The 60,948-nt window shown below is 34.3% G+C and overlaps 4 protein-coding genes and 1 long non-coding RNA gene across 6 annotated transcripts; 1 reads left to right on the forward strand and 4 right to left on the reverse strand.

Annotated features, from left to right (window-relative positions):
• The first annotated feature begins 8,222 nt into the window (after positions 1–8,222).
• On the forward strand, positions 8,223–9,032 carry LOC149391838 (Thioredoxin superfamily protein). Its single transcript, XM_089618751.1, has one exon. The coding sequence runs from the start codon at positions 8,383–8,385 to the stop codon at positions 8,812–8,814; it is 432 nt and encodes a 143-aa protein (XP_089474877.1). The 5' UTR covers positions 8,223–8,382; the 3' UTR covers positions 8,815–9,032.
• Positions 9,033–12,010: 2,978 nt separating this feature from the next.
• On the reverse strand, positions 12,011–15,413 carry PM-ANT (Mitochondrial substrate carrier family protein). The gene is made up of 2 exons (XM_089620527.1): positions 14,856–15,413; positions 12,011–13,006 (listed from the first exon to the last, which is right to left on the reverse strand). Exons 1-2 carry the CDS (start codon positions 15,150–15,152, stop codon positions 12,380–12,382), a joined length of 924 nt encoding a protein of 307 aa, XP_089476653.1. The 5' UTR covers positions 15,153–15,413; the 3' UTR covers positions 12,011–12,379.
• Positions 15,414–23,961: 8,548 nt separating this feature from the next.
• On the reverse strand, positions 23,962–55,773 carry LOC149391840 (beta-fructofuranosidase, insoluble isoenzyme CWINV1-like). The gene is made up of 7 exons (XM_089620445.1): positions 55,569–55,773; positions 47,066–47,074; positions 25,750–26,561; positions 24,898–25,056; positions 24,537–24,784; positions 24,363–24,456; positions 23,962–24,268 (listed from the first exon to the last, which is right to left on the reverse strand). Exons 1-7 carry the CDS (start codon positions 55,678–55,680, stop codon positions 24,068–24,070), a joined length of 1,635 nt encoding a protein of 544 aa, XP_089476571.1. The 5' UTR covers positions 55,681–55,773; the 3' UTR covers positions 23,962–24,067.
• Positions 38,247–43,347, reverse strand: LOC149391841 (uncharacterized). 2 transcript variants are annotated; one of them, XR_016300059.1, is made up of 10 exons: positions 43,291–43,347; positions 42,993–43,114; positions 42,527–42,641; positions 41,489–41,546; positions 41,168–41,360; positions 40,349–40,490; positions 39,970–40,272; positions 38,968–39,589; positions 38,677–38,781; positions 38,247–38,474 (listed from the first exon to the last, which is right to left on the reverse strand). It is a non-coding gene; the product is annotated as an uncharacterized LOC149391841 (long non-coding RNA). The 2 variants fall into 2 exon arrangements; XR_016300058.1 differs by having other exon boundaries at positions 38,247–38,781.
• Positions 50,734–55,444, reverse strand: LOC149391842 (beta-fructofuranosidase, insoluble isoenzyme CWINV3-like). Its single transcript, XM_089618898.1, has 6 exons — positions 55,411–55,444; positions 51,952–52,763; positions 51,657–51,815; positions 51,324–51,571; positions 51,137–51,230; positions 50,734–51,040 (listed from the first exon to the last, which is right to left on the reverse strand). The coding sequence occupies exons 1-6, from the start codon at positions 55,442–55,444 to the stop codon at positions 50,840–50,842; spliced, it is 1,548 nt and encodes a 515-aa protein (XP_089475024.1). The 3' UTR covers positions 50,734–50,839.
• Positions 55,774–60,948: the final 5,175 nt, after the last annotated feature.

Here is a 60,948-nt window from a genome sequence, read left to right on the forward strand (position 1 = left end):
AAATTACACTTATTATATTTCACAGTGGTTTTTCCATTGCTTTCAATTGACAAGCTTAGTTCCGTAAATTAAAATAATGATTGTAAATAAATAAAAAAAATATTTTCCAGAGTTTTATTTTCAGTTTTTCATCAGCTTTTCCAATTTTTTAGACTACCAAAACAACATAAAAACAATGAATAATTTAAAATTTGAAATATCAAAAGTAAAACCGATATGATTTTTAGTTGTGAAAAAATACGTAATTTTTCCCTTATGGGAAGAGATATTTAATTCTAAAATGTTGTCGTGGAAGAAAATTTATATTAGGTTTCATTAGGAAAATTGTCCATTTAAACGTTTGATATTATTGCTAAATAACCAATATTTGGTAAATATTAGGTAAATAGCCGTTTTCATATATTTACAAATGTAAATCTTAAGTAAATAATCAATGCCATATATAGCCACGTCATCATTTATGGTTATTTATCTCAGATTTACCAAATGTTGATTATTTAACAATATCAAACATTTAAGTTGGCTATTTTTCTAATTTTTTGTTTATATTATCATATAACTTTCTAAAATTATATAGTCAGAGAAGCTGTACAATATCACTACATTTTTCTTTTCAATAAACTTATTCTTGAAAATTTAAAATATTTTTTTTCTTATACGTCGGAAGTCCTGTAAGTTAGTCGATTTCATCCATCTTCATTTGATTCTCCTAAGCAGTATAGTGATCGTCGTTTCCCGTTCGATGAATTAAATCTTATAGCAATTACAACGTTAAATGTATTGCTATTGAAACTCATACTTGTTCCTGAACTTTTATATATGAAAGAGAAAATTATATGAGTTGATAATACTCTATTTTATTTTATTTTATTTTGAGAACAACTCAATTCATATATGCGCATTTTTTTTACTGGCTTTATTTCAAATAAAGCCTTCGGTTTTGCCTAAAAGTACAAGTTTCTTTTACGATTTGTCAACGACGGTGGAGAGAAAAGAATATTCACAAAAATCAAGTAGAGTTTAAGTTATGTAGCATAAACTAAAAAATCATTTTATTAAGATATTTAGCTCGTGAGATATTTTAGGAATGATTACAAATGTTATATATTTAAAGAATTTTCTGTGTGAGCAATTACGTAATTTCCCTTAAAAGAAAAACGTATTAAAAATGGTTCATTATGGGCCGGTGATATATAAATAATAAAATAAAATGTTAGATAAAAAAAAATACTATAGAAAATAAATTCATCATAGTTTTGTGTGGGCATGTAACTTTGCTCTCTCAACTCTCAAGTCTCATCTTTCTTAATTTCTTTGTTTCATTGAGAAAGGTTTGACCACAATACAAGGGTCCTACAAATCCCCTGGGATATTCTTCGCTAGTTTCCATTAATAAAAATAATTAGAATCTCAGGGACTAGTTCGATAAACACCCTCATCCCCTAGATGCGGGAACGAGTTGAAGTCTCAAAGAAAACAAAAACCATAAAATAAATAAATAAATCTCAAGCTTATGTTTTCATATATTGAAATATCCGCGCTGGTTTTCTAAAATCGAGGTTGAAACTTGAACGCATATGTTAAGGATAATAGAATTATTACGCATGTGCCAATAATACAAATAATAAAAAACACAATATTTCTATGACAATGAAAAGCAATATTGCTCGAATAATTGGTAAACGCTGTTCTTCAGCCTCGTTTCGCTGCACACCTCGTAAGGCCTTTGTAATATATTTTATTTTTTGCTTAATGATGTCTGTATGGTTTTAGCTTGTATAATTCAGTTTCCTTTTATGTATGTATAATGTGTAGTTGGTTTGAGAAGAGATGGAATATATGAATTTCTGTTGTACATAAGAGAGAATTGTTAGAAGTTTTTTCTTTATAAGATGTAAGACAATTTTGTTGGTCGATGGACCTAAGATTGTATAGCTTTTTCATCGATCAATGATGGTAGTTCAAAGGAGCTATGTCCAAAACTGAGAGTTGATTTAGTGTTGTCTTCTTTCTCTAGGAAGTGACGCACTATTGATCTTCATTCAGTTTTAGTATTAAAGACTACGCAATTTAAGAACTATTTAGTTCTTAAAAGACATTGGGTCTTGACGTTAACACCCATTTTATAACGAATTTTCTCATCGTAAAAAAAAAAAAACTATGATTTTATAGTGTTAAGTTAATATTAGAAAATAAAGTATATGCTTACCAATATCAATTGCCAATTAGTTTTGTGACTTGTCATGATTCATGTTATTGGCTATAATAAGCCCATTCAACACTAATTTATGCTTTCTCAGTGGCATATTCAATTATTCATCGTTTTTACCTTTTTTGAATTAGACGTTGATATTTGAGAGTGCTATAAAAATTCTATGTGCCATGAAAAGACCTTATCATCAAGCTGAGTCATTCCTTTAGTCCTGACTTGTCCAGTTCTTTTTACAGTACTGCAGGTCTGTTCAACGGTACGATATGTTACCCATGGTTGCTTTTGAGCCATTAATATTCTTAAATCAAATTGCATATTACAAAAATTTGACGTACGCTAACATCTTTTTTATCTTAAAATTATAATTATGTTTAGTCAAAGATAAGATGCTCTACACAATGTAGATTCAATGTATGCGATAAGTTATTTCGATACAATAGATGAATTAAAATAAAACATTGCATAAAAGTAAATAACACAAAAAATGATAATTAAATTCGATGCAACGTCATCTATTCTGGAGGGCATTATGTAACAACAGACTTATATGAATAATACTCGCTCCAAGACCCATTTTTTATTACTACCCGTGAATTTCAAATCGGTCTCCCTACAAATATGAGATTCCCTCAATTCCACTTTCAAACACTCTCATAATATTATATATTCTTTAATGTCAACATTCGTGAAAACTTCAATCACGAAATCAAAAAATTCAAAAAAAAACTATAATACTTGATAAGAAGATGAATAACGTTTAGAGTATTACACCACAATCACCACACAATTAGTTTCACAGTTTACCGGTCTTGCACGTCTAAGAACCCTAATTGTGTGAATGAATGCCTCATAGTGGTCATATATCTTTGGAAGTCGAAATATGGTTTCCTTACCCATTCACGCGGAGAAAATATATGAAGAAAGTTTTCTGTTGACAATTTTCGCAAAACATGAAATTTGCCGAAATTACAATTCTGCGCACAACGACAAAGATGTCACAACATATCATCATGTTGCAAAGACATTTTGCCAAACAAACTTGCGGTAAAAGATAAACCATCAACACATTGTAACAACAATAAGAAGTAACTGTTCAAATTTTTATTTTCGAGAGCTCTTGCCTCTTCTATTCAACTATTTTCCAACTAAAAACACTAATAATTAAACCCATAAACACAGATTCGCACATGTATAGTCCTAAAACAACTCAGCAACAAACTTAAAACGACCAAGAATTCCTGTTCTTATTTCCTGTTACGTAATAGTAATCGATGCAATTCACATACGCAAAATCGAAAAATGAAACGACACTAGCTTGCCATCCCTTATCTAAGTCCGATATAAATAAACATTTGACAAATATGACGAAGGTTAGAAAACGAATGAGATTATGGAAGCACCGACACTAAATATCGCGTATGCTATTTTTCTCGGGGTGCATGGTGACCAGTGACCACATCCCATGTGATCAATATACTCATTCGTTTTACGTTCTTCTTTTACTCTATTATTAATCTCTCTGCTCTGTACTCTAGGGCAAGTAAAACAGTTTTAACATGGAAAAACAGCTTTTAATAAACATCTAATAGGGCTTCGCAAATCAATTAAACCACATTGTCACTGCTTTACACGTTGGCATACCGTAGCTCAATTATGAGCGAATTATGTGCAATGCACACGGACACTGTAGTTTTATTAATATGGAACTCCAGCAAATTAAAAGTTTAACGTTTTAATTTTTTTTAGAAACTACCCAACGCCTATTAACTTACATAATTGCCCCTACAAATATTCCCACCCAAATGAAAGAGTTATATTTTATAAAAAAAATTAAATGAAATGAACGTGATACATAGAAAATCCCCAGTAACTATCTTCCACCCCTCCAAGGACTTAGGTTGAGTGGCAAAACCTCCTACCTGTTAAATGACCTCTACGAATGGACGATAATTCAATCTCTAAGAAACGCAATATTGACATTTGAAAATTATATCTTGAAATTTGTACTTAAATGTTCAATTTAGTTGATGATGTGATGTACGATGTAAAATTGAACTATTAAAAAAAAGTAATTGTATCTTTAATACATGCAAATCTAATAATTCACATTTAAAAAAAAATCCTTAATCTTCAACATTTTCTCTTTCATAAAAAATAGTAAAAAGTATCAACTTTAATTGTCGATTATGCAATATTAACAAAATATTATTGCGCAGCTCTCTCTCCCAAACCCTAACCGCCGCGCTCTCACTCCCAAAAAATCAAGACTTGAGCTTTTAATCTTCAGTGTCGCCGCTTTCCCTTGGATGCGAAGACTTCGATAGTTTTGAGCAATGGAAGACTCTCGACTTAGAGGAATGAATTTTTTTTCTTTATTTTCTTCTTCATATTTTGCCTTTTCTTTTGATTATGTGTCAATAATTCAGACTTATTAAATCTGAATTTTGTACCGTTCAATCTTTAATCGGAGTGATTTTGAATATTTCTTCATATCTAGGTTTTCTTTGTGTGTGGATCTTCGTCGGACAAGACCCCTAAAATCGCAATCTGCAACATGGCGAAGATCGGCGTTTCTGCTCGTGATTCATGTAGTAATACTCTAATGACTGTTTACTTGCATAGACGAGTAACTCACATGTTATTTTGTTATATTTATGATTGTTTGTGTTCCACTTTTCATAGTCTTCATGTGGAAGTTTTTGAATTTCTTTTGCACTATTATTGTAGTCTAAGCATTTGGCTTTTATTAATACATACCTTTGATGAGCCTTTCTATATTAAAAAAAAATTGTCTATTATGTAACCGATTCAAGCTTGTTTGGGGCAAGTGCTAATACCACTTCTCCTCCTACAAATAGGACATTGGATCGAATCATACGGGCATCATTGCTCATAATTATTTAATTTGTTGGGTGTGTTTGTGTACTTGTACAATAGATTTTTATATTCGTCCAACTCCTTATATTTGTATATATATGCTCTTGTATCATTGTTAATAATGGTCTCTCTCAAAAAAATAATATGTCGATTAAAAATCAAGTTTCTAGAAGAAATAATTAAATCTGGAATCAAGAAAAAAATTATAACATTAATTCACAAAAATTAACTGTGATAAACTACCATTTGAAGAACGAAAAAATATGAAACCATAGAAATCCAGCACTAAATTAATGTTAATAGTGCAATAATTAATGATATCAACTACGATGAATTATACTATTGTGAAGAAGAAAAAATTAATTATATGTTGGAAGGAAAAAAAAAAAAAACAAAGATTCATCTTGAAATATTATCACGCGTGCACTTGATAATATCACAGCTAGAACCAATACTTTTGATATCGTTACATTTAGTTTTCACTTAAATATTGGGCTTAAAGTTTTTCTCATTTTTCGCATGGATGGTTTTTTTTTTTTTTTTTTTGTTAGGTATTGTCGCACGGTTGATGTTCTTCTTGTCAAATATCTATGTGTGTGTGTATATATATATATATATATATATATATATATATATAAATTATGTCAAATATGATATTGATAGTGTAAATTTGTTATTGACTTGTAAGGGTACTTCATGGAATTTTATAAAATATTTGCTATTCCTTTCAGCAGCGAGTTCGACCCTTGGATAATTTTGCAAATTTCAAAGGTTTATAGTGGCTTTAGGCACAAGACTAAAATTGTGGCTACTTATAGGTACAAGACTCCGAAACTATTTACCAAAAGCAACCTCAGTCATGTAATTGTGTATATTTAGAGAATGAAAAAATATTAACGTTAATCGTTAATTTAAAATTTTGAAGTAAAAGTAATATAGATTAATCGAAATTTCACTTTTATTATGCATGTAAAGTAAATATAACAGGGTTGAGCTCTTACCAGTACAGCTGATATTTAGAAATTAGAACAATCTAATTCAAAAATATTGGAAGTCAACATCAATGGGCATCGCATTCATTCGTATTTATATATAGGGTATCATAGATATTTTAAGTTAGGTTAGTCTATGCCGTCAAAAGTCCGTTACACGTCAACATCATTAAAACAACGAAGAGAAAATAAAAAGGAGGGCGACGAAAATGAATTAAAGGAACTTAAGTTAAATACAAGTAATTAATCACACGTTATTTGTTGGATCAGTATTGGCCAACTAAAGTACTTTAAATTATCCTGTGCAACCCATCAACCTCTTGAAAAGCTCAAACTCATTGTAAAAACGGGTTTAAATTAGAGAAGGCCAAACTACCACATATATTGTAGACATTTAATAGAAATACAAAAAACCTTATAGATAAAATAATAGCAATGATTTGGGTTTTAAAAAAAATAACAAAAAAATAGACCCATTGAATTGTTGTTGGTTTCCAACCTAGTTCAGAACTTTTGATGTTAATGCGACATTATATTATTAGATACTTCAGGGTTCTTTGTATTCATTCGTATGGGGATATTTAAGTTTATAAACAACGAACCAGAAATTAATAATGTATTTCAATTGGGGGCCAAAAATAATAGAAAATAAACCATGATGTAATCTCTTATCTCACACAAAACATATGGCAGACACCATATTTATTTACCACCATCAACGGTTCACCTCAGACTGAGATGGTGGGTCCCACTCGCACGGGCCCAAAACGAAACACGAACTTCACACGCTGCCTGCCACGTGTACCATTTTCATTAGCTGGCTAACCCATCTGAGAACCTCTTCCGTGCCCGAAGGAAAGCCGAGGCGCTATGCCACGTGGCAACGCGAGGAACGTCATGATGACGCGGAAAGTGTGTTTTAGATCCGATGATTATGTCACGTTGATGGGGCCCTGTGACGACGTAATATTCCACGTCAGTCGACCTTTTTTTTCACTTTTTTGTTTAATAATTTTTTTTACTGGCAGTGGCAATAAAAGTTTTAATTAGTTTCGTCGTCAAGGGAATTGAACAATTGAGGGTGCCACGTGGACTTTGAGGTGAAGGTGACGTCAGGGCCATTTACTACGGCCATGTGATGGGTCCACGCTTTTTCACCGGCAGCGATCCCTCCCTCATTCCATGCTTTTGTTTTTCATTTATATTCTTCTTCACGCGCTTCTTCCTTCACTCTCCATCCATCATTCTTTTATTTTTATTTCTAATTTTGACACCATTTTAACTCAAAAGTTTTGAGAATTGTCTTAATTAAAGTAGATTTTTGCAAAGAGAACCTCTATTTCATATGTTAATAATTAAAGTTAGATTCGAACTACAAGAGATAATTTTTGTAATTATGAGTATTCTATGAAATAAAGACTCTCTTTGCAAAAATATGTTTCAACACCTATTTAAGAAAATTCTCAAAAAGAATTTGTTAAAATAGAGTCAAACTTATTTTTTGAAAAAAATTATGATATAAATACATAATATTTCCAATTTTATACCATCATAATCATTTAAAAACATTCGAGCAAGTACAAAATTATTTAGAAGGAAATATATTACGCTACTTTTTTAACCTTGTTCGACAAACAAAATTATATGTCGCGCAAAGTACTAATATTTTTAGTGTATATATTTCCGTGGGTGACTCATGCAAGAATGCGAGTACAAACAAATTTCAATCTACTAAAAAAAAACATAACAAATTTTAAATTTGGTAGGTTAGAAGGATGTTATTTATAATTTGTGTTTGTGTCTAATGTAATATGTGTTATGATTTAAAAGGTAAGATTCGTTTTAAAAATAAAGGTAAGATTGGAAAAATTAGTTTAAAAATAAAAATAAAAATTGTAAGCATGAATCGGCGCGTGAGGTAGGAATCAAGGGAAGCCAAACATTATTTTCTTTTCCCACGAGGCTTACGATTCCAAAGCACGTATGTGTGTTAAACACAGTAGTTTGTGATGTAAGCAACGCACATACACACACATACACATACACATACATTATTATTATTATGATAATATATTAAAAAAAATAAAAATAATAAATTCAATTTCTTTCACTCCCCACCACCACATCATATTATTTTCCTCTTATTTATAAAATCTCCCTCCTCCTTTCTCTTTCTTCCCTAATTCTCTCCACTTCTCTCTTTTACTCATCAATCCACTAATCAATTCAGTCTCCGAATCCCAAACCCAAACCCAAACCCTCGCGTTGACATCGAATAACAACACCATAGAAGAGGAGGATATGATGCAGGGCCTCCGGCGCTACGCCAGCGACGCCGTCCAGCTGGACCTGGGCCCCACCGCCGGGACCACATCTCCGTCCTCCTCCGCCGCGACAGGCTCTCTCTCCATCGACGACGAGGAGACCGCGGAGGCCAGGATCCAACGGCTCATATCGGAGCATCCCGTGATCATCTTCAGCAGAACGGCTTGCTACATGTGCCACGTCATGAAGCAGCTTCTCGCCACCATCGGAGTTCACCCAACGGTCATCGAGCTCGACGACCACGAGATCCCCTTTCTTCCGTCGCCTTCTCCGTCGCCGTCACCGTCTCTTACCGTCGCGCCGACGGTTTTCATCGGCGGCTCCTGCGTCGGCGGGCTCGAGTCTCTCGTGGCGCTCCACCTCAGCGGACACCTCGTCGCCAAGCTCTCCCAAGTCGGAGCTCTCTAGTAATGATCATCATCGTCGTTGTTTCGTATGTTTCGATCGGGTATTCTTATTATTATTATTATTATCGTATGATCAGTCATCACCATCTTTTCTCTCTCTCCATATATGAATAGCTTGTAATTTATGTTATATATAATTTGGGTTATTTCAGAAGAAAAGAAAGGAAAAAAAAAACCCTTCTCTTCTCAGCTTTTTTTTTTTATTACCAAAATATATTCTCCGGTAGTCCGGTGTTTGACTGACGAAGATGATCATATGGTAAAAAAAAAAAATTATTATTTCTTGTTACTGTACCTAGCTAAGTTCTTTTTTTTTTTATTAGGATCTGAATACCGTTCGTTTTATTAATTATAGTGCATGGAGTTTGGGAGAAATGAAAGCCCTACCTAGGTTGATGATCAGAATTGGACAATTGTGAATTTGTGATCTTCGCAATTCGTTTCAAGTGTGAACAGTGAAATGAATTGATGAGCTATCGTGAATTCTGGGCTTTAGTTTTCTTGTAAACAAAATTGTTCGAGGGATGGGAATACGGGATAAGAAAAAAATAAATATACAAAAAAAAAAGTTTGGGGTGACGATGGCAAAAGCTCTCTTTGGAAGAGATTGGTACTGTTAGATATTCTGACAGTGTTCCACCAATTATTGCAAATATCTTCAAACCAAACACGGCTCTCTTCTAGCTAGCTAGCTACCCATATATGTCTCTCCTCATCATCGGCCTTTAAAAGAAAAAAAATAATATGAAGAAATGAAAGTGTGTGTGTATATATATATATATAGTATTAGTAGTACAAATCATTAATTGACCATATGTATAAAACTATAAATAAAGCGGAAATCCCACTGTATTGGGCAACTACTTCACGTTATTCTTGGAATTGAAGTCCAAGATGGGGTTTTCAATTCAATTATCATTTAATTATTGCTACTAATCGTTTGTTTAATTATTATTTCTATTGCCCACACAGACACGCACACACACACTCTCAATGTATTTCCTAACAACTTCTGGAGGTGGTTATTGGATTTGCGGTTTTGAGGGTTTCAATTTTTATTTCGTCTTGCTTTGTTTATGTTGGATTAATATATAATAACAAGTGACAGCTGATATGTGTGTGTATATATAAACTATACCCTTTTTTGTAGAGAACGTGACGACAAAGCCCCAAAATTTAATTTGTCGTTAACGCAAGGAGACAAAATAGTGCTACGTCACAGTTTACATGGTTGAACCTTCAACCACCCGACAACCCTATTTTGCAGTACCGTTCCCCTTAATTGCAAAAATAACCTCGTGGACCGACTAACCCTTGTTTCTACACGAATAAAACTGCACATATGTGATAATTATGCAAAGAGAAACGTAAGGCCTATATGTGCCCTAGACTTTCTTTTTTGTGAATCTAATCGAACAAAGTCGCGTAGATTTTTTTCAGCGTGACAGCCAAAAATATGCAATCGAAGGTATATTATTTCTATGTGTGTGTCGTTATTGTCAGTCGGTGTGTGTGTCCAATAACGAAGCGAGAGGGCAAATTTTTGGTTCTTCAAAGATTTCAATATCTTTTCCTAATTAAGGAACGGAAAGGAGAGAAAAAGAAAGTGTTGTCGTAAACTTGTATTGTATGTAATTTAAAGCTTGTTTGTGATGACAAAGGCGTATAAAAGGACCAACCCTACTTTTCACATCAATATGGGACCTATTAATAATTATTATTGCTATTTTATTTTGGGGGGGTTTCCTTTGGGTTTGGAAAAGACAGCTTTAGTGATGACCGATGACGTCAACAACATTAACAACCACAGCTCCAATAATTAATCACCCTTCTTCGTTATTTTATTTTAAAATTTTTATCTATTTTTTTAGCCCCTTTAATTGAGAATCATACGTGGTAGACATGCAGTGGAAAGAGATTTACACCTAAAGTGGGTCCCGCCACATAGAATCTTTCAAGCCCAAGAGTATCCAAATGCAATACAGCAATAGTATAATGGATACCAAGTTTGACATCTAAAATTCAGAGCAAAAAAAAATAAGTTTGACATCTAAAATTCAGAGCAAAAAAAAATAAGTTTGACATCTAATGTTGAATTGAATGTTAAATTTTTTTTTTCCCCTGCCTTTCCGTATCCTAATATATTGTTATATATGTATAGGATTAATTTATTCTAGTTGATAATTATTTTTCTTACTAATAATGGATTTTTTTTGTCTTTTTATTTAATTCAAATTTTAGTTTTGTTTATTTTATAATTGGTAGATAAAAGAAATACATATTTGCTTAAAAAAACGTATTGTTAACATGTCAATTATTCCACTATGTTAGAGTTTTAATGTTAAATAAATTGTCACAACATATTCATTGTAGATGGACTAACGTAAGAAGAATCTCCTTGAGATTCTTACTTTGAACAGAAAAGGAGAAAAAATGACAAAGCAACAACAGTGAATAGTTTATAGCATACACGATGTGTGAAGTGTTTAAATAATAATTGTGTTACATGCACATAACATTACTAAAAAGAAAAAGAAAAAAAAAGGACAAAGGGAAGTCGTTTCTATTTTATTGTAATATTAAAAAATGAAATACCAATAAAAAAAATGGGAATTGGACAACCCAAGTGCCCCCACTGAAAGTTCCTTAATGGTAGGGCTTCAGATGCACTTAAAAAGTAAAAATTCAGTCTAAAGCTCCAAAAGCCTCTTTAAAAACTTCATGCCAAGTTTACTTTTTTTCTTTCTCCTACAAAATTAATCTTCTTTGTAAATTTTTCTGAAGTGGTCACTGGCCATCGCTCAACTGTGGAACACATTGACCCATTTGATTGGAGAAACATCTCATCTCATCTTCAAAGCTCTACATCTTGGACTTTTTTTTTTTATTTTTTATCAGGCCATCTTTTTACCCTCGCATTTTGCTTCCGAATTTTTCCTCTTATAACCACCGACTCAAATTATACTCTTTAAGGCTACGGTTTGATGTACACGCAACCAGGATATGACTCAAATTATACTCTTTAAGGCTACGGTTTACTTTTCCTTCCCCAGAGGGGTGAAAAAAAACCAATGGTAAATAGCAATGATAAAGTCATGTTAACTTTTTTTTTTTTGTTTTAACCAGGCATTGAAAGTTTGAGACTACACTACCAGTCCAGTTGTGAGGAAGCGTGCAAAGAGAAAGATAAATAATTTAGTGAAACCTTTTTATTTCCCTTCCATCCCACCTGAGATAACCATAAAAAAAGACTAAATAAAATAAAAAGGCCAACAAAGGACAATCGACTTTAACGTATGATTTAGCCTGCCAACTGACAGACACTATACTCACACTCTCTCCGTTTTATTTATTTGCTTTCCTTTCTATACCAAAAAAAAATAATAATAATAATAATGTCAGAGGGGTCAGTATTATTGCCCAGCGACGTGGCAAAACGAATGTCATTCCTCTCTTCTCCTAATAACCAAAAATAAATAAATAAATAAACGACCCCTCAAAAACTGTAACACTAAATTCACCATGTCGTTTCTCTTTACCTAAAAAAAAAAAAAAAAAAAAATTCTCTACAACGTTCCCCAATTCATGAACTTCTTGACCTCGTCGTAGAGAACCAAAATGGCGGCGGCCCCGGTGCTCCGGAAGACGTTGGAGACGGCCCCGCGGTAGAAGGACGCAACGCCCTCGGAGCGGTAGATCTTGGCCCAGCAGTCGAGCGTGCTTCGGTAGGCGGGCCTGTCGAGGCCCGACTGCATCATCATCCGCCGCCGCACGGTGTCGAGCGGGTACGACACGAGCCCCGCGGCGGTGGAGACCGCCTGCGCGGCCGCCCACCGCTTCCACAGCGCGGCCTCGTCCGACATGGCTTCCTTGGCGGTGTCGAAGCCGCCGAAGTAGATCCCGCGGTGGACCACCATCCCTTGGAGGGACGCCGGCAGGCCTCGGTAGATTCCGCGGAGCCCGTCTTTTCTTCTGACCGTCGCGAGGAAGTGGGCCATGCCGCGGAACTGACGCGTGTCCCTCCGCCCCACGTCTGCCGCCAGCCGCGTGTGCGCGATGTCCAGCGGGTACACCACCACCAGCGTCGTGCACCCGGCTGCCGCTCCAGCCGCGAAGTTCGCCGCCGCCCCGCACGCGAAATTACCGTCGTCGCCCTTGGAGCTCCCGTTTCTCAACATGTTTCTGTAAAGATCCTGCACACAAGTATATATGTATACATCAGTTTCGATAGCCCGGGATTTAAATATCTCGTAATAGTAGCCGTTGTTGTGATTTGGTCGTAATACTAGACCAAGGTTTACGACTTAATAGACCAGGCTCAAAAATCATACACCTAGTTGCATAATAAGATTGTGTTAATAAGAAGGCATAATTTAAAGTGTCCATTAGGAAAATAACCAAGTTAAACGTTTCATATTGCTAAATAACCAACGTTTCGTAAATCTTAGATAAATAGCCATTTTCAGGTATTTACAGACGTAAATTTTAGATAAATAGCCACCTTCATGTATAAGACCGCGTCATTATTTATGGCTATTTACCTAAGATTTACCAAACGTTGGCTATTTAGCAATGTCAAACGTTTAAGTTGGCTATTTTCCTAATTTTCTGTAATTTAAAATGCTAACTCAGGATTTAAAAGCCCTAATTTTCTAACTTAAGCGTGCAAACTCGGTTCCCTATTCGAGATGTGAACTAATTTATCCGATTACACTACTTTACCAGCGACGTAACTAAAATACTAATTTACCAGCTACTCTCCCATACCTAATGACCACGCTGAATTACTAAAACATAATTCAATCAATATGAAAGCGAAATTAAATAAGTAAATTGCTAATTACCTACTGGTCTAAAATTCCTTGTTTGCCCAAAACACTTGCCTCAAGATGTCGTAACCAAAAAAAAAATGAAAGAGAATAAATAAAAAAACTGTCGAGTGATATAACTGATCCGAAATTATTGTACCTAGGCCTAAACTTGGCTTGACCAAACATTAAGACAGTGTTCAGTCCCAGCAATGTCACGGAACCTCGCGGTTACAACATTCATCGAGTACTAACATTGTCTCATTACATCATCGACTTAAAATGCAAGTCTCACGAACTATATGCACTTGCTGACATCTGAAATTTACTCTTTTTCTGAATTGCCTCTTACAAAAGGAGAGTGTCCAAGTACTAAGCACGGAAAAACCATAGTAAGCCTAATTTATCGATAAGCCTTTCTCATTTCTCTCTATTCACTCGCCTCAACATCATGCTATGAATACATGACTTCGTATAGACACTCAAACAAGACATTGATGATTTTAGAAACAGATTTCAAAAGTCTTAAAACCTATTTGCCACTAGACCCTGCTTCCCAAATTTGTCTAACTATGGTCTAAGTGGTTTTACTCGTTGCTCTAAAATGGAGTCACTTCTCCTAGTTATTTTGGAGAATTCAGTGACATTGTCGAACCGACCACCTACTCTTTTTTTTTTTTTGAACAAGCCACAGCAATGTCAATAACCTATCAATCAGAAGCAGGGGAAACACCTTATCTTAGCTAACTTGGCCCGAAGATTGTCGTGTCATGTTGATTCAGGTTAATAACAGAAATACTAAAGATCATTCAGATTTGCATTTTGAGAAAAACTGTCAGAATGCCCAAAAGAATTTGAGAAGCTATGCTCGAGAAGGCAAAAGTGTTCTAACAGCACAAACAAAGAAACAAAAACGAAGCCATCGAAACCCAGAATATTATACCCGTTACAAAAGTAAGTATGCTTCTTTAGTAACATGGACTGAACCAAGCTAGAATCAAATGCACTTGCCAAAGAAATCCTTAACACTTGAAATTCAGAGTCACATGACTTGGGAGCCAAGCATTAGAAACAAAACCGGCATAAATTCTTCAACCGAGCGCAATTCAAAACTAAGAAATCCATCTTTTTTACGTCTATACATTCGAATCATCTCTATTCTCCATCAAAAGAAGAAGAGATAAAAAAATAAATAAACGGAATGAGCAGAGAGCAGAAGAGAAAAAGGTTTGACCTTGAGAGAGAAGTTGAGGGCGACGGAGGGGTAATATCGGAGGACACTGGTGCCATTTCCGCGCCAGAGAGATAGAAATCCGTCGTCGCGGACGGTGCGAGCTATACAGTCGACCATTCCCCTGAACCTCCGGCGGCTGAGCACGGCGGCGTTGCTCTCCTGCGTCTGAAGAAGTAGTTTCGCTCTCTCGATCGGCGCAACGATGGTGTGCACAGCGCCGCCCATCGCCGCCGCCGCCACCATGTCCCTCTGGAACCTCCACACCCACTCTTTTCCCCTCATACCCTCCTCCGCCATCGGAGATGGCTTTTCGATTGAAAAAACTAGGGTTTCGGAATCCCTAAATCGTTTTTCTTTTTAAATTTCGTTGGCCAATGTTGGTGGTGGTGATATTCGTACAAGCGATTCTCTGTCTCACGGTCACGCCTAAGCCATATTATGACTTTATATAATCTCCTTCTTTTGCTGTCTCATTCCTTCAATCAAAATGAGATTAAGGTTTTGGTCAAGTCTGTCGTTCATTAAAGAAGGAGGTAGTGTAGTTGTACACTTGTACTTAATTTTATTTTATTCGAACCAATTTTATTTTATTTTTTTAAATTAACCTCGCTCACTTAGATGGTTTGACAAAATGATATATTATTTTATATCCCTTGAGAAAATCGTTGGAACTTAAATATGAATAATAATCTAACTTGAACTTGTGTTCACGTTTGAGCCCTCGTAAGAGCAACAACGGATTGTCAACTATTATCCGAATTATTTGAAAGAGAGACAATTGATTGTTCGATGGGAATAGTTTTGGAATTTATTAAAGAATAGCTTTTAAAGATATCGATTCTTGGCATTGAAATAAAATAAAATAAAAATAAAAGCAAGTCACATTTTTTTAATAATTGTATCCAAAGCGACTCGTTTGTTATTTGTGACATAGTACAAAACGTGGATATGCCGGTTGCGGGAAGTCTGTTTTTTTACTTAGCATCAAAAAAATCATTTTATAAGAAAATTATCCAAAGCGACATGTCGTATGTTATTTTTGAACGAATAACAACATTCTAAAATTAACGAGATTACTAATGAATTTGAATATACGTTTATGCGTTGTCATTAGTAAAATCAATTTATTCTATAAGAAAATGAATCTCCTCAACTAAATTTTATAACAACATTAGATATATTTAACAAATTTGATACACCAAAGCACTTATTAAACTAATTTATTATTAAATATTATTTAATGCAAGTGATGATTTTAAATAAGGGTAAATTAGCAAAATAGCCAAATCAAACCTTTAACATTGCTAAATAGCCAAGGTTTTGTAAATACTAAGTAAATAGCCACTCGGATGACGTGGACGAATCGGATTTTTTTTCAATTCCAGTTTGTGTCCTTTTATCTTTTGAATCCGAAATTTTTTGAATTTTGAATTTTTTTTCCTGAATTTCAGAGTGATTAAAATTGGGTAGTTAATTTCGGATCTTTATTTTTAGCAACTGAATAATTACGTGTGGTATTTATTCCTTATTTTGTTTCCATATATATATCTGGCGTTATTAATTTCTTTTTTCTTTAATCCGATTCTTTGTGTAATCATCTGTAAATAGTTGTAAATTATAGTGTAATCATCCGTAAATAGTTGTAAATTATAGTGTAATCAGTTGTAAATAACTGTAAATAATAGTATAAATAGTTATCACAATAATTAAAGTGGCAGTTTTTTTTTATTTTTAGGTTGAATATTGATATATTACGTATTTTAAGCAGTTAAGACATTCAAATCTTTTTATTTTAGGCAGTTTAGTTTTAAATTTGAATTATCCAGTCAATCTAAATAATAATTCCCTATTAATTAGTATTTAGTTATGAGATTACATGTATTTAGTCTTTAATGGTATAGAATATCTGATCAAATATGAGTATATTACGTGTACTAGACATATAAGCTATTTAAATGAGTGTACTGTAAATGAGTGTTAATATATACAACTTTCAGTAAATACTTTGCACATAACACAAAATTTATACCATTTTGAAGTAAATAACCGTATACTATAGTCAACAATATATAAATTTGCAGTAAAAACTGTGTAAATACAATGTCACATTAAATACAGCAACACGAATATACAGAACTATAAATCGTAGGGGGCACAAAATTTGTTAATTAATATGTCTCTACATCTACTTAGGTGTCCCGTAATTTTGATCGGTATTTTCTCTGACCGACTTTCCTCGCCATATTATCATTCTGTGTACACAAGAAAATGAAGATTGTGTAAATATTTGTAAATAACTCATTTCCAGACTATTTGCTAGAATCATGTAAATAGATGTAAATAACATTGTAAATCTCATGTAAATATAATGTAGTCAACGTACAAAAATGGTCGCTTCACAAAATGATAAAACTTGAAAAATGGGTCCGATTTACACAAATTTGTGGGTATTCAATAATCGAATCAACAAATTTTTGTTTTTTTGGGTAAATCTCTTTCAAAATAAAGTAAATACTAATCTATATATGCGTACCTGTATGTATATTCGGTATAACCATACACGACAAGATTTACACATCTAGCCATTTAAAATCGAACCCCCAAATCTTGTATGCAAATTCCTAGGGTTTAAGGCAAAAAACTAGGATTAAAATAAGTAATACACGAACATTAACTATTGACCATTTATCTAAGAGGAAGAAGAACAAGAAAAAATTCATGTTATTCAATAACCGATCCAAAAAACCATGTTTTCTCTTTTATTTTTGTGTAAATCTTTGACGAAAAATAGTAAATACGAGTTAAAAAAGCAAGAACCTCTACACATGCATACCAGATTTAGATTCAACAGCCAGATTTCTCGTCGGGGAAGAAGAAAAGATTTTCGTCGGGGAAGAGAGTAGCGTTTTTGGAAAAATTTTGGGAGAGCTTTTTTTTTATGACCGAGAGAAATGCAATGAAGGTGAGCGGTTTTCAAATAAATGTGTTTAATGACCTTGATTCTCGGAAATCCTGATTTTTTTTTATTTAAATAATGTGAGCGGTTTTCAAATAAATTTTGATTTTTTTTTTTTTTATATTCAGCAGTAATGACGATTGGGCGGGAAACAATATGGGCATTTTCGTAAACTTTGACGTGCAATTAAATACAACTGGCTATTTACTTAATATTTACAAAACCTTGGCTATTTAGCAATTTCTAAGGTTTGAGTTGGCTATTTTGCTAAATAATTGTTTAAATAATGTCACAAGACCATATAAATTTATAAATTTTTTATTTTTACAAAAACAGTACTTTGAGGCTTTTTACTAGATATCCATTATAACATTCTTCTACTGAGGATGGATTGACCCCAAGACACAATTGATTGAAAATTAAAATAAGATGGAAGCACATTGTGTGTAAGTTTTTAACGACAACACCAAATATCGAGCAACTCATTAACTATTCTACAAATCTCTTAGACATTAATGGATGAACCAAAACGATCGAAGAACACCAAACGTTGCAAGAGACAAATGACTAATGGCACCCACCAAAGTTTTAACAAGTTACCCAAAAAGGTAACCTAACAAATGATTATTCTCCAACATAACATTGCGAATCAAAGAACATAACACTAACAAAAAAATATAAATAAATACAAAAAATCCTCCACCTCTAACCAAATATGAGTACTTGGAATCTCCTCCAACCACGACCAGCAAAAAACGATACTGAAAGATACGAAGAGATAAAATGCCAAAAAAATATAAGACTTTGTCGGGGTAGGAGGAACTTGAACCCGAAGAAAACAAGGCTAACCACTAGGCTAAGAATTATTCTAGTGGGTACGGAGTTTTTCACCAAAAATCCTCCCGGAGTGAGCGGCACCAAGAACTCCTTTGGTGAGGTCGGGGTTGACCACTAGAGTGCTCCCAAAACAATGGCAACTGACCTCAAGAACATTACCAAGCTCCTTGCATCGACTGCAAAAAAAACCACCAATGAATCGTGTTCTTTGTTGCGAAATAACTCGCGCACGCAAGCGTACGTGTGTCGCTCAAGTAATATCGAATGTAAATTCGAGTATTGTACCCACTGAGACTAGTGATGCTAATTAACTCCAAATAATATTAAGAAGATGTTTGTAGCAAGAATAATAATAAAACTAAAGCAGAGAAATAGATACGAGTTTTGCAAGATGAGAATGTAAGGGTCACGACTTCACCGGAGCTAACTAGGTCGGGGGATTTTCAGGTTCAAACAACAAATCTACTCCTATAAATGCTAATCTCACTCTGTCGAAATTATTCGCTAGCCTCTCTCGAGTGTTCTAGCAAACCTATGTAATTAACGGATTATTATCCTCTCGGCATCTAATCTTATTAAAACAAGGGTTATTAAGGTATATAGCCACCCGGATATAAGGAATTGATTTTTAACCTACATTATGTTAATTTATTGTTAATACTAATAGCCAATTGGATTTATTAACAGTATTGAAAAATACCTATTTACCCTTTAAAATTCCCGCCCATTTGTTGGACACGATTAATTAGAAAATCGGAATCATATATTCGGCCTTAACTAATCACGTAAATCGAGGAATGTCATTAAAACCGAATACCAATTTTCACACACAACACGCAAGCATTTAATAATTGAAGAAAGAAAAAAAAAATCCAAAAAACTCTCGACCGAAACTCAAAAACTCACCGACTCCCCCACCACCACCGCGGCGCGTCACGAATCCGACTCCCCTACCACCACCGTGGCTCGTCACGAATCGGAAGTCGCGGCGTCGCGTCTCAGCGTAAGGATGAAACTTGGCGGCGGTGAGGCGGTCGAGGAGAGCGTTGAGGTCGCCGACGGTGAGATCGCCGTGGGAGGAGCGCGCGAGCTTCACCCGGGTGGGCCGTTCGGCCCGCTGGGGAAGGTGTCGGCGTTCGGCCCGACACTTGCTCTCACGCCGCCATCGATCGATCGATCCACACTTTTTTTTCCTTTTCAAGGCGGCAGAGGTTTTTTTTTTTTTTTTTTTTTTACTGTGTTTATTGTAAATGAGTATTGTAAATGTACAAAGGAAGAAATTTACAGTACATAAATATGTTAATATGTTAACATGGTCGGGATTGCAAAATGCCTACGAGAAAGCTCTGACGCCAAAGAAAGATGGGCCGGTGATTTGCGTGATGAGGAAGATGAGTTTCAATGGTTATTTAGTTGTACATAATAGGATGATTCGTTTTTGTTCGGATGGTGTATATTTGTGTAAATACAAAGCATATTTACAATATATTTGTGTAAATACAAAACATATTTACAGTATATTCATTGTAAATACAAAACATATTTACAGTATATTCATTGTAAATAATCTGAAAAAAGTTCTGAAAATATTTTGGACGTTCTAAAATTATGAATATATGAAAGATAAAATAATATCAATAAATGAAGATTATATTTATAGATTTTATCCATAATGAATTGCCACGAAAATAGAAACTAATTAGATAAAGTCAACGCTGAAACTTCCAATTTGAAATTTCAGTTAATACTTACCAATTTGGTTTAAAATATTTGATTCAAATTAAAAAAAAAAACTGCCTACATTACAGTTACAAATCCGAATATTTCAAGGGCAAAGCTGTAAAAAATCCGTCATTAATATGCTGCCACGTAAGCAACTTTGCTATTTGTAGATTATTTACAAAACGTTTGCCAAATTTAAATTGCTATAGATTCTGTGGCTTACGTAGCCAAATTTTTTTTAAAACAATCATACGCAATGAAACAAGAGTTCAAACGATTACATAAATTGTCTAGATTTTCTAACCTAGGACCAACTATGAAGACATGAACAAAAGCACGATTATTTACTCTCTCTCGAGTGATAAACAATCATAGATAACAATTCTAATGGTGATCCTAGGTAAGAAAATCTAGACAATTTATGTAATCGTTTGAACTCTTGTTTCATTACTCTCTCTCGAGTGATAAACAATCATAGATAACAACCATTATCAATCTCGGCTACATCGCAACCCCATAAGAAACTTAGCCTCTAATGGTGTTCATAATCAACGCTAAACATAACAGAATAATTAAACAATTATTTAGCAAAATAGCCAACTCAAACCTTTAAAATTGCGAAATAACCAAGGTTTTGTAAATACTAAGTAAATAGCCAGATATCATTTAATACACTCCTAAATTTACAAAAACGCCCAAATGATTCCCGCCCATAGTCACAGCAGTTGACTTAAAAAAAACGTGATTCCGAGATTTGAGGGGAGTAATAACTGCATATTTAAAACCGATCAACTCACAACCTCTTATCACACGGCAATTAAGAAAAAAAAGATTTCTAAAAAAAAAAAAAAATTTCAACTCGCGTCACTTTCTCCGACGAACTGCATCCATCTTCTCCGACTACCGATTTCGGCGAGGGGATCTCAAACATGTATGCATGTGTAATTTATTCCGATTGTAACTCGTTTTTACTAATGTTCAACATCGATTTACACATTAAAACATGGAAAAGTGTTTTTTAAGGAATCGGTTATGAAATAAGATGGTATTGCTTATTCTTCTTCCTCTGTGTAATGAATCAATGGATTTTTGTTCATTTATCCGAAAAATTTCACAGGTTTGGGTATGATGTCTAAAACTTGATGTGTTATATCTAGATCTTGTTGAGTAGTGTATTGATTCTGTTTTAATGTGTGTTAGTGTATGAGTAATACCATTGTAAATGTGTTTGAAGAATTTGCGTCTTTGGATATTAGAAGGAAATATGATTGACATATTTTGCAGTAAATATGTGTAAATGTCAGACAGGCCCAGATTATTTGTAAGTCATTATTTACACATAATACCATTGTAAATGAGTTTAAAATTGGTGTTTTTGGATTTCCAAGGATGTCGGTCAAACAAACAATCATGCTCATAGCCGCCACAGGAACATCTTTTATGTGCGTTATAACAGCATGTAAATATACGTAAATAACATCATGTAAATATACTGTATTATAACAGTATGTAAATATACGTAAATACATTAATAAACTGGGATGAACCTGGCGTGAAAGAGAGATATAACAACGTTTGAAATATATGTGCGTTAGAAACAAGAAATTTAAATAATAAAACGAGACAAGATAAATCATGCAGTAAATATAAGAAAATAATATAATAGGAAACAAATAAATTGCCAAGGTTCAACGTCCAAATTAGTTCCTAAAATAAAGGGAATCATTAAGTTGACTAAATCATGTTCACACTTATATGAGGAATTTAAATTAAAAAAAAAACGGGAAGTTATATAATCAGAAATTTCATAAACATTCGAAATTCAAACGCAACAGGGGTAAATTTGGAAATGAAAAAACATATTATTGGGCCACGTCATCCGAGTGGCTATTTACTTAGTATTTACAAAACCTTGGCTATATAGCAAATCATAAGGTTTGATTTGGCTATTTTGCTAATTTACCCATAATTAAAAGCAATAAAATAAAGATTGAAACCAAAATAGAATTCATATTAAATAAAATTGATGTTCAACAATAATTTAGAGCAATAAAGTAAATAAAAGAAGAGAAGAAAGAAGAACGAATGAATTCGGAGAAGGAGAACTCGTCGGGTTATCAATTCCGTTGAAGAACGCTTTTTTCCTCTTTCAAAAGCTCTCAAGAACAACCAAACAATAAAAGAGAAACTTAAACAAAAATGAAGATGTGTTTTTTAGAGCTTAAAGTCGAATATATAGGTCAATGAGTGATTTTCGGAGCATATTGGGCCTTTGGAATGGTTCAAATGGCCCAAAAACATAAAAAAACGGAAAGAAAGTCTGTCAAAACCCGAAGGAACGCGCGGCGCACGTGTCAAATGCTCCCGGCGCGCACTGATAGTCTGGAGATCCTCAGGGCGTGTACTTTTTTCCTCGCGACGCGAGGATGCTTCCGGACGCGCGCACTATTTTTGTATCGGCCGTATCTTCTTGCTCCGATGTCCGATTTTCGTAAATAAATATGCGTTGGAAAGCTAAGAGATAGCTCTATCCAATGATCGAAAGAATTTAACCATAATCATCACTTCAAAATCTCAAATCATGCAGAAGAAGACGCCATGTTTCTTGATTAGCTCTAACTCGTTCGAAAAATCTTCAAATCATCCCAAAGTTGCTCCATTGCCCTCAAAACACTTTTAGATCATGAAAACCTATAATAAAAAATAAAAAACACAAAATCTATTAAAAACACTTAAGGATTCGCTTCAATTCAAGTCCGGGAACGAGCGATTTGTACGTAAAAAACGCATTCATCATTCTTTGGCTCAGCCACAAGGAATGACACTAGAGAAAATAAAGCGCGTTCGAAAAAACAAACGAGATACAAATTAAGAGAATGACGGTGGGACGTAACCCCCCCTCCGGTTGGAGCCTCCCATTGGTTAAACTAGAGCAGTGACGTTCGGTAAACTGGTAATTTATTGTAAAATAGAAGGTAATATTCTGTCATTTGGCCAATATTGTTGACATTTTGTGATATTTTTTCAGCATTCAATGATATAATTATTGATATTGCAAAAATACATGTTAAAAATGAAAATGTGCTCAAAATGAGTATCGAGATGGAACTAGAACTATTATATGGTATGTCTGGATACAAGAAACAAGGATCAAAATAAAAATAAAATCCCTTATATTTTTTTGTGTTATTTAAATTGATTGAATTTTTAGGGAAAATAAAGTGAGGGATAAAATATGAGGGAAAATTTATTAACTAAGTTTGATATTCACTTTATAAGTTATAAGTTATAACACCATAATTTCTCCACACATAAAAAAAAGTTAAACACAGTAAAGTTTGAAAGAGACGAGGAAATTATCTATAAATATTGTACTCTTTACTCTCACGTAAAATTACAAATTTATCTTTTAAATTTCAAGATAATTATATTTATAGCATCAGAAAAATTAAACCTGAATATTAATAATTAGAGTGTTGTCACTGGATTTATCTAAATGTTTTTAGAAACATTTTCTGCTGAATCACATATTTTAAACTTTTTCGGGCAATGCAGGGGCATAGTGCTTGTCATAAATAATGCGACGAAACAAAAAACAGATAAATAGTTCAATGCATTTGGTTTAAGAAAAAAATCATTGATAAAATATTCAGTCATCTTTCAAAAAGATGATTATTCCCAACATCAAGATGTTAAATTATTGATCTGCTTTTGTATTCGTTTCAAAGCGAGCGCTTTTCATGGACCAAGCATCAAGTGTAGAGATTTTGACACTCTCGGAACCCTTGTTAAATGCAAACAGACGAGCTTGTTTATGAATCGCTAGCTTTGGATAAACTCTAGACGTTATGCAGCTCTTTCCTTGCCCGCCAAAACTCTCAATGATTGAATGATCAATCTGCACAGTCCCATAAAATAATCTCAAATTTAATTCGAGAACACACAAAATTCTTCTTAATATAAATATATATAGATGGAGAGAGAAAAGTTACCAAGGTTCTGAGTGTTAGTTTCTCTTTCGTAGGATCCAAGTCTACGAAAGCAGCGTGTGAGGTTTTGTCAAGTCCTTCTTCCCTCAACGAAGACCTATAAATCCAATTTTTTTAATTTTTAGTTTCACATTAATACGAACTTAATAGGAAAAATAAAAGAAAACTGAAACATACTTGGATAAGTCACTACACATGAGAACAACGTGCTTGTTGTCACTGCCTTTGAACACACGAAAATAAATGGCGGTTTGTTCGGTCAAGTCCTCGGAAGCCAAGACCAAGAGGCCAAACGGTCCGAACTTGCCAATATCTGAAGAACCGATTTTGTTGAAAAGTGATTGGGCATCAAGCCCAGCCCAACTTGGGTCCATCATCTCTATGTTCTCTAGTTCCCTCAGGTCAAATGAAATTTCCACGTCGGCCTTGGAATAGTCAACACAGTAACAATTGTATCAAATCAAACCATTATAAGACTCATAATCCATTTAAAGCAGAGAATTCCATGTTTTTTTTTTTGTTTTTTTTTTTTTTTTACCTGTGAAGCTGTGAGACCAGGAATTTCATAAACTTGACCCCCACGAAGCTCCATATCTTGGATGCTGAACTTATGGCCTCTCAACTTCTCAATTTCTTTGACTGGCCAGACTACCAATTGTCTCCCACAATCACTAAGAACAACACTTCTAGGAATAGCCTGTTAAAAAAAAAAATTACGGTAAGTACAATAGTCAAGACTTCTCACTTTGAATAGAGAATTATAATTTGGACAAACTAGCAATGTAGCCTTTTTGAAACGTGGTATATAAGATCTAGCTCACGTTTGGTAAATTTTGTAATCTAGCTATTTACTGAAATTTACGACTATAAAATATCGAATATATCATTGTGTGGTTTAAATGAGTGAAAATAAAAGAGTAGTCAACGTTTAAGTCCTACTAATAAGAAAGTCAACAACATCATCAGGTTTAGTACACGCTTCGATTCAAATTTGAATATTTAAGAGGAAAATCATTAATTAATATAATATAATAAACAAATTAAATATTGATTAAAATAAGTAACTTGTGAATCGTCAATAAATTTTCGTTAATTTTTATATATGCGTGTAATAAATAAACCAAAATAAATAGGCGAAAAATTCAGCCGACTTTTAAACAAATGATAAACATGTAAATTGTTAAATGACTAATAAAAACCACGTCATCAATTGTGGCTATGTTTGAAACTTAGCTGAAACGTTGGCTAGATTGCAATTTCCACGTTTCAAGTGGCTTAGTCCATATAATTTTTCTTATAATTTTGTTTCTCGTATTTTAATTCAAATTTTCATTTTCTTAATCTTAAAATCTAGATTCTAAACATAATCTTGTACCAAAGTTAATCATACCTGAAGGCCAGACCAGCCCTTTTTTAAGGCATCCGATTCGCTATCATATTCACGAACCCAACTCCACATCACCATCCGGTTCTTTTCGCTGTCATGAAAAGATTTACACGCGTAAAATGCGCCATAATCGTGACGATAATCCGCGCCGACATCTAAGAAATCGGTCTCGGCCACAAACTCGTCTGTCTTGGGGTTGTACTTTCCGAGTACATAATAGTCCTGGTCTCTAAAACTCGCCTTGAGTACATGCTTTCCTTCGCCAACGGGGAAAAAATCGGGACACTCCCACATACCGGTCTTCGAAGAAGAATAAAGCGGCTTTTCGGCCTTAACCCACTTCACAAAGTCCTTGCTCTTGTAAAGCAACGCCGTTCCTTCCCCGTCGACCTCGGCTCCGATCAGAGTACGCCAATCTCCGTCCGGGCCTTGCCAGGCTGTCGTCGGGTCTCTGAACGAAACGGGGCCGATACCGTCATTGCTCGGAATCATGAGCGGGTTGTGAGGGGATTTGGTCCATTCCCTTAGGAAAGGGTCGGATAAGTCTTTTGGCGAGGCCGAGCATTGGAGCTGATGCTTTTGAGAATCGCGTCCGGTGTATAGAATCACGGGCTCGCCTCCCGGGAGGATCGTGATGGAACCGGACCAACAGCCATTGATGTCGAAAGGGTCGGTCGGGTATAGAGCGTGATCAATGTGAATCCAATTCACTAGGTCGTAGGAGACTGAGTGTCCCCATGCTATGTTTCCGAAAAGTGGACCTTCTGGATTGTGTTGGTAGAAGAAATGATAAACTCCTTTGTAGTACACCGGACCTGAATTGGGTCAAATAAAAAAAAAAGTGTTACGATCATTTCAATAATATATCTCCGAGAATATGTAGTGATGATTTCAATAATATATCTCCTAAAATCAAGAGTTGGGAATTTCAAGTGTGCGAGATTTCATTTTCACCCATTAGTTTCTTAATTTCTCCCTCAGAATTTATAAGCTCATCCAAACATGAATGCAAAACTAGAAATATATATACATTACATTCAGACTTTGCTCAACTTCAAGATGCAAAAAGTTATTCTGATTATTATTATTTAATTTTCATCACCATTTTCATTTACAAATTGGACAAAATGGTCACGTTAAACTAATTGATAAGTAAAATTATTAATGTGTTAAGATTTAAACAGATTAGCCAATGAGAACTATCAATCAGGGATGCCGATCAATTGGGTCAATTACGAAGGACATACCGTTGGGATCTTCATGTCCATTTTAATACGTCCATTTGTTGGGGAAGATAGAAAAAAGACGAACGAAAGTCAGTATATAATAAAATACATATAATAGACGAAGTTGACCATATATGTGTCTGCAAATGAAACTAGCGAAGAAAAACGACAAACCATTCATCCAGTTCTTTGGAGGTTGAAAATGATAGCCAGTTCTGTATGGCTGATCAATTTGAGAAACGCATTGAAATTCTTCTTGTGTCTCGTTGGAACCATTAGTCTCCATGATAATCACCAAAGTCACTGATTGATAGGTTTGTGTTTTGAGAACTACTATAAGGCTAATATTATGATCAGGTCAAATCAATCGGATTGAAGCTTGGTTTTTATAAATTGCATTTTTCAACTATATTGCACATATTATAAGACAAGTTGCATTTCAAAAATACAAAAAAAAAATATATATATATATATATATATATAAATTCCTGAATCTTGTTTGGACGGATAAGAGTATTAATTATCAGAAACTTCGTATTAGAAGAAAGAAGACTTAGTGAGATTATTTATACATAAAAAAGACTTGCTGACTAATCTTGTTTGGACGGATAAGAGTATTAATGATCAGAAACTTCGTATTAGAAGAAGGAAGACTTAGTGAGATTATTTATACATAAAAAAAGACTTGCTGACTATGCGGAGTTGTTATTTGAATAAACAATCAATATTCCTAATCGTTTGTGGATCTGTTTAGAATTTCTTGCATTACATTATTATACAGATCAGAACAACAGGTAATTTTGTCTAAATAAATTATTAAAATAAAAACCTTTTTGGTTTCACATAGGCATGCTTTTGCATTTTCAATAATCAAATGATCCAAACAAAATAATAGTTTTCACTGTTTTGGACTAATTCTGCTTTCAATGAAAGTTTCATAAGTTATCAAATATTTAATTTTGAAGTTGCTATGTAAGTTCTGGTTACTTTTTATTTGGACTTATTTGCCTCTGTTGTCTATAAACTTTACTAATTTGATAAATTGGTCACTATTCTTTACTTGTACTTGTAAACCGACGCTATGTACTTAAAAAATTTACCCTCGTGATTCTTTTGCCGAACTTTCCCCAAATTTTTAGATAAAATCTCAAGTGTCCGAATATTTCTCATATAAAATATTTTAGGAAAATATATCCCTTGTGTTTAATCGAAATGCGAGATTTACCCCCTCTATTTCTAGAAATATCAGACATATCCATCCAGTTTAATATAAATGACAAATACATCCCCTAAAAAAATGTTATATTACAAATATCACCCTTTTTCGTTTATTTTTTACAAAAAAATAATTTGAAATTCCCTAAATACCCTTAATGAAATAATTTTTTATCTTCTATTCTATATACAAAAAAATTAAATTAAAAAAATTTCTTTATAAAAAGTTAAGGTTTTTTTTTTATAAAGAGAGATTTTGATTTTTTTTTAATAAAATAGTAAATAAATATTTATTCTATTAAGGGTATTTTGAGGAGTTCAAATTATTTTTTGTAAAAAATAAACGAAAATGATGATATTTGTAATATAACATTGTTTTAGGGGATGTATATGTCATTTATATTAAACTGAAGGGATATGTCTGATATTTCTAGAAATAGAGGGGATAAATCTCGCATTTCGATTAAACACGAGGGGTACTCTAGATATTTTCCCAATATTTTTTCCTATACAGCTCATTCAGTAAACCAAATTAAAAACACGTATGCAGTTTGATCCTAAAAGATATAAAATATGCTTTTAATTGATTTTTGGTCATCTTTTCTTATCCACGTCCAAAGATTTTAGCATTCTCCATTGTCCAAGCACTAAGCTTGGAGATTTCAACGTTTTTAGTCCCATAATTGAACGCATACAAATGAGCTTTTTTGCTAGTCGCCGGCTAGGGGTGTAATCGGGTTGGGTTAGTCGGTTTTTACATGTATTGTCCACCCGAACCGCTATAACTAATTTTTTAGTTTAGAAACCCAAACCAACCTGATTGAAAGGTAAAATCAAATCAAACCAACCCGAAAATAATCGGGTTGATTTTTTCAGATTATAATTTTTGACAAATGACTTATGAAAATAATATATGTATATTATATCTAGAACGTTTTGTAAAATAAAATCAAAAAATTTCTTATCTTTAGAAAATTTACGTGTTAAAATAAAAATTACACATAATTTTAATTACCAAATTTTAGTGTAGTCGGAAATAATAAAGTATAATACTGAGTATTTTTTATTTTATTATAATATTATTAGAAAAATGATATTTTTTTTTAACAATAGTACATATAAAATATTTGTAATCTTAAAAAAATTAAAGAATTAACACTATCGGGTAGGTTTGGTTTAATCCAATCTCACGACTATAAAAAAACCAAACCAACCCGAAATAATTGCGGTTTGGATTGGTTACAACCCAAACTTCATCGGGTTTTGATGAGGCGATTTAAAAAAGAGTGCGATTTGGTTTGGATGATCGTGTTGTTCGGTTTGGCGGTTTTGATGAACACCCCTAGACGTCATGCAAGTCCTTCCTTCCTCGCCAAAGCTCTCATCGATTAGTTTATCTGCGCAAAAAATTAGTATTTATAATTAACCTAAAGCATAAATCATACAATTATAGCTCTTTCGATGTACCCACGTACCAAATTTCTTAATGTTATTTTCTCTTTTAGAGGGTCAAAGTCTACAAAAACCCCAAAGGTTGTTTATCAAGTCTTTCCCTCGATGAAGACCTAAACACTCCAACAAAGAAGGCAAAAAAATCAAAATTATTAACTTCAAATTAAAAGAGAAAAGAAATGTAATCGAATGTCAGGACGACATTGGAGCTATTTATGAGCTCATGAGAGTCAAAACGGAGCAAAACGACACATTTTGGACGAATTCAAAGGAGAGAACTGAAAAGTCAGCATTGTGACGACCCGACTTTTCAGACCGTCTTACTTATCTTACTTTTTAAACTTTAGAAAATTCTTTAGAAAACTTGGTGGAATTTTTTTTACAACACATCGAATCAAGGCGAACTAAAATTTTAAAGATCTTAAAAAGAAACAAAAACATTTAAGAAAAATATGATGATTGCATATTGAACACTTCATGAGAAGTACTTAACCAAAATTGAAAATACGAATTTAAAACTAAACATAACGACAAAAATACTAAAACATTATCCATATTCTAAGTATTAACTAAAATATAAAACTCTTTGAAACTTCGACGTAAATGAAAATAAAAACCATTAAAAATTATTTTTTAAAACTCGTAGGAGAAGACTTATTTCTTAATAACGAAAACAAAACTTTAAACTTTATTTCTTAATAACTCGTAGCGGAAGACTTATTTCTTAATAACGAAAACAAAACTTTAAACTTTATTTCTTAATAACTCGTAGCGGAAGACTTAATTCGTGAATGGAATCCATGACCCAACCATCTCGTTATCGACGCCGCTAGTCCGCCCTGCTCAGTTCCTTGTAAGATGTTTACCTACAACACAGACGTATATTTTTTTCGAAGAGATGAGCTTACGCTCAGCGAGAATAACATAAAGCTCACAAAATAAAAAGAGTAATGCAATGCATGAACCGGTTATTAGTATTTTAAAACTAAGTGATGACTTGATCTTTCTTTTCTTGATTATATCAACTTTTAGTTCGGGGTGCCCCTAGGGTAGTCGTACCAATTTCAGTGTACACTTTAGATGCGAAGAGATGGGGGTTATAAAGTCCCACAATTCGCTCTATCTTTTAAACTTATTAGGGTCTCGGCCCGAGAAATTTCCCCATTTGAGCCTCGGCCCGGGAAACTTCTCCTTAATACCTCTCGAGGCGATACGACTCTGTTGCTTATCTTTATCTTTTCACTTTTAAAATTACGTTACATACTAATATGACATGTACATAAAAAATTTCAAACATATGCTCATACAATACATGACAAAAAAAAACGTGTACATTCGCAAATCTACTTTAACTTAAAACTGCATAGTTGACTAAACATAAATCCAACTACTACAATCAATCACACAATCAAATAAAGAAAAACCTACTCCAACATATAAAGCTTTAAACAAACTATAACATGAATTACAAATCATCATATTTAATTTTGAACTAATCTGTGTTGTAGTGAGATTATTCTCACCTGGAAATCGAAGGTTACGATCGTAGATCGTCGAAGGAAACTGACGCTCAAAACGACTCGGAACCTAATCGGGATAAAAATGCTACCGAGGATCAGCTAAGGAAAGGATTCAAGACATACTGTAGGTTCTGGAAATTTTCAGAAAAGACTTTCAAACTGAAATTACCAAAATACCCTTGGCTATTAGTCTTTGGGTGAAAAATTAAAACTTTGAGAAAACTTCTGTAAAAATTTCAGTACGTATAAAACATAATTTTGATCACTTTTTCTAAAGGCACCACGGCCAAAATAATTTTTTTTAACTATTTATTAAAAATAAAAGAAGTGCTAAAATCTAACTTTAAAATTTTTTTCAAAAACTGTGTGCGGTGCGTTTTTAAAATGATCAGAAAATATTTTGTATTTCATAAAAATATTTTTCTATTAAAGGTTTAGATAGAAGACATTTAAACCTAACTTTTCCAAAAAGAATCAAAGCAAAACCAAAATTTTTGAATCCAGTAAATGTTTAAAGTCTGAAAATCGGAAATAGGTCTCAAGTCTGCGCACGGATTTGAAAATAATCGGAAAATATTCTGTATTTCATAAAAATATTTTTCGATTAAAGATTTAGATAGAAGACACGTAAACCTAACTTTTCCAAAAAGAATCAATGCAAAACCATACTTTTTGAAATCAGGAAAAGCGTTTTAAGATACAATTTTCAAGGAATCCGAACCAGATAGAAAAGAAAGCATATCTATTTAGAGCTACGAATTTTCAAACAAAGAGAGGGATGGGAGAGGGAGAGCAGAGAAAATGCGTGAAAAAAAGGATGAGATGTTTATATATGACTTAATTAAACCCTAAAAGCCCAAACCCTAAAAACCCAAACCCTAATCCTACTTCTAATATTAATATATTAATTATTATTATTATTATTATTATTATTATAAAGTATACACGCTGATTGTAAATCACGTGTTATTATATTATATAAGACTACATAATTTGTATACATATCACTTACTATAATATATATATATTATTATAATATATATATATATATATATATTACGTAATGTATATATATATATATATATTATGTTATGTATATATATATTACTTACGTACATTATATTATAATATCATATTTTATAATCTAAAGAGTATATTAATTTCAAAAAAATACCCTAAAGCATACAAAAAAGAAAAACTTCAAAAACTACCACATAAAAAAATCATTCAATACTACTTTACTAAAAAAAAAAAAACGTCACTCGAACACAAATATTTTAACCTTTTAAATAAGTTTGAAAATTTGGGATTTCACAATCTCTCATACTTATTAGAATTTTCGTCCCGAAAATTAAAAAAGAACGGCGAGAAGAACTGTAAGAACTATTACTCGGACATGACAAGTCCCTCTAGAGAGAGCTCGGGATATTTTGTTCTCTTGTCTTATTATCATTCTCAAGATAGCATCCAAAACTTTCATCTATAAGACGATGAAATCGATCCATAGCTTCTGACCACTTATTATTATCGGTACTTTTTTATGCAGTACTATGATAATAATAAAGCAATACCAGACGGTAAGGCCATGCATGAAACTTTTCTAGATAATAGCCTAATTTTATTTCCAACTCCAACAAAAAAAGAGTGAGTAGCACCACGGGGATCTGACTTTGGGTTCTTTTTGGAGCCATGCTCGTCTAGATCGCGAGAGATCCGACTTTGAGCTTTATGGCTTACTCATATGGATCGCGAGAGATCTGACTTTGAGATTTTTTAAGCTATACTCGTCTGGATGGCGATGGATCTAATTTAGAGCTTTTTGGCTTGGTCTTTTGGATCTTAAGGGATTTGACTTTGGGCTGTCTCCGAATCGATGAAGTTGATCCCGCATGGGTCGTAAGTTGTTGGGGAGGAATACTGAACCTGACTTTGGCCCAACTTTCCTGGCGTCAGGCGTAGTATAATTTGAGCAGTGCAGCAACCCGAACCTCTTGTAGCTCAAGTTAGTCACTTTTTCGGCTAAGCTCGTTGGAACCTCTTGGGGTTATAGCTTTGCTTGTTTTGTGACTAACTCGAGCTTTTCGAGATTTTAGGTTCCTGCGCTTCTCATCATAGCTTTCATAAGTACCTCTTGGCATTTTTTCTCGATGATATGTGTATATCTGCTTATACATTGCCTCGTGGAGTATATCATGTTAGCACGTTGTTCTAGTGGGAATGATTAAACCATGAGAATCTATCTATGTGTTCATGTGCAAAACTTGTGATGATGACTAAAAATGTCTAGAAGGTCATCATGTTTAAGAGAGACTGATTGATATTGGATTTGACATAGTCAGAGTATATATGTTTTTAGATCCAAGAGAGTTTTGGAAAGAAAGACAAATATGGGTTTCTAGTCCAGGTACCCAGATTGGTGTCGCAAGATATGAGTAACATCACCAAGTTTAAATCTTCTTTTCGAAGCAAAGGAAATTAATTATGATTTATTGTAAGAGTAAGAGTATGAGTTTAATGTTGTTTTAAGTTTGATCTGTATGTACTTTGTACTAATGCTAAATGCTAGGAGTGGTGAGTGACGAGAGTAATGAAAGTCAAAAATGAAAAATAAGGATGTGAATTTCTTTTTTCTTTGTGTTGTTGAAATTTACTCCGGTTATAAAAAAGGGCAAAATAGAATAACGAAATTGTAATATAGTGAAAAAATTATGATGATTCAAAAAGTAAAGTAATTCAATATACATTCTTAAAAGAAAGAAAGAAAGAAGTCGTCTTGACACTAGACGAAAACAGTCACGAAAACCTCCCGTGACTGTAAATGTTTACGTGCGACGGTTATCCGTCTTCCTTAATTTTCTTCTCATTTTTATTATTTTAATTGAAAAAATTAAATTTTTTTCCGAAACAAAAAATTACCGACAATTCGCTGTATTTTGACAAAAATCAACGACAAAACAAAAAATCTTTCTTTCATCAGTCGGAGGTGATCCGGAAATGACTTTCCAAGTAAATTTAGGAGAACATCGTCATTTTGAACCATGAGAACTTTCTTAAATGACGTAGTCTCAAATAATCAGCAAGTAATGCAAATCAAATAAGAAATTTTTTAATTAAAATAATTTTAACCGATTACCATGCCAATTTTCAAGGTTTAATCGGAACAACTAATTTTGTATAAAAATTTCCACATCATCAATTTGAAGGTTAATTTCTTTAACCTGGCCACCTATATCAAAATCATAAAGACAATACTTTTTTTTAAAAAAAACCAGCCTGCCAGAACCTCTCACTCATTCGTGGGAAGGAAGAGATGTAGAGGAGGAGAGGCCAAAAACTTCATTAAACTTAACAGCGTTTTCCAGTAAAGCCCTCCGCACGGGGGCGGAGACTCCCCGACACCACAAAAACCCGAACTCCGGGACCTCACCGACCATTGACTTAGGCAATGAGCAGGGACATTCTCAGCCCAGCTAACCCAAACAAAATCTAAAGAAGTGAAACTACTACATAAACTCAGAACCTCCTGGTACAACGGAAGCAATTCCCACCTAGGACACATTCTATTCAAAACTAGACTGTCCATTAACTGTTTGTTATCATTAACTATTACAACATTCTCAAAATTCAACAATTTAGCAAGACGTGCAGCAATCAAAACGCCCTTCAACTCCGATTCCTCAGCCGAATCTGAGCTGACTTGCCCTCGCCACAGCCACTTCACCGTTCCGAGCCGTGTTCGCGCCACCAGACCCACCGCCGCACCATCAGACCTGAAAGCAGCGTCGGAATGGATTATAACCGAGTCACTCCTTAACCTGAGGGGATTGGTCTCTCTCCGGATAAAGCTTCCTTCCCCGCTGCCTGACCTCCACCCCTGGGCATTCAGGTGGTCGCATATACTTCTCCTGATTCTGCGAATCGACTTGGCCACATCTACCAGCTCCCCTGCGAAAATCAATCTGTTCCTGGAGTTCCATATTTCTTCGCAGATGCACCATGTCCTGATCGTGAACTCGACGCCACCTCCTCCCCTCACCGCCACCTCTGAGTTAGCCTCCATGATCGCCGTCAAAATCTCTCGACCTCCGACGTCTAGGGGCAAATTCCACTGTTTCCCTAAACCTTCCAGACCCCAAAAGATTCTCACCGGAGCGCAGCGGAAGAACATATGCGCTATTGATTCTTTCTCCGACCCACAAATCCGGCATCGATCATCACCGCTCATTCCTCTCCGAAGCAACAGAGGGCCAATCAAGAAACCCTCATTACCGATTCGCCAGAGGAACAATTTCGCTCTCTCATGAATTTTAAGCCGCCATAACTGGGACCACACCGTCGACAATTGGCGATCCCGTACCCCTTGGATACATTTCAAAGCTGATTTAACCGAGAACTCTCCATCCCGATTGGGCTTCCACACTAACAAGTCCGGTCTCGGCTCTGGGAGTGTACGAATCTTCATTATCGGCTCTACAAACTCCTCCCCCAGAACGTCTACAATGATCCCCGGATCCCATTCCCGACTATTTGGCTTGAATAAATAATTGACTTTGAAATCCGTACCCACACCGAGGCTAGTACCCAACCTCTCTACCCCCTCAACACGCCACTGATCCTTAAAGAGACTAGCGTCCTTCCCATCCCCAATAAGGTAACACGAATTTTCTTTTAAGAGCTCTCTCGAGGAGCAAATATCATGCCAGCATCTTGAATAATGACTTTTCAGTTTTGCCTCTAGAAAATTTGAATGCCCACAATATTTCGACGATAATATATCAACCCACTTAGCCTTTGATTTAGCTGCCATGTGCCATCCAAGCTTTGCAAGGAGGGCCTTATTCACATCATCAAATCTTCGAAACCCCAAACCCCCCTCATACTTAGGTTTACACAAGACGTCCCAGCTCACCGAGGCCACAAACCTGTTCCCCTCGTTCACCCCTTTCCACCAGAATTTCCTTGTGATTTTGTCGAGAGATAGACAAAAGGTCTTTGGGAGCTTATAAGTCGACATCGTATAGACAGGAAGACTTTGGATAACCGACTTAATCAACGTGGTCCTCCCGGCCTTGGATATCGTACGAGCCATCCACCCTTCAAGTTTATCTAACATTTTCCTCTTTATGAAGCCAAAACTTTTAGACTTATTCTTGCTCAACAAGAGGGGATTTCCCAAGTGATACACATCATCCTGACATTCTTTGATCTTCAAAGAGGCACTTATCTCCATCTTCCTCTCTTTCGAGCAATTGTTAGAGAAAATAAGTCCGGATTTGTGGTTATTAACCACTTGTCCGGACCAAGCAAGGTATTTCTCTACACACTTCCACCGACTCCTATGTCCTTCTCTTCCGCTTTACAAAACAATATAGTGTCATCGGCGAACATAAGGTGTGAAATACTATGAGCATTCCTACCGATTTTCACTCCGTGAAATTCACCTCTTTTCTCTTCCCTCACTAAAAGCCGACTGAGGACCTCCGAGGCTATAACATACAAGAACGGCGAAAGTGGATCACCTTGTCTTAGGCCTCTTTCTAGATTTAACTTCTCTAGAGGACTCCCATTAAGTAGTATCGCGCTCGCTGCCGAACACAAACACTCTTGAATGAGATTGACCATCTTTTCCGACATTCCGAAATTTCGAAGTACCTTCACAATAAACCCCCATTCCATTCGGTCATATGCTTTGCTCATATCGATCTTGATACCGAGGATCCCTTCCTTGCCTCTTTTTTGCTTCATCTTCTCCATAACCTCCCGGGCTAAAATCGTGTTCTCGGCAATCCATCTACCCGGAATGAAGGCCGATTGGAAAGGCGACACCATCTTATCCAACACCACCCGAAGACAGTACTTGGAGACAAAGGAAATCGCTACACTCACTGACATTCTAAACCGAGAAGCAACAAAATTAAAATAACTAAAACCAGCAAAGTAAAATGCTCCAATAAATATTGCCACGAGGAAGAAAATTTGAGTTCAGCAAAGCCAAAAGAATCACTCAAAAACAAATTATTCGTAAGCACCAATATAAAATCAGCCAAACTAAAAAAAAAGGCCACAAAACATTTCTAGAACGCCCAAATTTATACAAGCAGTGGCGTACTTAAACTAAAGACAATTTAAACAGAAGCACAAAATATATACATCGTGCATCATCGTATAAGAATTAATCATAATGTAAGAATAAATAAGATATGTCTATCATATCACGCACTAGGAAAGCATATAACAACCTGGATAGAAGCAAACCGTGTGTAGACATAAATAAAAGATATCATATCACCATCACACACACAAAAAAATCACACATAACAAACATACAAAACAAAGATAGCAAGCTAAACAAGAAGAAAGCGCAGACAATCAAATTAATAACCGAAATTCACATAGGAGACAAATAAACAAATAAGAAACTGACATTTTCACACAATCCCACACAAACCACATTTAAAATAATTGCCCCAGGAAACAAAAACATAAGCAGTGTTATTTAAAGCCATATGCCACACAATTAACAGACAGCCCGTTAAAGACCAAGTAAATTAGACACAAAATTAGAGAGGAATCACTAGACACTACAAAGGGGCCAACCTACAATATCCATACTAGATAATAACATAAAATAATAAAGATAAACAGTTAGTACTCAACACACCTAAGAGATTCAGTCATAAAGAACCAAGTAAAAAAAATCTAAGAGATTCAATCATAAAGAACCAAGTAAGGATCTAAGATATTCAATCACAAACCAAGTAAAAAAATCAATGCAGTGCAACGAAGCCAAAAGACATAATATGGATATTCCTGCAAGCCCAAAAGTGATTTGATACTCGACCTCCACGGTGACCGAAACTTCTCTCAGAATGATCCATACTCCAAGCATGCTGTGATGATAATATAGCGGATCTCCCAAAAACGTATATGTATGCCATACGCAGAAACAATGAGTTCTCTCATATCCGAATTCCCATTCACACCGATCCTCACAGCCATAAAACGACCATTCAAGACGACCAGAAATCCAAATATCAAAGCCCACGTACAAGCAAGATCGGTAACCCAGCCATTCACACCAAAAACATACGTCAACCAATGGCTCATTCAAATCCTCAATAACCAAAAAATAATGCACAAAATATAAGCAATCAAACAATACATAAGCCCCTTGAAGTCAGTACGCGGCCTCAAAACATAAGCAACCAAACACGGAAGATAAGCCTCTTGGAGAATTAATACCACCGTGACTCACCGGAGAGAAGAATCCGTACAAAAAAACTGAGAAACAAAAATCCCTGAAGATCTGAAGATACTGAAACCAAATAGATTCCACCGACTAATCAGTTGCACAACCAAGTGTTGCACTAGGATGACAAGAACCATATATAAGAGAAACCCAACAGAATGAACAAATCAACATCAATCGGTATAAATGCCCAAACCCTCCTGGACGGAGTAATAAACACAAAGGTAATTTACCATCTCGTACACGAGCAACTACCAGAGACCAATACCTTAAAGCAACTGAGACCCAATCCATGAAGATATGTCATGCTTGAGTAAGAGAGAAGACCACAAAAAAAGAAACAGCTCGGCTTGATCAAATCTACGAATCCATCCTGTAAAAGAAATAAGAGATAAAGTCAAGCCAATATACCATCCTGACATAAAATCAACGGAACTTATATATACCAAAATCCAAAGCATTAGGTTTGTCTTTATTGTACTGCAAAAAAGCTAATACCGCAAAAGTTGAAATTAAAGCACATGAAGATGTTACTCAGCGGATAAAGAAGTGATATTACCTGATGATTCATTGATCCTACTTAAAGAGTTTGAAGGCACAGAAAAACAGTGGTAATCTGTGCGTGAAAGAGATGGTCTTATCCACAGGAAAACAAACTGTGTGTGAGAGAATTACTTGCAGACTAAGAATTAAATTGGTACACAATCCAAAGAAGAGCGAACGAAACTCAGCAACAAGCGAATTGAGTCCTCATAGAGGATAGCAGAGAGATTCAGAGTCCAGGGATAGAGAATGTCAAACATATAGGGTGAATTCGCTCTCACCATTTCATATATTATGAATCAGGGAAGATAAAAAAGAAAAGGTCTAGACAAGAATGTGCAAACTACAATGAATTTCGGCACTTCATTCTGACCATTATCTACTTTAAGTTGGGTTGACAATCAGCAATAGTTACAGTACCGAATCTGTCCAATGGATGACAATGGACGCCCCCGGGACCCATTTGGCTAAGGTAAGGTTTCAGAAGCCCCGAAAATATTAGAAAGAAAAAATAAAAGAAATATATAATTATAGGAAAAAGGAAAGGAAAGGGTAGGTGAGCATAATTATGCTTAGCCTTTTGGCCTCTGTGCCAACTTGATGCCTTAAAAAATTTGAGCTCCCCAAGATTAGAGAAACTGCAAGTCAGTGAACAAATTAGTTAGATTAGATGTACAATGGAAAAGCAAACAAAGCCCTATTCTTTAAGCCAAATAATATGGATTGAATCACAAAATCAAATTTCAAACTAAATAATCAGGTACCATACGAGTTGCACAAGCTCATGTAACTACATGAAATGGGGTTTTCATTGTTGGCAATTCTGATTACATAAACATTTTGATGAATTTGGAGAAAACAGATAGAGCAATTACACTCACATACAACATATATACATTGTGAAACTTCATAAACCGAGAAAGAACATCTGCAAACTTATTACAGAAAATGCGACGAAATGACTAACAAGGAGGGGAAAAAACGACAGTCAACACTACATAAAAACTGGTTTACCTACCTCACAGACGAAGATGTTTGAATGCACTGCAACTTTCTTCACCCAAAGCAGTTCAACAAACCGCTCCTTGCAACCCAGCTATGTAGCAAAAAAAAATTACAATTTTAAACAAAATTTAAAAGTATATGACATTCATAATCAATTGGATTATATCATATCTACTCATCTGAGATCCCGCCCCCAAAATAACAAGTTTATCGAGGGCGTTGTGAATAATCTCATAAGAAACAGAAAATCATTCCAGGTTAATTGGTTGCAGATCTATAGTAGCAGCAGCCGATAGTGCTGCACACAACAGTTTATCTGAAAAAAACAATACCCGTGTTGAAAGCTTTTGGCAAAGGTTACTACAAAATAAAACAAGAGACTGTTCACCTACACCGCCTTATCCAGTGTTGAAAGCTTTACGTCCCTCGGCTTTACATTGCCACCTTTCTCGATCCGACCTTCCTTGCAAAGCGTGTCGATCTCACTCGGCAAAGAACGAGCCAAAAAAAATCATAACCCTCTTCTCGCAAAGCCTGTGTAAAGATATAAGGTCGGAATCAAATGTTCAACAGGGCATAAAAAAACGAAAGAAAAAAAAACTCCCTATTTACAGCTTTCTTTGTTCGATAATGTGATAGAACCGTACTCTAATCAGATGCGTATAGCAAGGAAGGTATAAAAGAAAAACGACTATATGTATTGATAAAATGGTTATGATGTTTAGAAATGGGTCCCTGGCCTTTCGAGAGGGCCAGTGCTCTCTATCGGAAAATCCCAAAGTTGACTAGTTGATTGAATGCCCTCCTAATCCCTCATTATTTCCATTTATAAATACATAGGAAAGTAAACCCCACCCTGACCTAACAATTTAAAACCTAAATTAATTAATAAAAAGCCGAAAGATAATAAAAGCCTTTATTACCCTAGACCCAGGTCTTATCATAATGACACTAGAAATCTGTCAACCAAGTATTGTTCTCCACTTTCTCATCATCCTTTGATTCAAATACTGATAAATGTGTACCTATCTTGAGCACAATAAATTGATATGATGAGCAATAATTTTTTTTAGGTAAAATGGAAAAGTAATATGACGAGCAACATATTGATTATATTTTTTTAAAATAAAATGGCAACAAATCGCTTCAAAGTAGTAGTAAAGCACAAGAAGAAACTTTGTCGTCGAGGCATAAGAGAAATGATACAGTACCTGTAGGTCCACCGTAACCACCATTCACGTCTATCTCGAAATGAAGTACTGAAAAACACATCGATGTAAAGTTCTATTTGGTGTTACAAAATACTTGGAAAGAAGAAAAAATGAACCAGAGATCGACTAGAAGTAACACAGATCAGAGCGCTCCAACTAAAAAGAATCGAGAGACTGAGCACACAGCACACGACTGCAGTGATATACATGGTTCATTGTAGAGTGAAAAAATTACGTCAACGGTTACGTTGTCAAGGTTCTATCAATTTATATAAACAAAAACAATCAAACAGAACCGACAAAGATGAAGAAGTTGAAAACCTATCCTGTTTTGGCTGTTGGAAATTGAGTGAAGTCATCCTCCCAGCCAATTAAAATCCTAATTCAAGGTTGAGGAGAGAGAGAGAGTTAATATATCTCCAAAGGCTTTAAAAAAAAAAAAAAAAAATATATATATATATATATATATATATATATATATATATAATGTACAAAAGCTGCGATAAACACCAAAAAAAGAGAGTTTCTGATCAAAATCCAATCTGCTTTTCACTGAGTCTCCCATTCCGGCAAAATTTCTCGCCATGAGAGAACTGCTCTCTCGCACCTTCACGACCCTCTTTTGATGAATTAACCACACAAATACGAATTTGTAAACTAGTATGGCCATGAAATTTCCAGCAAAGAGACAAATATTTGTTTATAAAACGAACACAGCGCCGAGTGTATATATTTGCTCCAAATGTTTCATCACGTATTTATTTGGAATAATAATGACAGTAAAGTAAGATTCATTTATGTTTAGCAAGACGCCAATTGGCTAAAGCCTATGCCTTATTGTACAGAAATTTGAACCATGATAAATCGAACACATCTACCAGTATGTTTGTGAATTATATATATATATATATATATATATATATATATATATATATACATATATATATGTACATTGAGATATCAACACACGCAAAAAATAATCAAATAACAAAAAACGAGAGTAAAAGAGAGAGAGAGAATGGTCTTGCATGATGTTCAAATTCATAACGACTATTTTTTTTTCTCAAGTTAGTTCAGAAAAAACTCGAGGAATTTTTGGCCAAAAAAATGCAGTTATTGTTGTTTGAGAAGTGAAAAGTGCTTAGTTTTTTAGCTCCTTTTGTGAGATGAAACATAATACTTAGGCAAACATAACTTCATATTGCCATCTCTTATCTTGATATGCAGTAAAACAAATGAGCAGATTAAGAAGATGAGTTCGTAAAGAAAGACAATAAACAGAGTTAAGTTAAGAATACATGTCAATAAGATTATCTCAAGCGAGAAGAGTTAGGATACATAAAAATTTAAACAAATTACCTTAAAATCTCAATGAGTTTCCTCCACACGTTATGTCCTTGTATAGTGATCCTAACAGACGAGGCGGACGGTCTGGTCAAACTGGACTCTCATGTTCAAAAGGCCTATCCATGATCTACAAAAAAGAACATAGTTCAAAAGATCTTTTTATTGAATTTGACTTTTGAGAAAGAATATAAATTTTGCCAACATGAAAAGAACATGTCAATAACAGTCTGTCACTCGATGAACATTGTCTAACATTGCGATTCAAAATTCTTATAAAGGGTATGTACTTCTTTTATTATTTTATTTTGCACATTACTTCTCTCTGGGTGATGAGCTAAGAAAACACGCAATTCAAAATTCCACGAGTCACTGAAGGCAGATACAATGCAACTGGTTCAGTACGACATTGGTCAGATCTCGAAGACCACACATAACATATAGAAATTTCCAGTTCTGAAATTATGTTTGTTTCACATACCATAATATGCAGGTCACGACTCGTGAAGCGTGTTCCTTCCTTCACAGCAAAACAGTACGGAGCAGTGAATAAGATAAAGCTCGGATCTAAAGCCCCAAGTCCTCCTTCGTGTCTGGAATGTTCTGCAATAGTGTCACAGCAAACCCAAAATGAAATAAAATAAAGCACTAGAACATGATCAATTATGTATGATATTAGATACACTGTGATAAATTGGATAATGTCTTATGTGTACTAATCTGAGAGTCAAACCAAGTATTTAGAAATCAGTATATAAAATAGGAGATTGTTCACTTACACTGGTGGACTAAATGAGTGTTGAAAGCTCTATTTCTCTTGGCTTGAGGTTCCTATCAAATCGCATCGATCTCACTCGCCAAAGAACGAAGTGTATGAATTGAACCCGTCTTGCGAACCCTGTGAAAGATATCGAGTCATAAACAAATACACAACAACAGGGCAGAAAATAATGAGTACTAGCAATACGTATATACAACACCGTCGGCAGTTTCTCTGTTCTGCCAAGGGCACGAGTGAGTACAAGGTTAGGGACCTCGCCATGACACGACCCGGGGTTTATGCTTTGCTTTCTAGGGTTAAGGATTTGGGGTTTTATTGAGTGTTGAAAGCTCTATGTCCGATGAATCGGAATGAATGAAAACCTTCTCGCAAAGCCTGTGTAAAGATATGGGGTTAGAAACAAAAACACAATAGGGCAAACAAGATAAACAACGAAGGTTAGTAATAAAAAAAAAATATACTCCCTAATCGCCAGCGGAGCTAATTGGGGATTGCGACGGTGGAGTCGAAGAAACGAAACGAATTAGAGAGAGACTGAGAGTGGGTTGAAGGGTTTATGCATTGGTTTCTAGGGTTTTTACGGAAACTCTCGCTAGAGATCATTGGCGCACTGTTTCCGGCACCGAAGGCCCGACGGAAGCTGTGATCCACCGGCCGGACGGATTAAAGGAGATGCGATCTGGCAGATCAACAACACCACCTCCAAGAGGAGTATCCGCGACCCAAACACGGCGAACTTCCCTCCAGGCTCGGCCGAAACTGGAATGGACGGGTCATGGGACTTAGTCTCCACAGCCAATCTCGCTCTCCACCCGCGCTTTAAGCCCATCACCGCCTCCGAAATTCCGACAGAAGCTCGCCGGACGGGTTGAGATCTGGTGGTGGTGGTTCGACTGGCCTCCGGACACACCGCAGATCGAAACCACCACCTCCAGCCTCGGTAGAAGATTGAAGTACCCGTTGGAACCGGCGAGCTTCTTGCTGAGGACGAACAACCTTATTATGCCGGAAACGGCGTCGAGGTTTGGCGACGAGGCAGAGAGGGAATGGCTGGGAACGAACGAGCCAAGACGGTGCAGGAAAAACCCTAGATTTCCTTTTCATGCCGAAGCCGAAGGGAAGGGTCAAGAAAATTGTTGTCTCCACAGCCATTCTCGCTCTCCACCCGCGCTTTTAGCCCGATCACCGCCTCCGGAGCGCCGAAAGAAATTCGCCGGACCGGTTGAGATCTGGTGGTGGTGACGTGATCTGGCCTCCGGACACACCGCAGATCGACACCACCAACTCCAGCCTCGGCAGAAGATTTAAGTACCGGCGAACCGGCGAGGTTCTTACTGAAGTCGGCGCAGTAGATCAGCCTTGCGATTCCGGCGACGGTGTCGAGGTTTGGCGACGGGGCAGAGAGGGAATGGCTGTGAATGAAAGTACTGAGGATGTGCCGTAAAACCCTAGATCGTCATTTACGCGCCGGTGATCTATTATATATACCACCATAGTCTTGGCGTCCAATTAACTTTCCCTTTCTTTCTCTCTATCTCCTTGCCGTTAGATCAAATTTCGATCCAACGGTTGTGTTATGTTGTTGTGATAATTGCCGATATTTTATCTCAATAACGATACAACACCAACAAAATATACCAACGGATATATAATCTTATAAACGCGTTATATTTCTTTTTGTTTCCTTCTTTACAATATAGACATCCCATTAAAATATTAATAACAATCAAATGACTTTCCGAGCATTAACTGGTTCTCCGTTCCAATTAATTAACTTTTTCTTTTCTTTCTCCTAGCCATTAGATTAGATTCTGATCAAGAAAAAATTCAATTTTTTTCCGAAACTAAAAGTTGCCGACAATTCGCTGTATTTTGACAAAAATCAACGACAAAACAAAAAATCTTTCTTTCATCAGTCGGAGGTGATCCAGAAATGACTTTCCAAGTAAATTTCGGAGAACATCATCATTTTGAACCATTGAAAACTTTCTTCAATGACGTAATTCTCAAATAATCAGCAAGTAATGCAAATCAATTAAGAAAATTTTTAATTAAAATAATTATAACCGATTACCATGCCAATTTTCAAGGTTTAATCGGAACAACTAATTTTGTATAAAATTTCCAAGTCATCAATTTGAAGGTTAATTCCAACGTGTTTTTGATAGTTCAATTTCCCATAAAACATAATTCTCAATTCATGTACCGGCCCACCATTCTAAAAAATTTGATAGCCACACCCTTTGGACAAGATGATTATTAGGCCTCATATGCACAAAAACTCTTGACAAGTTGGTTATTTAACACTCCAGACTACATTTTTTAAATCCATAAAAAAAAAGACTACATTTTTTAAATCCATAAAAAAAAAGACTACATTTTTTAAATATAATTCAAATGGATATCATATATCTTTTATTAAAAAAACATGCATTTTTTATGTTAATGAAAAATGAATTCTAAATCTTAAAGCATAAGTTATTTATATAAAGAAAATCACACATAAATTACAGTATAAATGATAAATTAGATACACTATAAATTTTTACATTTGATACGTTAAACGCTTCTATTTGCGAGCCATGTTTACGTGAAATAACTAATTTTTTATTATAACTTTCTTTAACCTGGCCACCTATATCAAAATCATAAAGACAGTACTTGGAGACAAAGGAAATCGCTACACTCACTGACATTCTAAACCGAGAAGCAACAAAATTAAAATAACTAAAACCAGCAAAGTAAAATGCTCCAATAAATATTGCCACGAGGAAGAAAAATTGAGATCAACAAAGCCAAAAGAATCACTCAAAAATAAATTATTCGTAAGCACCGATATAAAATCAGCCAAACTAAAAAAAAGGCCACAAATTAAACATTTCTAGAACGCCCAAATTTATACAAGCACTGGCGTACTTAAACTAAAGACAATTTAAACAGAAGCACAAAATATATACATCGTGCATCATCGTATAAGAATTAATCATAATGTAAGAATAAATAAGATATGTCTATCATATCACGCACTAGGAAAGCATATAGCAACCTGGATAGAAGCAAACCGTGTGTAGACATAAATAAAAGATATCATATCACCATCACACACACAAAAAAATCACACATAACAAACATACAAAACAAAGATGTGAAAGTATCATGGGGTTCCATCTTAAAACCAATTGGTAATGAGAGGAGTAACCCATGACCTTTATAAGCTCTTGTTAGTTCCCATTCACTTTCGACGTGAGATTCCTAACAAAAGATAGCAAGCTAAACAAGAAAGAAAGCGCAGACAATCAAATTAATAACCGAAATTCACATAGGTCGAGGGGAAGAAGATCTCGACGGTGGACAACCTAGCAGATCCATTCACTAAGGCTTTAGCCAGCAAGTCGAGGTATCGTTTAAGAGACTCGCCACTCTCTTGCCTGATTGACCACATGTACATCTTGATCTTCTTTTGGACCATAGATGTAGCGAAGCACGCTAGGAACATGTCCTTCAGGTCTTTGAACGATTGGGTGCTTCCTGGCCTTAAGTTCTTGAACCACTCGAAGCCAGGTCCGACGAGGGTAAGGCTAAAAGCTTGGCACACATGGCACCGGGAGCGAGACCCTGCATCGTCATCCAGGTTTCATAATGCTGTATAACTTGGGGGAGGTGGTTCCTCAACTCTTGTATCTCCACTTCTTGAGCTTCGATACGTTGCAACAATGCAGTAACGAGCACTGCAAGATCTGGTTGGGCCGCTGGCTGAGGTCCCTGGGCTGGACCGTTGGGATTCTCTACTGCTCCCTGTTGTGCGAGAAACAGAGGGGCATGATGAGCATCTTGCACTGGGACATTAGCGTAACTCTACCTCTTCCTCTACCTCGGCCTCGTGGCCTACCTCTACCTTGTCCACGAGCAGCTTGAACAATTTCCATCTAATTAAAAAATATACGACTAAGATAAAAAAAATATATACTAACTTACTTGAGTAGGAGGTAGCCGTGCGATCGAATAGCGAATGGAGTCATAGGTTCGTTGCTCTGATATCAACTGTGACGACCCGACTTTTCGGACCGTCTTACTTATCTTACTTTTTAAACTTTAGAAAATTCTTTAGAAAACTTGGTGGAATTTTTTTATTACAACACATCGAATCAAGGCGTACTAAATTTTAAAGATCTTAAAAAGAAACAAAAACATTTAAGAAAAATATGATGATTGCATACCGGACACTTCATGAGAAGTACTTAACCAAAATTGAAACTACGAATTTAAAACTAAACATAACGACAAAAATACTAAAACATAATCCATATTCTAAGTCTTAACTAAAATATAAAACTCTTTGAAACTTCGACGTAAATGAAAATAAAAACCTTTAAAAGTTATTTCTTAAAACTCGTAGCGGAAGACTTATTTCTTAATAACGAAAACAAAACTTTAAACTTTATTTCTTAATAACTCGTAGCGGAAGACTTAATTCGTGAATGGAATTCATGACCCAATCCTCTCGCTATCGACGCCGCTAGTTCGCCCTGCTCAGTTCCTTGTAAGATGTTTACCTACAACACAGATGTATATTTTTTCGAAGAAATGAGCTTACGCTCAGCGAGAATAATATAAAGCTTACAAAATAAAAAGAGTAATGCAATGCATGAACCGGTTATTAGTATTTAAAACTAATTGATGACTTGATCTTTCTTTTCTTGATTATATCAACTTTTAATTCGGGGTGCCCCTAGGGTAGCCGTACTAATTTCAGTGTACACTTTAGGTGCGAAGAGATGGGGGTTATAAAGTCCCACACTTCGCTCTATCTTTTAAACTTATTAGGGCCTCGGCCCGAGAAATTTCCCCATTTGAGCCTCGGCCCGGGAAACTTCTCCTTAGTACCTCTCGAGGCGATACGACTCCCTTGCTTATCTTTATCTTTTCATTTTTAAAATTACGCTATATACTGATATGACATGTACATAAAAAATTTCAAACATATGCTCATACAATACATGACGAAAAATAAAATAAAACATGTACATTCTCAAATCTACTTTAACTTAACACTGCATAGTTGACTAAACATAAATCCAACTACTACAATCAATCACACAATCCAATAAAAGAAAAACTTATTCCAACATATAAAGCTTTAAACAAAATATAACACGAATTACAAATCATCATATTTAATTTTGAACTAATCTGTGTTGTAGTGAGATTATTCTCACCTGGCTATCGAAAGTTACGATCGTAGATCGTCCAAGGAAAAGGACGCTCAAAACAACTCGGAACCTAATCGGGATAAAAATGCTACCGGGGATCAGCTAAGGAAAGGGTTCAAGACATACTGTAGGTTCTGAAAATTTTCAGAAACGACTTTCAAAGTGAAATTACCAAAATACCCTTGGCTATTAGGGTTTCGGTGAAAAACTAAAACTCTGAGAAAACTTCTGTAAAACTTTCAGTACGTATAAAACATAATTTTGATCACTTTTTGTAAAGGCACCATGGCCAAAATAATTTTTTTAACTATTTATTAAAAATAAAAGAAGTGCTAAAATCTAACTTTAAAATTTTTGCCAAAAACTGTCTGTGCACCGTTTTTAAAATAATCAGAAAATATTTTTTATTTTTTAAAAATATTTTTCGATTAAAGGTTTAGATAGAAGACATTTAAACCTAATTTTTCCAAAAAGAATCAACATAAAACCAAAATTTTTGAATCCACAGTAAACGTTTAAAGTCTGAAAATCGGAAATAAGTCTCAGGTCTGCGCACTGATTTGAAAATAATCGGAAAATATTGTGTATTTTATAAAAATATTTTTCGATTAAAGATTTAGATAAAAGACACTTAAACCTAACTTTTTCGAAAAGAATCAACGCAAAACCATACTTATTTAGAGCTACGAATTTCCAAACAAAGAGAGGGATGGGAGATGGAGAGCAAAGAAGAAGCGTGAAAAGAAAAGGATGAGATGTTTATATATGACATAATTAAACCCTAAAAGTCCAAACCTTAAAGCCCAAACCCTAATCTTACTTCTAATCTTAATATATTATTATTATTATTATTATTATTATTATTATAAAGTATACACGCTGATTGTATATCACGTGTTATTATATTATATAAGACTACATAATATGTATACATATTGTTAATGCAATTTCTCGGATAACATTCACGGGACACGTGTCGAGGTGTCGAGCTTGTGACGTGTCTCGTTCTTGGGTTACGAGCGTTGAATCTCCTACGGCTCTGGGAGCATCGTAACGAGTTAAAATATCTTGAGCGTTACGACTGCGAGGATGCCTTCGGGAATTCGAGGAGGGCGGTGTGGTTTGCCTTGGAATTCGTCTCTTCGTCCCCGTTCTTCGTGTTATCACAATTCGATCATTTTTGTTTTGCCTGTAAATATATATATATATATATATATATATATATATATAGAGAGAGAGAGAGAGAGAGAGGAAACGAGCTAGAGGGGGCGTAGAGAACTTATATCCGTCGCTCCAACCTCATATTTACCTCTGTTAATCGAGCTAGAGGGGGCGCAGAAAATTTATTTCTGTCGCTCCGACCTCACTTTTACCTCTAATTTCTTATAAATGTGAATCCTGAATTTGCATTAGACTTGTAATTTTCTTTTTTCTTTTCTTTCTTTTTTCTTTTCTCTTCCTTTTTTCTTTTCTTTTTTCTTTTCTTTCTTTTTTCTTTTTTCTTTTCTCTTCTTTTTTCTTTTATTTCTTTTTTCTCTTCCGTCCTGCCTCCCTTCCTTTGTTCTGATGGTGTAGTATTTATAGGCTACAAGATTTCATTCCCATTTGCTTTGAGACATCTTTATTATTTTTTTTATATATTTTTTTCTAAACAATCATCATGAAGAAGCTTGTGATATTGGTTTACTTTGGTGCAGCGGTGTTCAATGTTCTGTAGGGGCAGGTAGGTGGGATATGTGAGGAGTATGAGTATATAAAAATTTTGTGTAGAAATGAATTGATTTTATGGGGCCCAAGCCGATTAAGCACATGAGATGTAAGAGATTTGGTGAAGCTTACGTATCCCATTTGAAACATTTTTTTTTATCAACTTGTACTTGGACCATATAACAACACATATCACTTATTTTAATATATATATATATATATATATATACATATATATATATATATATTACGTAATATGTTTATATATATTATGTATTATGTAATGTATATATAGTACTTACGTACGTATATATGACTTTTAAATTTATAACTATAATATATATATATATATATATATATATATATATATATATATATATATATATATAACAATATCATGTAGATATTTCTAGAACTTTTTTTTTTAATTTTTATTATGTGTTTTTAAATTCTTTATTTATATCTAAACTTTTTCGGACAACGCAGGGGCATAATGCTTGTCATGAATAATACGACGAAACAAAAAACAGATAAATAGTTCAATGCATTTTGACTTAAGAAAAAAATCATTGATAAAATATTCAGTCATCTTTCAAAAAGATGATTATTTCCCAACATCAAGTTGTTAAATTATTGATCTGCTTTTGTATTCGTTTCAAAGCGAGCGCTTTTCATGGACCAAGCATCAAGTGTAGAGATTTTGACACTCTCGGAACCCTTGTTAAATGCAAACAGACGAGCTTGTTTATGAATCGCTAGCTTTGGATAAACTCTAGACGTTATGCAACTCTTTCCTTGCCCGCCAAAACTCTCAATGATTGAATGATCAATCTGCACAGTCACATAAAATAATCTCAAATTTAATTCGAGAACACACAAAATTCTTCTTAATATAAATATATATATAGATGGAGAGAGAAAAGCTACCAAGGTTCTGAGTGTTAGTTTCTCTTTCGTAGGATCCAAGTCAACGAAAGCAGCGTGTGAGGTTTTGTCAAGCCCTTCTTCCCTCAACGAAGACCTAAAAATCCTTTTTTTTTAGTTTCACACAAAAACAAATTACTCGATAGAGAAGAAGAAAGAGAAGAAGAAAGAGAAGAAAACTGAAACATACTTGGATAAGTCACTACACATGAGAACAACGTGCTTGTTGTCACTGCCTTTGAACACACGAAAATAAATGGCGGTTTGTTCGGTCAAGTCCTCGGAAGCCAAGACCAAGAGGCCAAACGGTCCGAATTTGCCAATATCTGAAGAACCGATTTTGTTGAAAAGTGATTGGGCATCAAGCCCAACCCAACTTGGGTCCATCATCTCTATGTTCTCTAGTTCCCTCAGGTCAAACGAAATTTCCACGTCGGCCTTGGAATAGTCAACACAGTAATATAAGACTCATAATCCATTTAAAGCAGAGAAGTCCGTGTATTTATTTTTTTTTTTTTTTTACCTGTGAAGCTGTGAGACCAGGAATTTCATAAACTTGACCCTCATGAAGCTCCATATCTTGGATGCTGAACTTATGGCCTCTCAACTTCTCAATTTCTTTGACTGGCCAGACTACCAATTGTCTCCCACAATCACTAAGAACAACACTTCTAGGAATAGCCTGTTTTAAAAAAACAAAATCATATTTTGTAAAACTTGTAGTGAAATAGTCCAACGTCTCACTTTAATCACCAAATTTTCATTTATATCCTAAAATTTTGATTCCAAACATGACCTTATAGTATATTTAATCATACCTGAAGGCCAGACCAACCCTTCTCTAAGGCGTCCGATTGGCTATCAGTTTCAGGAACCCAACCCCACATCACCATTCGTTGCTCTTCACTGTCATGAAACGATTTACACGCATAAAACTTGCCATAATCGTGACGATAATCCGCTCCAGCGTCTAAAAAATCGGTCTCGGGAACAAACTCGTCTGTCTCGGGGTTGTACTTTCCGAGCACATAATAGTCTTGGTCTCTAAAGCTCACCTTGAGTACATGCTTTCCTTGGCCAACGGGGAAAAAATCGGGACACTCCCACATACCGGTCCTCGAAGAAGAATAAAGCGGCTTTTCGGCCTTAACCCACTTCACAAAGTCCTTGCTCTTGTAAAGCAACGCCGTTCCTTCCCCGTCGACCTCAGCTCCGATCAGAGTACGCCAATCTCCGTCCGGGCCTTGCCAGGCTGTCGTCGGGTCTCTGAACGAAACGGGGTCGATACCGTCATTGCTCGGAACCATAAGCGGGTTATGAGGAGATTTGGTCCATTCCCTTAGGAAAGGGTCGAATAAGTCTTTTGGCACGGCCGAGCATTGGACTTGGTGCTCTTTAGTATCGCACCCGGTGTATAGAATCACGGGCTCGTCTCCCGGGAGGATCGTAATGGAACCGGAGAAGCAACCTTTTTTGTCGAAAGGGTCGGTCGGGTTTAGAATATGTTCGAGGTGAATCCAATTCACTAGATCGTAGGAGATTGAGTGTGCCCATACTATGTTTCCCCATAATGGACCTTCTGGATTGTATTGGTAGAAGAAATGGTAAATTCCTTTGTAGTAAACTGGTCCTGTATTTCATACAAGTATTAGTTATACGTTAGATTCTCACCCTTACCCTATGTATTTAATATAAAACACAATTGCAGATACAAAATTCATAACATTTTTTTTTTGTGTGTTGTTTGGAAAATTGTGGTATTCTTTTGTAGGAGAGTTTGTTGGAGAATTCATAATTAAATTATAGATGTTATATGTTGTAAAAAGATAATGTGTATAATCAGCATCTAAATGGATCTTCATGTGTATAATCAGCGTCTAAATGGATCTTCATGTGTGCTAAATCTCAACCTTTTATGTTATATCCTACAATTTTCCTTTTTATATTTGTAGGCTCACATCCCTACATTAATGGAAATATAGTAAATAATCTTTATTTTTTCCCTATCTTCTTTGACTTCCAAATACACTAAAAATGATTTTCAATTTCAACGAACTTTTTTATGTTGTTTCAACTTGAAAAATAGTCATTGTTTTTAAATGAAAATAGTCATTCTAAAGTAATATATTTGCAAAATAGCTAATATTTTTAGTTTTCAAATAAACTAGCCACATAAGATATATCAATTAGAGGACTCTAGCATCAATCAATGCAACATTACTCTATCATATTTGTGCTCAAATTCACGAATAATGAGTGATTCTCAGATATAATTTAAAGTTTGATAAAACCAAAGAGAAAATTGTAGATGGTTAAATAATTTGATTGATTATGTTTTAATGTCATAAATATAGCATTCAAATTCTCCCATAATTCACTTATTTTAAAAATTAAATTTAGATTGTTCTTACAATTTCATTGTTTTATTGTATGTTCTTCCTGTTCCTTGTTTAATAGACATTTATATATTGTAAATAAAATATATATGTTGCAGAACATTTATATATGATTTTTTATTAAAAAAATTAAGATTTTTTTTTTGTAAAGAGAGATTTTGATTTTTTATTTATTTTATCAAGGAAATTTTTGGGATTTCAATTTTTTTTTAATAAAAAATAAATGAAAAGTGGTATTTGCGATATAACATATTTTTGTGGGAGGTATGTGTCATTTATATTAAACTGAAGGGAGATGTCTGATATTTCTGAAAATTGGATGGATAAATTACGCATTTTGATTATATACAAATGATATTGTTGATATTTTCCCTGATAACAATCTTGTCATTTGAAATATGGTTTTTTTTTTATCCTTTTTTTTATCATAATGACTATGTTTGACTCAGCTTATTAAACTTGATTTTAGTTTTTTAAAAGTTAAATCATATCCAAGTTATCTTCAAAAATAGTTTTTCAAATGTTGTCTTCATACTATTATATGTTTTCAATTCTACTATAATTTATATCCTCAGTTATATGTTTATTGCTAAATCGACCGTTGTGCTTTGTTAATGTTAGAAATATATCCTTTAATTAGTATTTTTGTTGCTTTTTGTGTGTGTGTGTGTCAATTTTCCAAAAATGAGCATTATAAAAGTAGATATTATCATCTTATTTATAAGGAATGTGGACCCAAATAGATTAAGAATATCAAGAATAATCTAAAGCACTGTGATACTATCTACTTTTCTTATGCTAATTTTAGTGAAATAATGGATAAATTTTAACAATTTATTATCTCAATTTTGCTAAGTAATCATGCAAAAAATAATCCAAATATTGATCAATGGAATTATTTTTAGAACTAATAAAATATACAAAAACTTAGGTAACTAGCTACTTAAACATTTGAAATTACTATATAATCAACGTTTGATAAATATTTGGTAAATAGTTACAAACATGACGTGATATTCTTTATTTGTCATTTTATTGAAATAAAAGAGTGTGTTATTTACGTCAATTTAAGCGTGTAAATACGTGGATATGACTAGGGACGGAGCCAGAAAAACTCAATAGGGGGTGGGGCTTATTTGAAAAAAGAATTAGGGGAGGCTAATTAAAAAAAAATTCATGGTAAAAATGCAATTTTAAAAAAAAATGGGTCAAGAGTGTAAATTTTTAGGATAAAAAATGTAAAATGAGGGGGGGGGGGGATATGACTATTTACCAAATATTTATCAAACGTTAGTTAAATAATAATTTTAAAATGTAAATATGTTATATACTTGATGGACCCTAAAACATAAAAATAATAATTGAACAACATACAGATGACTTAATGTATAATTATGATAGACTTAAAACCACATGATATGCATATAACATTCAAAGAACGCTCACAAGATATGAATGATATTTTTCCTTTAAATTAATCTCTAGATTATCTAATGGGTCATACAGGTATTTTTTTTTTTTTTTAAATAAAAAAGGCCTTGTTAAAACTTTCCGCCCACTAAAAAAAATGTGCGACTGAAAGGGAAGTTTTATTGACAATGTAACATTTCTTGAGTTTTTAAACGTTGTATTACCGATCACGATATTAAACATTTCAATATTATCAAATACTTTTAAGTAACATTAATTTTGTCAGTGTATAATTTAATTACCAATAAAATTAAATAATCACAAAAATGCAGGTAATAAAAATAATTGTGCAATTAAGGATGTAAGGATCACGTAAGAGTAACACCAATGAATAACGTCTCAAGTTTAACACGAGATACGAAAAAGTAAATAAACAGAGATGCTCAATTTGGTTAATTGTGAAGCACATACCGTTGGGATCTTCATGTCCATTATAAACGACCATTTATTGGCGAAGAGAGAAAATAAACAAAAGTCAGTATATATATAATAATATAATATAAGAAGAGAATAAATGACGATGGTCATGGACTTGTCTGCGAAACTAGGAGCGAAGAAAAACGACAAACCATTCATCCAGTTCTTTGGAGGTTGAAAATGATAGCCAGTTCTGTATGGCTGATCAATTTGAGAAACGCATTGAAATTCTTCTTGTGTCTCGTTGGAACAATTAGTCTCCATGACAATCACCAAAGTCACTGATAGGTTTGTGTTTTGAGACTACTATAAGGCTAATATTATGATCAGGTCAAATCAATCGGATTAAAGCTTGGTTTTTATAAACCTAGAAATTGTATTTTTCAACTATGTTGCACATATTATAAGACAAGTTACATTTCAAAAATACCAAAAAAAAAAGATTAAATAAAGTATATAAATTCCTGAATCTTGTTTGGACGGATAAGAGTATTAATTATCAGAAACTTCGTATTGGAAGAAAGAAGACTTAGTGAGATTATTTATACATAAAAAAAGACTTGCTAACTATGCGGAGCTGTTATTTGAATAAACAATCAATATTCCTAATCGTTTGTGGATCTGTTTAGAATTTCTTGCATTACATTATTATACAGATCAGAACAACAGGTACTTTTGTATAAATAAATGATTAAAATAAAAAGAACCTTTTTGGTTTCACATAGGCATGCTTTTGCATTTTCAATAATCAAATGATCCAAACAAAATAATAGATTTCACTGTTTTGGACTAATTCTGCTTTCAATGAAAGTTTCTTAAGTTATCAAATATTTAAATTTGAAGCTGCTATGTAAGTTCTGGTTACTTTTTATTTGGACTTATTTGCCTCTGTGGTCTATAAAATTTACTAATTTGATAAATTGGTCACTATTAATTCTATACTTGTACTTGTAAATCAACGCTATGTACTTGAAAAATTTACCCTCTTGATTCTTTTGCCAACAGTTGATGTCATCTGTCGACATACATTTTTTATGTATAATGTCAACAGTTGACATGAACTGTTGACGTCAACTGTTGACATCTGATGTCAACAATTACTAACTTTGGATTTCTTCTTGATTTGTACAGTGATGGCGGAAATTTATTTATTATTCAAGCAAAGTGGTACTTGGGTTGAATCTGATCGGTATCATGAGAAATGATCTTTCGGAATTATGGTGCCGTCTGAAGTGAACTTCGCTAGCTTTGTTCAATCCCCTTATGCCATCAATACTCGAAGAGGGGTGTGATTCGGTCCCAACTCATGAATCGGCATTTCGTTCTACATTAGGATTGGATGACTACTTTTTTATACTTTGTTCATACTACTTTTTTTTTTAATTTATTGTGCTTTGTTCATACTACTTTTGTTTAAGAGTCTATTTATATAATTCATTATGTTTTTTGTTCAAACTATTTTTGTTAAAGAGAATCCTCTTTTGTACAGACTATTTGTTGACCTCAACTGTTGATGTCAACAATTGACGTCAACTGTTGATGTCAACAATTGAGGTCAACTGTTGACATCAAGGTCAACAACATCAATGTCAACAATTGACGTCAACTGTTGATATCAATTTCAACAGTTGACGTCAATTGTTGACATCAATGTCAATAAACAGAGAGCTCATAAATCACAGATGTCAACAATTAACGTATGTCAACAATTGACTTCAAAACCATTAAAAAACAGCTACAGATTGATAATTGATATATTGTTGATATTCATTAAACATGCTATCAAAAACATACCAAAGGATTAAGATATGAGTAGTGAACAACATTGCTATCAAAAGCATACCAAAAGATTAAGATAAAAGTAGTACGTGAAACACATTGCTGTCGATTATTTACATTGTTTCCTAATTGTCATAAATCTCCATGTCCGATCCAACATGGGTCACTAACTTCACTGCCCCGTGCCGGTATAAGTCGATCGTGAACTTTTGCCGGTGCATGTACATCTCCTCTTGTTTGACATCTTGCAGATCTAAGCCATGAGACATAAACTCCATGGTCTTTAATGACAAACATGCCACAATCACCACTGTTTTTTTTTAAATTGGGATTAGACATCTTCTTTAGTATATAAATACAGTAACATTAAATAATAGCTATATACGTACCCATTGCTCTTGTGTCATGGTGAGCGAAGTGGAAATTGTGAACCGGGCTGAACGGGTGTCTTCAATACCCAAACTATCAAACGCATGAATAGAGCAGAGGACCAGTGGGTCAAGGACTTGGTTGTCGCGGTGATGTAATCGTAGATCCGAGACTGCTTTGTCCAATCAAACTTGTCATTGTCATTGCAATTCAGCCAAACTCGATACCCTAGAAGGCAATAAGTGAATTGTGAACGATTTTTGCAATTTGCCAGTCATTCTCTTCTTCCGGAGGTAGTAAGAAATGATATCAACATGCTGCCAAAAAAATGAGGGATTAATATCAACAAACAGAGAGCTCAAAAATCATAGACGTCAACTGTTGACATCAATGTCAATAATTGACGTGCTGCCAAAAAAATTGAGGGATTAATATCAACAAACAGAGAGCTCAAAAATCACAGACGTCAATTGTTGACATCGATGTCAACAATTGACGTCAACTGTTGACGTCGATGTCAACAATTGACGTCAACTGTTGACGTCGATGTCAACAATTGACAACAATGTCAACAATTGACGTCAACAATTGATGTCAACTGTTGACATCAATGTCATCAATTGACGTCAAAACCATTAAAAACAACAGTAGAATTGATTGTCGTACTTGATCGCCAAGCAATTCTTCTTCAGTCCAGAGTTCATAGTAAAATGTCTTCAATTTGATTTCAACTTTTGTGAAATTCCATCCCTATGACAATTTATCATCTAGTGGCTTGTACCAACACCTTTCCTCGTCTTTCTTCTTCAACAATCCAAACTTCAGCCAACTCTCCATTGCAATGACGTCCTCAATAAATTTTCGCCATCACTGCGTACAAATCAAGAAGAAATCCAAAGTTAGTAATTGTTGACATCAGATGTCAACAGTTGACGTCAACAGTTGATGTCAACTGTAGACACTATACATCAACAATATATGTTAACAGATGATATCAACTGTTGACATAAGATGTCAACAATTGATGTCAACTGTTGACGTGAGTTGTTGACGTCAACTGTTGTCATCTGACGAAACTTACGAACTTCGCTGAACAACTTCAAAGATTACCCAGAATCACGAAAACCTTATTTTTGCCTCAAATTTAAACATACCCAGAATAAACATACACAAAACCGAAATAAATGGTAAGAAAAAACATTAAAACTAACCAAGTAGAGTCTTTGGCAAAGAGATTCGCTGAAACTAACAAAGTAGAATCCGGGCAAGGAGAAGAAATTCGTGGAGAAGGAGAAGAGATTCGTGGAGAAGAAAAAGGGTTTCGTTCGCTGAAATGTTTGGGCAAGGATTTCGATCGTGGTTCAAAGAAGAAGAAGGGTTTTGATTTTGGGTGAGTTTGAGTGACGAGATTTTGGAGAGGTATCAGACGTTAGGGAGAGAGGGAGAAGGAATTAAATGATAAAATATAAAGAATAATTTTTTAAGGGTATTTAGGGTCTTACACATAGAGCCAAGTTGTATATTTGGCCAAAATTATTGTTTGGTGGATTATTGGAAATTGTTATTGAGTTGGTGGTAGTTATGGCAATTCCTCTTAATTATTCAGATTTTTTTTATTACATTAACACGTTAATATATCCTTTTTTCTTTTTCTCCACTAGACATTTCATGAACGAACTTGACTAGACCCAGTACTTCCAGATAAAAAAAATAAAAAAAAATTTAACAAGTCATCAAAATAGACCTTTTATGTTAAGCGTAATAAATTTTTTTTAAAAAAAAATGTTTAAGAGTAATAAATGATATTCAAGTATTTTTAATTTCACATTTTTTTTTATTCTCTGGCCTTAGTTTTGCACTTGATTTATTAGGTCTACTAAAAAAATAGCTAATTTAAACTTCTGATATTATTAAATAGTCAACTTTTAATAAATCCTACTTAAATAGTCACTTTTAAACGTAAACTTTAATTAAATAGCCACTATTATATATCAAACGTTAATTATTTACCTAAAATTTACGTATAGAAATTGTTATTTACTTAAAATTTACAAAACGTTAAGTATTTAACAATATCAAAAGTTTAAATTAGTTATTTTCTTAATTTTTTATTTATTTTATCCATCTAAATTTTCCTCGTAAGCTTCACTTTCACATCCTAAAGCACATTCAAAATAAACTTTGTACTGATATAATTATTTTTTTTTAAATGTTTTTGAATATTTATATTACACAAAATAAAGAATATTAAACAGCACATTGAATTTTATCATTGTAATAAAACTCGTTAGTCCGTTGGATTTAGAGTTTAGACTGCTTCAGATACTTTCAATTTTTTTTTGTTAATTCTGAGCTATTGTTAAAGAATATCATATGCCATATCATATTGGTCTTCATCATGCGTAAAAATATCCGAAAAACACAAACATATATTTTTAAGAAGAGTTTAAATGTGATTATTGGAAGTTGAAAAAAAAAAGAGAGAGATAAAATATATTGAGTGTAAGAATATTGTTGATAATAGATTAAGACCATCTCCAACCAAAAACTTCATAAATGTAATTTTTTGCACTCTAAAATATAATTTATATGTCCCTTCACATTATTTAATCTACAATTCAATACTTTTTTTTACACTAAAATATCATCATCCATATTTTCTCTAATATTTTAATAATTTTAACTTTCTAATTATTACATTATAGTGTATATATATATATATATATATATATATATATATATATATATTTAGCTTGTATCTTTCATATCCAATCAGGGTATACAATTTTATACATATTATATAAATTTAAAATAATTACACGACTCTCCAATAATATAAAATAATATTTTTTTTGTTAAAATAAAACTCATTGCATATAACATTTAACTACTTTAATTTATATGTATGATATGTACTTTAATGATTGTTTTTTTTTTTATTTTTTTTTTTTTTTTTTTTATCAATATTCATACCAAATTAGAATAATATAGCATGATTTTGTGATAAATTAATATTATTACATGTAAAATATTAAAATTCATTATGTTTTTGGGTCATTTTGTAATTATTTAAATTATGTTAATATGATTAAAATTTCACTTTGAAATGGAGTGAAATGAATAGATAAACTCTATATTTGGAGTTTTTCTATTCACTCATTACATAATTGAGTGAAAATTGAGGTTGGATTTGAGCAAATCCAACCCCATTTTTATGGGCCAAATAAGATTAAAAAAATCATCTAATATACGATAAAAATATTTTTTAAAAAATGAATATATATACACTAAATTAAAGGGGTCAAAAGGACCGGTCCGGCCCAACTCGACCCTTTCAAGCTTAAGAGAGGCACGGCCCGGATCTGATCCTAATATTTTAATTGG

The sequence above is a fragment of the Urtica dioica genome, chromosome 7 (assembly GCF_054948205.1).
Source record: "Urtica dioica subsp. dioica isolate 48M chromosome 7, U.dioica_male_clone48M_v1_H2, whole genome shotgun sequence".
Taxonomy (NCBI): domain Eukaryota; kingdom Viridiplantae; phylum Streptophyta; class Magnoliopsida; order Rosales; family Urticaceae; genus Urtica; species Urtica dioica.

Coding starts and splice junctions, on each gene's coding strand:
- LOC149391838 (XM_089618751.1), top strand. CDS start 8,383: ATGATGCAGGGCCTCCGGCGCTACGCCAGCGACGCCGTCCAGCTGGAC.
- PM-ANT (XM_089620527.1), bottom strand. CDS start 15,152: ATGGCGGAGGAGGGTATGAGGGGAAAAGAGTGGGTGTGGAGGTTCCAG. Junction 13,007..14,855: donor CCCTCAACTTCTCTCTCAAG/GTCAAACCTTTT, acceptor ACTTGTGTGCAG/GATCTTTACAGAAACATGTT.
- LOC149391842 (XM_089618898.1), bottom strand. CDS start 55,444: ATGGTCGTTTATAATGGACATGAAGATCCCAACG. Junction 51,816..51,951: donor AGGGTTGGTCTGGCCTTCAG/GTATGATTAAAT, acceptor TTTTTAAAACAG/GCTATTCCTAGAAGTGTTGT. Junction 51,231..51,323: donor ATGTGTAGTGACTTATCCAA/GTATGTTTCAGT, acceptor AAGGATTTTTAG/GTCTTCGTTGAGGGAAGAAG.
- LOC149391840 (XM_089620445.1), bottom strand. CDS start 55,680: ATGGAGACTAATTGTTCCAACGAGACACAAGAAGAATTTCAATGCGTT. Junction 25,057..25,749: donor AGGGCTGGTCTGGCCTTCAG/GTATGATTAACT, acceptor TTTTTTTAACAG/GCTATTCCTAGAAGTGTTGT. Junction 24,269..24,362: donor AACTAACACTCAGAACCTTG/GTAACTTTTCTC, acceptor GGGACTGTGCAG/ATTGATCATTCAATCATTGA.